Here is a 58,765-nt window from a genome sequence, read left to right as displayed (position 1 = left end):
GCAGAAGTGAAATCCAACATGGATTTATGTTCTGGAGATAACCACCCGATTGCCAAAGTTTATAAAATGTTATTTAAGATGAATGTGGAAGATTAATTTGTTAAAGATTGTATGGTAAAATGGGTGAAAATTTTTGGCTATGATATAGTGCTAGACCAATGGGAGAATGTACAGTATGGAACAATGTTTAAAATTCACTTTGAATTATAATCTGAAAGAAATTTTTTATAAGATGATGTACTGCTGGTATTTGACTCCAGACAGACTGGTGAAAATGTATAGGGATTTCCAACAAGTGTTGGAAATGCAACCAAAATCCAAGCATATTCTATCATATGTGGCTGAATTAGCAGAGATGGCAAAATCTGATTAGAGACAACGGATTGGACAAATTTACAAGAGACTGGAAGCTGTTTGTGGATTTTCTACATGTTAAATACAATGGCTGTTAGTTAACAAGGATTTGAAGATTCCTTGACTGTTTTTACACACACACACATACATACACATATGTACAAACATATACACATATACATACATAGTGTGTGTGTGTGTGTGTCTGTGTGTGTATGTGTAGAGAGAGATGTTGGGTCGATTCAATTAGATATATAGATTTCCACATCAGGGATATTTGTTTATATAATATAGCATTTTTGTTAAATATAGATGGGAAAGTTTATAACTGTTATAGACCCATTATGTAAGAGGAGGGGAAGATATTAGATTTTTGATGCATCTTTCAGCATTCAGCCAGGATGGTTTTTTTTCTTATGTTTAATGTTAGATTTATTTGATATTTGAGGGGTTTTTTATACACCTGTTTTTTCTCTTTTGTTTGTTAATCTGTTTTTGTTTTTCGTTTTCTTTGTTTTGCATTTTATCTTTGGTGATAAAGGAATAAAAAAAGGAAATAAGCATAATGGTTCTTTGTTTTCCTGCTAATTATTATTATACATAAAGGGTTACTGTGATTAATCTCTTCAGATATTCATAGTCCAGACTCTGGGGCATGAAATTATCCTTTGGTCCCAAATTATAGCTAGTATAGTCATACAGTGTGTCTAGATTTTTTCACATTATGTTCAATGGAAAGCTATCCACATATAGTGCTTAGACCTTTGCACAGTGATGGTTAAATAGCCTTTCCAGTTTGTTAGCATCTCATAGATTAATATGAGTTATGTATTACATATTCATAGGCTACCACAGTTAATAATACAAGTAGTTAAAATCAACATATGTTTTAAACCAACAACTACAGGCATAAAGGTTTGTTACTGTCAACCAATTCTGAATTTATTAACAAAACCTTTTTGTTCATCTTCATTTTCTTTTAATTCATTTTTATTCAGAGATAAACTGATCATAGTTTCACTTTTATTTTTAGTATCTCAGTTATGATAGCCTGATTTAATTCAATTATATATTATTTTTAAGTAGTGTGGTAGAAACATCCAAGACAAGAAAATATAGTCATCCTGCTTACTTTTCAAGAGCATTCAACCTCACCCAATGTTCCACTTAGAATAGTTGGGTTTCCCCATCCGTGTGCACAAAATGTGGCTGTGATCACACGGAATAGCTGCAATTCCCATGTAATTCATTATCTTAATTGCCAGATTAAACATTCACACTGATTTTACTGGCAGCCACTTTAAATGCACTCGGAAAATACTTTATTGATTTATCTTTATGTCTATTGCCTTCTCTTCCATCTAGACTGTCTTTAAAAATTCCATTTTTAAAATTCCGTAAATTGTCTGCATCTATTCAGGAAGAGCCCACGCTATACTCCATGATCCCCAGCATGGAAAGCATTCATTCTGAATTTGTTCCTTTTCCCACAGCCACATTAACTCAGAATTTCAATTATAGCACTTACGCAAGTTGTTGGGCAACAAGTGAACAACTGACATGCCTTCATCTGCGAGCTTGCAACATTTGTTTAGCCATAAATTTAGAGGTGCTGCAGCTGGTGATAGGCTGCCACATAGCTCTGCCATTCTATAATAGGTATGCTTTGATGAGGCGTCCCCTTCTCTTGGGTGGACTTTTTAAACAAAGACATTAAATTGCACAAAGGAGCTTGCAGAACCAGAGTTCACAAGAAGGACTGGCATCATTTTAATCCTGAATTAAAGGGATTTAAAAGTCTCTGAAAAGCATCGCAACTCTTGGGCTTGCTTTTCAGCAAAGTACAAGTGTCCTGAGTAAAGGCGGAAAAAATAATTTCATTGCGAAGTCCTTGAAGTCCCAGTAGAAAGATTGATAAGGATCATCTGATATGTTTTGCTCTAGTTGCTATCAGGGATTCAGACTCAAGTCTTCCTGAGGTTTCTGTCCAGGTCTCTGGAATGTTCTTCCAGCTGACTTCAGGGGTTGAGTTCTTGGTTTGTTTGTTTTTTTAGAAAGCATTAACACACATCTTTCAAATGGGTTTAACTTGTTAAATGTTTTTTAATTTATTTTTAATATTCCTGGATTTAACTTGGGTTTATCGTATTGTGGCTTTATTTTTTATTGTCACAACTGGGTGATTGAAGCCTTGCCTCTTTTGAATATGTGTTGTGCACAACGCATACATGTGCAAAGGGAGTGGGTTTAAATTACCAGATTGTGTTCATTATTTTGATGTCATTGATTTCTCCCTGCATAGACAGAAAAAGTGAAAGGGAGAGGGAGAGAGGGAGGGGGGAGAGAGGGGGGGAGAGGGAGAGAGGGGGGAGAGATTACATGATTTGTGTACATCTCAAAATCCGATACCTTCCTTATGACCAATATTTCCCATCCCCAAGATGCCAAAATACAATGCATAGGAAAATATTTTGAAATAGTTACAGCTATAAATATTTGTGCGGTTCTCATATATTGCTGAGCACGTAAGTGTGTTGTATAAGTGTGCCTTGCACATATCTGAAGTGTTTAAATTACAATAAAAAACAGATGCTGTGTCCAAGCATTTTTAATATTATTATTCGTTCATCTAAATTTAAGCAGAGTTGGATAGGGTTAGTACTTAACTCAGAGAGCATTAGAAAATCCTAGACCTGTAGGCTAGACTGGGAAGTCCAAACTCATCCTGGGGAAGATAATGGTACACCTGGAGAAGCAATTGTATTCTCTAGACATGGAGTTACCTTATGTAGACATTCCCTCCACACCAGTCTCCTTCCATGCAGCATAGAAAAGTTTGGTCACATATTAACAGTTCTCTCTTTTTGCCGACCTCTTTATCTCCATGATACATTTGCCTTGCAGCCCGGAAGCACTAGCTTAGGGTAGTCACTGTCTCCTGTAAGCATTCCTCAAGAAGTTATGCCAGCCTTGATCCAGCTGCCCATTATCAATTGCCAACTGAAAAAAACGTCACCTCCCCACCCCTCAATGCCCTGTCCACCATTCCATAAACATACATCAGAGATAGGAAAACACGAATATTTGCTTACTGAAAAAAACAACAGGAAAGGATTATTATACTGGTCGAACAAAAACAGAAATGATTTGCCTCCTATTCCATTTCCTCCAGTTAAATTGCTAAAAGCACATACAAGAAGCTGCCTTTTTTGTTTATTAAGTCACCCAAAACATTCAATGGTTATTCATACAAATGCTGTTTGGTTTGGTTTGGTTTGTATCTCTGCCTATCTCACCTAAATAACTCTGAGTAGTTCATAAGTCATGTTTGGAAGGATATGTTTGGAATTATAATTTAGGTCTATAATGACATCTGATTTATCCTATATGTCTGCACATATAGGTAAGCACACACATGCATGCACACACGTATTAAGAAAGACATTGTATATTAAAAAAGCAAGCTTGATGATAATGTAATAGTCAATAATACTTGAGGAGGAATTTACAAGCATCTTAAATTGCCTACTAGAGATCACATTACACTTTACAAGATTCCAGACTGGATTATCAGACATTAAGTACTGCAAGCAAAAGACATATGTGCAGGAACTCATATAATTCATTGTCCAAATGTTGGAGGAAAAGTTTGTGATGATACATAGAGGTTAAGCCAATGTAATTTTTATTATCTGCAACTAATTAGGAAGGGAGAAATCTGTTTCATTTCCATTTGTTTGCAAGCAGAAAGCATTTTGTATCTTTGAACCAATACATTAATTGGAATTTAGTTATCAATTGAAATTAAAACTTTTCTGAATTTTTTGTTGTCATAGTTAAAGACCACCTTTCCTTCAGGGATCTGAGATGTCATACAGTGTACTTCCTCCATTTCTTTGTCACAACAACCACATGAAGGAGGTTGTGAAGAGGGCTGATTGACCAGTCATCTCATGAGCTTCTGGGCCTGAGGGTTGGCTTTAATCTAGATCAGGGGTGTCAAATTTCTGGCCCACAGGCCAGATGTATCATGCTGAAACTGTGCCCACCCCATTGCCAGCAATGGGAAAAAAGGAGTGATACGTCGCGACACGTCACATGGCGTTTAAGATCTAGCTGATCTTAATCCCATTACTCAAGGCAACTTTCTTCTGCTCCCTTCCATATGGAGTGGTCTTTTTTGTTGACTCTATCAGCCATTGATGAATAGCTATAAGAAAAATTCCACAGATTGCAGAAAAACCTGACTCTGTTAAACATAATGACAAAGAGACATGATCAAGCATTCAGTCATACCAATCTTCCATGAATATACAGATTTTTTAGATTTCAGTCCAAATGTGAATCGCATATCATAGACCATTTAAATCCAACATTTTGATGGCTAATCCCAGCTGGTAGCTGCATGGAATTTGTTCTGTGATTATTTAAGTACCTGCCACTTTGATGGATTGTTCCTACTCCCTGCCAGGGAATGAGGTAGGAACATAAATGTAGAAAGGTGTTTTGTGTTTTTTTCTAAATCCATCGAACTTTCTAACTCTAGCTACATAGCTATCAAGAAAGGAAATTAATTAGGCATTCAGAGATTTTTTTTTAACCTGGATGCTCTGTTCTCCATTTTTTTTTCATTTGAACATGGTACCACAAGGAAGCACCCACATGCTGATATTGCTTTGGAAATGTTTATTTCCCAAAGTGCCCTAATACTTCTGTTCTAGAAATAAACTTAGATGTGCAATATTTTGAATTGTTTATACCCCACCTAGCCATGTTGAGAATTGGAGTTGAATTTGCTCCCTTCCTATTGATACATTGCAAACTTTAAAAAAATGGATTTACTACAAAACTGTAAGAACTTATTTTAAATCATTGGCTCATTGGGAGATAAATAAGTTGTTTTTCTGTGAGCATGATTGAGTTCCTATGGTGTTCAAAATCATTGTTTGTTTCACCATTGTTTGTTTAGCACATCAAATATTTGGCTGAATTGTTTACTGGGGTCAGAGGAGCCAGCACTTCTGTCTCATTCTTCATCTCCAGCCAATCCATTTCTTTCTGCTAAAGGCCCTTCTATTTCCAAAGCACTATATTCTCTCTGTAATGGAAATGGGGCAACTTGCTGTTCAATCCCAGCGATAATAATATGAAAATAGCTTACTAAGGAATCAAATCCATATTATGAATTTTAGCAGCAGCAACTTCAACAAACTGCAGTGACACCAAAATGACAACACACGTAATTGTATGATTGTGCAATGATTGTATGATGACATCATCATGGATATGTCATTATTTGTTTTCTTTCCACAGATGATTCTGGACTGAGCATTGGTCAAAATACAAGACTTTTTCTGATTCCCTGATTAGTGTTTTAACTGTGTCAAGAACTTCACAGCCAATAATCAGAAATTAGACAGGAAATAGAGATTTAGGTATAAATATTCTGCCAGTTTATGTATTTATGCATTCAAATAAAGCATGGATCATGGTAATGATATCCTATTCATAGGAAAATGAAGGCCCTGAAATGTCTCCCTGCTTGGAAACATGGTACACGTGTGTAATCATACTGAATTCCAGAGAAGAAAGCAACATTTTGGAACTTTGCAAACAGCACGTTCGTCATCCCTCCCCCAAACTGCAAAGATATGGTTATGTTGAGGAATAAAAGTAAATTGTGCTGAAAGCATGATGCATAAAAAGTAAATGTTTATAACTCTGAAATTATTGGGCTTCAGCAGCCCATATAATCAAATATTCTATAAAACAGAGAGGGAGGTTTTGTTTTTTGTTTCGTTTTAAAAAAAATAGGAAAACATAGCAGGCAGTAACACACACCTCTCCTAACACTTGCCAGTCTCTGTCCCCAGTGAGAATGCACTGTATGAGTTGCATATTTCCATAACTGTAAATCCACAGTGTATGCTAATCTTATAAATGGTAGTGGAGACTGTGGAGCACAGATTATTATAGACCTATGATGGAAGATAAGGCTCTCAGTAGCTACTAGTCATACTGTAAAGCTGTCTCCAGTATGTTTACCCATCAATTGCTGAGGAAGATGAATGGCAGAATTTTATTGTGGTCTTGCATAATTATTTTCCTGTAGACCCACAACAGTTTCCTGTAGACCCATAACAAAGTTACCATTGCACAACACAAACACTAAAGAGAGTTTTGGTCTCATCCAGCACAGACCTTCCTAAGATTTTCTATTTTGGGGGAGAATGTTAAAAATTCCAAGGAATCACACTGGTGTCAATTCTGTTTAGTACTGTTACTGTGCTATTTCCATATTATTGTAGTTGATTTCAATTAATTTCAATGATGTTTTCAAAAGGGGGTGGGTGGGTGAATGTGAGGTTTGGAATGAAATACCCAAACTGGTGCAGAAATTAACTCCTTTATTACTGATTTCATTGCCGAAATTATGGTTCTTGCCAATACTAATATTTTAAAAGGTGAAAAATGTATGGGAATGAAAAACAAATATATTAATTTCATTCTTTTAACAAGCTCCCTAAAAATGGTAACTAGAAAAGTTGATCATTCTTATGCTGTAAACAATTTTACTTTCATGTCTTTCTTACTTTTCTACTCACTTTTTTCCAAGCAACTCAGGAGAGCCTACAAATTCTTCTTTACATTTACCTTCATAACAGTTTCATAATATAGGATGAGATGAAAGAAAGGCTGGTCCAGAATCACCCTCTGAGTTTCCTGGTTTCCTGGGGACTTGAACCTGGAATTTACCTGCAATCCAACATTCTAGCCACTACACTACTTGGATATTATAGATTTATAATATAAGTACATTATATACTGTATAATATACAAAAACTTCTAGGATATTTCTTTCCTCTCTCACGCTAATTGCAATTTTTCCCAATCTGATACAATTTTTCCCAGTCTGATGCATTCTGGATATGTGTGAATTACTAAACCCATCATCTTCAGCCATCTGAACATGGTTTGGTAGGAAGAATATGTAGGGAAGGTATGGTGGAATGTTTCTGTTATTCTGCCCTTCCACCTGCTCATATTCTACCTGTGGCAGCCCAGCACAAATTACCCTGTGAGTTGTCTAGAATGAACATGCTGTAGATTAGATGAATTGACTCTGAGAAGACAGTCAGCCTAAATAATATCCCTGTCCCCCATTGTTCAAAAAGCAGCCATATTTAATCCAATCTGTACAACAATGCTTGCATTTATTTAAATGGGGAGAAAAAAACCTAGCCGGGGGGGGGCTGCTCTGGGAGGAAAAGGGAGGGAGGTCTCCATATCAGCCTTCTTGACCTCCTGGACAAAAGCAGGATATAAACTTAATATGCAAATAGGTGTGATGTAATCCTACGAATTCTGAATAGTCTAGGCCAGGGGTCCTCAACCTTGGCAACTTTAAGACTTGTGGACTTCAACTCGCAGAATTCCTCAGCCAGTTGAAGCCCACAAGTCTTAAAGTTGCCAAGGTTGAGGACCCCTGGCCTAGGTCTCAAACTGTGAAAGGAACAAATTATATCTAGAAAATTATATATTTAATGCAAATTAGTGTAACATCATTCAAAGAGTTTTCTGGCCAAGAGGAATTCTGATTTCGTTCTGACTCTGTAACAGTAATGCTAGATATCTCTTAACTTTGCTTAAACTGATCCTTATTTATTCGCACTGAACTCATTAAACTACAAACATTGGGTTATGTAACAATCTATTAGAATTACATATTTATATGAATTAGTGACAAACTATAACTGTCAAGAAGTTGAACAAGAGTTGATACCATTTTTTGTTCACAATTTTTATGTGGCAGCCAAACCGGAAAGAATAATGACACCAGTCCTTTCAACAATAGGCCTAGCAGAGTCTTTAAAAATCAACATGGATAATTCAAACTATTTATAAAACTCTATAGTGGTTTATTGCAAATGTCCTGAGTCACAGTTCACAAGACTCAGGAATGGAGGTAAAAGCAAGCAAGAAAATAAGAATGAAGTTTGGATAACTATACAAATAAATTATCCTAAAAAGAAATGGATTTATTCTTTCATTTTTTGAGGTTCTTGTCCTTAAGCTACTGTATGTTTGAAAGGCTTGATAATAAGAGTATTTCCATTTCAGCAAGTATTTCTTCCCAATAGACACTAGGGGTCAGCATCTACCACTGAAACATTGCCAACAGTATGGTTTCTGGTTTTTCTATTTAAAACAGGGTTCTCCAAACTTTCTGGGTTGGCGGCCCAGTGGAAAAGGGAGGGGCAGGCACCTTTATGCACGCATGTGCACACATGCAAATGTGGCTGTGTGACATGCATGCGAACAGGGCCACGAACATGCGCACTCCCCAAATGGAGCTGCTAGCACTGGTGTGAGGCTCGTGGCAAGGCTAGTACCAGCGCAAGGGGGGGTGAGTACACACAAACATGCTCACTGGCCAGCTACTCACATGGCAAAGTGACCAAGAGGCCACAGACCGGTAGTGGGCCACGGCCCATAGGCTGGGGGCCTCTGGTTTAACATTTTTGAGAAAAGGCATGATTTAAACAGATTTAAACACTTTAAACAGTGAATCTGCAAGTGAAGTTAGTGTTTTGTTATTCCAACCAACAAATGTGATATTTATAAACATTTAATTGTTTAAGTGCTTCATATACCTTTAAATCTTTCAACAACAGGACAGTTGGTAATGTTTCAGACATTTATATCAGGGATGAAATTCAAACCTAGCTCTTCCTGATTCCAACATTTCCTCTGTGTTATATATGTAAACAATCCCTTGATATGATGTATATATGTTAACTGTTCAATCAAAGCGGCAGCAGCAAGCGTATAGACTAAACGCAGCCTGACAGGAAAACACGCGGGAACTTTGACAGCTGTCAAAGTTCCCCGCACCGCGCAGGCGCCACCACTGACAGCTCGCGGCTGTCAAACGCCGGACTACGAAGAAGCCTGAGCTGTCAAAGCGTCCACCGTACAGCGCAGGCGCAACCACTGACAGCTCGCGGCTGTCAAAACACTAAGACACGCGGAAGCCGGAGCTGTCAACAAAAGACGACGCGGATTGGTCCCTGCCTGACAGGGCGCCAAAATGGACACCGCTGATTGGTCCTCGCTACCAGCTGCCGGCTATAAAAGCCGGACAAGTTATTCTTTGTTTGCCTTGCTCTTAAATAAATCTGTTGTTACTAGCCTGTCGTCCCGAGTGGTCCTTCGGCTACTTCACTGGCGACGAGGATGGGATCGCTCCGGAGCTGAAGTCACGGCCGAGGAAGGGAGTTCCCGGCAAGAGCTGTCACGGAAGTTTTAACTTCCATCGGAGCAACCCAGGACCGGACGACATGGCAAACTTCGGCCGTGTGAGGGAGTTTGATACCCGCCATCCCGAGAGATGGCAATCACACCTCGGCCAAGTCGAGGGATTCCTCCTCGTCAGTAAGATCACTGACGACCGAGCAAAGGCCGCCGCTCTGCTGTACATCAGCGGGCCCCCGGTGTACGATGCAGCCGTCGGGTTGTTCAGCCCAGTGCCCATCACTGAAGTCTCATACGCGGACTTGGTGGACCAGCTGAGCAAATACTACATGCCGGCTCGATCAGAACTATACTGGCGGGTGCAATTCGCGCAAAAGAAACAACGGCAGGACGAGCCCGCCAACGAATTCATCGCCGGGGTCAGACATGCCGCAAGGAACTGCTGCTTCCCCGACCTGGAAGATCGCATCAGAGACCAGGTGGTGATCGGTCTGAGGGACGAGAAGCTACAAAAAAAACTGACGTCCAAACCCGACATGAACCTGGCCGAGCTGACCAGGGAGATCATGGCATACGAACACAGCCACAAGAAGAAGCCGACCAACACGACCCCAGAGACCCCCGCGACAGTCTACCAGGAAAGCGCAGCCTTCAGCGACAGCGGAGAGTCGGTAGATTTCACCGACGGAGAAGCCCTACAACGCCGAATGGAACACAGACAGCCAAGAAGGGGAAAGACGTCGGACCGCCGGGGGTCCAGGAACCCTCCACCGCCACCACCGCGTTACGAGCAACGAGCCGCCTGTGCCAGCTGCGGAGGCAATCATGCCCGAGGAAGTTGCCGTTTTAGGAACGCGAAATGCCACAATTGCGGGAAGACTGGCCACATCAAGCCGGTGTGCCGCAGCAAAGGCCGGGACAACATCAATGAGGTGGAGGCAAACCCCCCAGGTAGGCCAGCCGCCCAGGCCAGCAGAGAACCCCACCCAGGGCCCCTGGTAGAGACTGTGGACAGGGTAAACAGCATAAGCTCCAAGGTTAAGATCTGGGTCAGAATTCAGGGGGTGCCCTGCCACATGGAAGTAGATTCCGGGTCGGCAGTTTCCTTAATTTCTCTAACAACCTATCAGGAGATCTGTCAGAAGGGCCGAGGACAAATTTCCCTGAAACGAACTCAGGTACACCTAGCTGACTTCCAGAAAACCCCCATTCCGGTGGAAGGAAAAGCCAAGGTCGTAGTGCAGTACAAGGGGTTCAAGGGTTCCCTGGAGGTTTTAGTTACGCCAGGGAACCGCACCAATTTGATAGGACTAAACTGGTTCAGTCCACTAGGTATCGCTTTAACAGGGGTTAACACCATCCTAACGCCCAGCCTAGAAGCCGTTTGCGATAAGTTCGCCGACGTTTTCGATGGCACTTTAGGGAAATACACGGGTCCCCCCATCTCCTTACAGTTAAACCCTGTAATCCAACCAGTTAAGATAAGAGCCAGGAGGGTACCTTTTGCCCTTAAAGAAAAAATCGAAAACGAACTTGATCGCCTCGTAGGACTAGGGGTGCTTGAGCCAACAGAAGGGGGAACCTGGGAGACCCCAATCGTCACCCCAATCAAACCTAATGGGGAGGTGAGACTGTGCGCTGATTATAAGGCGACAGTCAACTTAGCCCTCAGCCCCCATGCCTACCCAGTGCCAGCGGTAAGGGACGTATTTGCTTCCATCCGCTCTGGCACCCTTTTCGCCAAGCTCGATCTCTCACAGGCGTACTTACAGCTACCTGTCACTGAGGACACTGCGGAGGCCCAGACAATTGTTACCCACCGCGGCGCCTTTAAGGTAAAGAGGCTCCAATTTGGCATATCGGCGGCCCCGGGTATATTTCAGGGTATCATGGAGAAGACCCTGAAAGGAATACCCGGGGTCTGCCCCTACTTCGACGATGTTCTCATCGCCGGAGAAAACGAAGCGAACTTAGCTGACAGGCTGTCAGCTGTGCTAAGCCGGCTCAGAGAAGCCGGCCTCAAACTTAAGCGGGAAAAGTGCTCTATTGGAGTCACCTCCACTGAATTCCTAGGGTACAAAATAGATAGCCAGGGCATTCACCCCACCTCAGAAAAACTACAGGCTATTCAAACCGCACCCAGTCCTAGGAATAAGCAAGAGCTGCAATCCTTTTTAGGATTGTTAAATTTTTACCATGCCTTCATCCCCCATAAGGCCACTATTGCGGAGCCTCTGCATAGGCTCCTAGACAAGGGTACAACTTGGTCCTGGACCAAAGAACATGAGAATAGCTTCCATTCATTAAAAAAGATTATCTGTCACAGTTCAACTATCACCCTTTTCAGGGAGGACACCCCAATATGCATCGCTTGCGATGCCTCTCCCTATGGAATCGGGGCTGTTTTAAGTCACATATTCAAGGACGGCACACAAAGACCCATAGCCTTCTATTCACGCACTCTAACCAAAGCTGAAAGAAACTACGCCCAAATCGACAGGGAAGCCCTAGCAATAGTAGCAGGGGTCAAAAAATTTCATGATTACCTATATGGAAGACCATTCACTATAATTACAGATCACAAACCCCTGCTAGGCATATTCACGTGGAACAAAACTACTCCACAAATTCTCTCCCCGAGAATGCTAAGATGGTCAACCTTCTTAGCAGCCTATTCCTATCAACTAATACATAAACCAGGTAAAGAATTGAGTCATGCTGACTGCCTCAGCAGACTGCCCATACAAACCAGGGACCCAGACCCAGCCCCAGCCAGCCAGATTTTAGCAATCTCCCAACTTCCAGAATGCCCCCTGACCGCAAACATCATAGCTACTAATTCTGCCAAAGATAAAATACTTGCCAGAATCCACAAATGGGCCACAACAGGATGGCCAGCTCAAAATCCACAACCTCAATTCCAACCCTATTATAACAGAAAAAATGAGATCTCAACACATAGAGGATGCCTGCTGTGGGGAAATAGGGTCATCATACCAGAGAGAAACATAGACCAAACATTACAAATCTTACACGAAGGACACCCTGGAATTGTAAAAATGAAGGCGATGGCTAGAAGTTATGTGTGGTGGCCAGGCATAGATAAACAAATAGAAAAGTACGTGGGTGGGTGTTATACCTGTCAAGGGACCAGGAATGAACCACCCCAGGCTCCAATCCATAAATGGGAAACAACAAGGAACCCTTGGTCACGTATACATATAGATTTTGCGGGACCCATCCAAGGCCAAAGTTTCTTAATTGTAGTAGACAGCCACTCAAAATGGCTGGAAGTCACTCCCCTTAGAAAAACAACGTCCCAAGCCACTATACAAGCTTTACGAAAAATATTCGCTACGCACGGCCTACCTGACACCATAGTTTCTGACAACGGACCTCAATTCACCTCTCGTGAATTTCAGATCTTCGCTACGAAGAATTGTATTAGGTTGGTCACGTCGGCGCCGTTCCACCCATCGTCAAACGGGATGGCTGAAATTATGGTACGATCCACAAAAGAAGCATTAAAAAAATTCGTTAAAGGAAACTGGCAGAGGCGCATCAGCCAGTTCCTCTTAGCACAACACACAACACCTTGTTCCACGACCGGCAAATCACCAGCCGAATTAAGATGGGGGAGAAGACTAATAACACGTCTGGACAGACTGCACCCCGACACGTATCCAGAAGAAGAACCGCACCCCCACCCCGCCCGCACACTCAACCCAGGTCAATTAATTTGGGCACGATCATACACAGATAAAAACAAGTGGGTCCAAGGGACAGTAATAAAACAAACGGGGCCCATCTCATACCTTATAGCTACGCAAGCACACGGCAACATACGCCGCCATATTGATCAGCTCAGACCCAGACAACCACCACACACTTCTGGGCAACCAACCAATGCCAGCATACAGCTCCCACCGGAAATGCTGCCTATTCCAAACCAGGAAGAAGAACACCAAAACGAAGACCCAGAACCTGAGCAACCTCCACCCCTTCGCCGCTCAACCAGGAATCGAAGACCACCCACCTACCTAAAAGACTATCAGTGGGCAGGTTCAAACATCCAAGACGGCAGAAACGCACCAGGGGAGGGGTAAGGGGTGTGTTATATATGTAAACAATCCCTTGATATGATGTATATATGTTAACTGTTCAATCAAAGCGGCAGCAGCAAGCGTATAGACTAAACGCAGCCTGACAGGAAAACACGCGGGAACTTTGACAGCTGTCAAAGTTCCCCGCACCGCGCAGGCGCCACCACTGACAGCTCGCGGCTGTCAAACGCCAGACTACGAAGAAGCCTGAGCTGTCAAAGCGTCCACCGTACAGCGCAGGCGCAACCACTGACAGCTCGCGGCTGTCAAAACACTAAGACACGCGGAAGCCGGAGCTGTCAACAAAAGACGACGCGGATTGGTCCCTGCCTGACAGGGCGCCAAAATGGACACCGCTGATTGGTCCTCGCTACCAGCTGCCGGCTATAAAAGCCGGACAAGTTATTCTTTGTTTGCCTTGCTCTTAAATAAATCTGTTGTTACTAGCCTGTCGTCCCGAGTGGTCCTTCGGCTACTTCATCCTCTGAGGACAGTCTCTTTTCCTCACAATCTGCATCGGCTGGATTCTTGATGGATGTAGTTTTGACTGAAGTAACGGATCATATTTTGGTTTAGAGAGATGGGTTCAAACTGTTACTCAACCATGAAAACAGATCTCCTTTGTAGAAATATTAAATGGATAAAATAAGATGATCCTGATGTACCTTTCCTAGCTTCCTGAAACCTGATAAAACAAATATTGCCTATCTTATGCCTATCTTAACCATTATTTCATCATATAGTCAGTGTGGCATGATGGTACCAGGTCATTCTCAACAGATGCTCTGGGGTTATAGAAAGCAGTCGTTTCCTTATTTCTCATCTTGTCCCACTGTGGGGATGAAATTCCTGACTGAATCAGGTCTTTTCTATAGACATTCACTGAGAGCTAATTTTACTTATGCTGGAAATACCTGCAAGCTATTTCACAGTTTTCAAATAACTTAATCATTTTTGCCACCAGAGCTATTTCTGTCATGTTGTTTCCTAATACCCTAGTTTAACACATACTGAATTGTGGCACAATTGGAATAGTTGGCCCTAAACCTTCTTTACTTCTTGTCTACTATATTCATCTACATTCAAATAATCTCTAAAAGGAAAATATGGTAATGATGTTACACAGTCATGTCTGACTCTTGGTGATTCTATGGGTCAAGTCTCTCCACATCTTCTGATCTTGCACTACTTCTTTGAATTGTTCTATGTTCTGGCTGGTGCCAGCTTTGATGGTGTCCAGCCACTGAGTTCTTTGATGACCTGGTTTCCTTTTATTGCTAACTCTTCCAAACATAATTGCTTTCTCCAATGAATTCCCCTGGATGACATGGCCAAAGCAAGTGAGATGCAGTTTCATGCCTTCCATTGACATGTCTGATGTTGTTCACTCCAGTACTTGTTTGTTGGTCACCTTTGCTGTCCAATGAATACACAGGGGACTTCTCCAGCACCACAGCTTAAATGAGTCAATTTTCTTCCTGTGTTGCTTTTTTAAATACCAACATTCACAACCAAGAAAAAGATGAAGGTTTTTGCAAAGTTGTTGAGGTGAGAGCTTTTCCAAATGCAGGTATAGGTATCAGGTAATGAACCCTCTTCCTCACAGTAAACATAATTGGATTATGCTGTACACTTGATGACTTGCAGCTGAAAAAGGCTCCACTCAAGGGCCATTGTGTTTGACACAAAATTTATAGTAACAACCACAGATCTTTGATACCAGATGTCAGTCTTGCTGACCAGAACTTGGCAATACATTACACCCCTTCGTGCCTGTGGTTTGCCCAGGTAGTAGACACTCAGACATGGTTCAGATAGATTAGAATCTTTATACCAAACAAAAATAAAATCTCAGATTCCAGCACTGATTGTGCACTGCAGAGCAAAGAATTCAGATCTCTATGCATCTATGTTCTTCCTCCTATCTTTCCAAGGTAGTGGGTATTTGTCAGTTTACTTGGTGGCCTTTGGCATTTGAGATAAGTACAATGGTCTCTCTAGCCTGACAACTTTCTTATTTTTTGTGAAGACAAATGGTGCCCTAACAATTAGTACTATTCAGTGTTTTCTTACTATTGTCCTCCCAGTAACTGAATATTAAGGCAGCAGATATAGTGAAGGAAAACATGTTGTGCATATAGGCTTTTCATTTGATAAAGAAACATGTCTTATCTAAAACAGCCACTCTTGATATGATGTCCCCCAAATGTGTTGGGTGTACAACTTTGACTATCCCCATCTGCATTGCTATATAGTTCAGTTAAAAAAAATAAGTAGAAATAAAAACTCCCATAGGTAATTAAATTCTAAATTTAATGCCTGAAATCTCCAATTATATTAGAAGTGGATAACTTTCTTCATTGGAGACAGCACTTTTAAAAATTATGTTTAGCCTTCTAAGCACACAACTGAGAAACACCAACATTTGGGGAACTGGTCTCTCTCACTTGTGTGATGACCACATGTGACCATTATACAGAGTGAGCAGAAGACAAAATAGGTGTATGAAACAGGGCAGAATTTCCAGATCTTTTGTAATGGTTTGAAGTGAAAGTGATACTTTTTCTCAATTTCTCTTTAGTAAATTTTACTAAAATGAAAATGGTAATGATTCAAAAAATTCCAATGTGTGAATTGTTTTCAATTTAGAATCAATATTTCTAAGTGCACCATAGAGTGGAGATTCTTGAGACTTTTTCTCCCAGCCTCATTGTACCCAGTCAGGAGGCAGGTTTCTTCTGTAATGAAGAAAAGGTCCACAGCTACTAATTTTCTCCATTAATAGTTGCTTGAATCCAGGGCTGCTTTAAGCCAAAGTGCCAATGGTTAGAAGGTACCAATACTATCCTTCCTTTTGAATCATTCTAAAAATGCAAATCTTTCCATTTTTGTGATGTGGCACCATCAGTGATTGTGGCCTAGGGCACCATATGCCCTTGATCCTGCATTACTTGAATCCATATCAAAGTGAGAACCAACACTTACAAGAAGTTTAATGTACGTTTTATCCCTTGGCTGCACTTTCACAACAGATATAATCAAGGGAATTAAAGAACTAGAAGCTATATTTGACAACTTGCTAAGCATAGATAGGTTTAGCCCTGATTATATGTGTGTGTTTGTGACTGATGTAATATCATATACAAATTCAACTTGATCTGTTTATTTATTATTCAGTATAATTCAGTATCCCTAAAAATTGGTTTCAATTTGTTGTGCAAACTCAGGTACTTGTCACTGTATTGTAACAGTGTTCTGTGGCAAAAGGAAAGACATTCAAGCAGCAGCAAAAATGATAGTGTTGGTTACCCATTCCTGACTTAGATGAAATGGAAGTTTGGAAATATTCCTTATTCTGAATTAGGTAGATCAGTTTCATCTGATATAGCTTTTAAGTTTCACATGCACATTTCATGCACCATAGATATATGGTGTTATGTGTCAGACTGACCTGAATGCAACAGTTCAAAGCATATCCTTCTCCTCTCTTTAGACAGACAAAAGATTGCTACTGGAGTGTTTGCAAATGCTGGATTAGGATAAAAAGAAAAGATGTCTCAGAGGGCAATATCAGGGATGAGAATATGATGCAGTTGTTTTGCTTTGGAGCAAACAGAGCAGTTGTTCCATCAATCACAGCAACATTATGGCACTGAGAGAGTCCTAGGATTACTTAAAAGCTTGGCACACAAAATCTAAAAGAGCTTTATTGTAAAGCTTGTTTCACAGAACCAGCGAAATGCTCACTCAGAGTGAGCAAATATGTTGATACCAGAAAATTGCCATCAGTTGTTGTAAAGTATCTGAGGCATGTTTTTGCAGATTATTTCTCCTTTTTATCTGTTAATTAGGATAAGTTTTTTTACTGGATCTTATTTCTAAGATCATTGGTCATTATCTTTATTAAGGAATTAAAAGTAATCTACCTCACACCTTTTCGCCTTGAAATGTATAATTGCATATTTGGGTCATATCCTATTGGAATAGGTTACCAAAATAGCTTTAACAGATAATTGACTGAATGCCTGTATTGATCTAGATATCAAAACAGAAACAATAAAATGTTTAATATGTTTAAAACCTTTAAGAAGCCTCTATTAGCAAGCTAGCTTAAGTTTAGTAGGCCAGTGTAGCTTTTTCCCCTGGTTTTGCAGTTTCTGATATACTTTATCTTTTTTTAAAAAAAACGATAGCTTGGCTAATACCCATCTTTTTTTTCACAGAGTTTGGAAAAGGGATAAAACTGTAAAACCAATGCAACAAGTAGTGGATTTTTAGAGTAATTGTGAACACTCTCAGTGCATTACAATGATGATTACTATTCATCATTACTATTCATCACTAATATTCATTTTTTTAATATGAGTTTTAAAAAACTATCTATGAACATATTGAAAGGAATCTGGTCACTCATTTGCTAGATTCACCCAGTAGACCACTAAAACCTCAGTCAGGATTAATAAAACATGATCGATCATACAAATTGCTTTGCTCCAACAGACAAACAGAAATTAATGGGATCACTTGGTTATACAACATCCTGAGCCATAAAATAATGCATCCTTATTTATGAAGTCTAACATACTGTGATAAGGGAATTATTTGAGTATTTGTGTAATTATATCTAAAAATCTCATTCAAACCAATAAGCCCATACCATACCTGGTGCTATGAAAGATTCATTTACTTATTTGACTTTCTGCCAGAAAACTGGTACCTTGCTGTTGAATTTCAAGGGTGTAATCTTTGAAGACTCCAGAAAACACACAACAGGGCCTTGTCCAGAGAGTTGGCCTACTTGCTAGCTCTTCATTCCACTGCAGTTGTCAACTTCACTTTTTGTAAAAACATCTTTGGTCTACCATTTCTTCTTCTGGAAATTCTTTTGTCCTTTATTTGTCCATTCTGATAATGGACAAATAATAAACATAATAAAATGTTCTGGCTTAAAAATGTGAGCCCAGATGGAAGAAATGGCTCCATCATTTGCTCAAATAGTGGAATAGGTTCTAGGGCAAAAATGTGTCTCCCAAAAGGCACTGAAGATCTTCCTACTTCTACTTTATACCATATTATTAAGCCGCATTAATCAAAATATTCCTTGTATTAACTCTCATTTTAGGATTCAACCAGTACATTTTATATGACTAAATTACAGAAAGGAAACTGATCTTTCCTCTTACTGAGTGCCAAATAGGATAACTTTTTGTAATTGTTTTATATTCTTTGTGGAGCTGAAAGAGGGGCAATTTTGTTTTGTATACCAGTTTTGTAGAAGGACCAGGGCTTTTTTTCTCATAGAACACTCGGAACGGAGTTCCGGCACCTTTTTTGGATGGAACCTTGTAGGATAGGCAAGGCGGGTTGTATGACACGTGTGAGTTCCGGCACCTTTTTCTTATACAAAAAAAGCACTGAGAAGGACTGAGGATAGAAAGTTTTCTAGAAGAATACAGGACAGCAAGTTATGTAGAAGACAGAAAACAAGAAAAAAAAAACAATTCCAAAAATAACAATAGTTCCTGCCTCTCTGTCAAAAGAAGTGTTTCTTTTTCTCTTCTAAGGAAGGATTTGATTTAAAAAATGAAAGTGATAGGTATTTAGATTTTATATCTAACATTTTTCTTCTGGATCATAATGCATGTTAAAAAGAGACAGAACACATGGTTATAACAACTTGACATTTTTACCTCTTCTCCACAGACACCTCTGGCTTATATGTTTGGACATGAATTTTGTAGAATTTCTAGGTCACTGAACTATGTCAGGACACAATTAAAGAACATTTGGTACATTTTAGGAGAGTACATTTACACGTACCCCACCCTCAATTTCCTGGGATGACGACAAATCCCGCTCTGGCTATGATACCCATGGCCATATCTACAACTCCTTACCTCATTGAGGAACATGTGTACAAAACTGATATTTGCATTCAGTTTATCCATCAAGAGCAGCCTGTATGAATAATAACTGCCAGTTGTGTATGCCTTTTTTAAAACAAAGTCAGGATGCCGAAGACGTCTTAAATGTCATTTTAAGATCTTAAAATCTACTGATTTGAATTAATGAAGTAAAAGCAAATGCTTCTTTTGGTGTGTCTTCACCAGGATATGAAATTCCTTAACATCAAAATTATTATTCCTATTGCATAATAGCAATCCACAACTAGGCTTACAGTTCCATATAATATATTCACTTTTACAATAAATCTAATGAGAAACCAATGTATAATGTTTAAATCAGAACCTATCTATTAGAACAGCTCTTCAGTACTCAAATTAGAATATAGTTTTTACTTTTATCTTACAAAAATAGAGGCTTATGCATGATAGAAGTGTCACTATGCACTTGTATATTTACTTTTGAATAAATATGTCGGGGACTGCTTTCATGACCTCTTTCCTAAGTTCTGCATCTGCCTGCTGTGTTTTGAGTATAACTCCCAGAATTCCCCAGCAGCATGCTACAAGCTAGGAATTCTGGGAACTGGAATCCTAACAACTTGAAGAAGATCAGGTTGGGCAGAAGCCCTGGGAATCCATGGCAGTTACTGGAGCAGTTAAGAAGCTCTGCTCTAAGAATAACAAAGATGGAGGTAGGAAAAGGGGAACTCCTCCCCCACAAAGTCAGAATCCCTTGTTTGCATAAGTAGCAAGAAGACTATTGTGGCTAATCTGGAACCAATGTATTAATGATCTTTGCAAGATAAATGGGAGGGAGAGAAATTGCATGAGATCCAGGTTTGTTGCCTATTACAAGACTTCCTTTCTCCATGCTTTCAGTCATCATTTGGTTAGCAAGTTGTGTATTCCATGGCATGTCAGATTTAGTCCAGGTATTTGTTGTTCTACATACCTAGGAAGCAGGAAGGATTTGTCCTATATATGGACAAATTCTTTCATTTTATTTTCATGAATGTGGCTTAAATAGAAAAGTGAGTTCCTAATATGAAGTAACAACCTGGAAATGAGGAGTAATATAGGATGCAGTGATGGAAGCACTGATGATTTACAAGGAGAGAAAGCTATGGAGACATACAGTGATTGATGTTCAAGCAAACTAAGTGACAACATTTCCTTTTCTTTTCATCTCTTGCTTTAATTTTTTTACTTGTTATTTCTTACTCATTTTCTGCACTTTGCATTTAGTTGCTTGCTCCAAAAGAGAACAGCATGTGTGTATTAAATTGTTCTATTATTATCTTAAGTTGTGGGCAGCAAAATTGTTCCCAAGAAATTAGCCAGAACAGAGAAGCCAAAAAGCAGAATCCTTTCTGTATAAAGATGTTTCAGCTATAGATCAAGGTCAACCTTTAAAAAAGTTTTGCACATGTGCATTGAATCCCACATGTATATATCAGCAGCAGGGGATCTGGAAAATGACATTTGTTGTTAACATGTGACTTGCGCCTGGCACTTTATTCTTTTCCAGTGTCTTCATGGATGTGAAGAGCAAATATTTGGAAGGATTCTGGAAATATTTGTCAAGTAATAGCACTACCATCTCTTATAAATATACTGCTGTATTTTGGCTGAAAAAATACAATATCCAACTTGCTTAGAAAAACTAAAGCAGATTACAACAGCTTTCTCCATCTAAGAGCTCTAATGCTAGAATTTAATATGAAAGCATTAATGTTATGATAAGTATAGTGCACTTAGAGATTAAATGCAGGACCCATAGTATATTTAGAACTATTTAGACACCATCTGTTGATCCCAGAAATACTGTTCCAGGTATAGGTTTCTTGAAGAAGTCATGATGATGAATGTACTATGATACAAATTAGGTAATGTTTATCAATTATCATTGTTACGATGGCTATGAGATGTGATGGCCATATCTGATTTGACTTGGCATCCTTATCCCCCTCCCCCAGATATGCCCATGCCCAAGCCTATAGGATTGTTCCATTCAGTTCTTCCCTTCTCAGAATGGGGACATTGTTCTAACTGTAGGAAGGGAAAGTGGATATCAGACTCCCTACCACTCCCACCCATTTCCTGACAGTCCATGACTGGCTTTATCCAAGATCAGGAAATCCTAACCTCAACACTTTCACAAAGTTGAGTCTAAGGAGCTTGGCAAATTCAAAGGCTCCCCAAGCCACCATCCCCAGCTTCCTTTGATGTTCAAATGATGTCCCAACATAACCTTCTCTTATTCTCATTTTTCCTTTCAGAGCTCCAGCCAAAATGGGACTTTAATTTCTTGCACTGTTCCAATTGAATATTGAGCTTGTTCTGCCATGGCATTATTTCCAAAAGAACGAAAGAGCAGGATGAAGCTTGCATGCTTCTTTTCAGATCTTTTCTGGTTAAAAAGTTCAGACCTTTTTTTTTTTTTAACTGAAAAGTAAAGATTTACAGATAGGCCAGACTTCACCATCACTCTTCTATCCCCATGGTTATTTTAAGAAGGTACAGTTTGTTTTAAGATAGACAAGCACAAGCCAAAGAAATAACTGCTTGAGACATCTTGCCATTTGTTTTTAGCTCTTAATGATGTCATAAAATTTTAAAATGAGACTCACAATAACGACAAAATGACTTCAAAACTCTCATAGTACAAAGTGTCTATGCCAAAGCTATTAAAAGTATAGGTCCATTGAGTAAGTGAGCCTGCATGCTTTGCTATATGCCAGCATGCAGACAGTATCATCATGGAAATCTTGAGGTATTCTTCACTGCTATAGTACTAAAACCCACCCTGCTTTTCCAGTCAGCATGACCACTGATAACACAAGACCTATTCACTCGGCCATGCCTTTTTCAGTTAGAGGGAGAGGTGCTAGTTATTTCTTAAACAAAACTGTTTAAAGCTCTCAGTTTCACCGTATAAATGAATTGATTTTACATTGCAAGCATACTCAGACAATGAAGAACCTTACATGCTAATTGCGAGATCTCTTAGGCGGACTCATTTCTATGTTTGTAATCTGAAACAAGTGGGTGTCATTGCTATTTGCACATGATCTTCTTTTTAGACTTACTAAATTCATTTCCTATTACATCTGCATAAACCTCTGCACTCACTTAGGTTTTTTTTATTAAAGAGTTTTACAAAAACAAAATTTTACAATATATCCCCAAATCCCTCCCACCCCAAACCCACCCACTTTCCCCCCCCCCACTTCCCAGAGCTAAATACAGGATTATAGTTACAATAATCATATTGTAAATAAAAATTATGCATAATATACAATTAACCAAATTCATAATGTGCTTTAACTCCCCTTTAATATAACTACAAACAACATGCTAATAAGAATATCCCACTAAAATCTACTCATAAGCTAAATGGAACTTTTTAGTCCCATATTTGTTCTGAATATAATTTATCCATCTCCTCCAAACTGAAATATATCTTTCCTGTGAATGATCTTTCAAATAAGCAGAAATCTTAGACATTTCTGCAAGGTTCGAAACTTTAGACACCCATTCTTCTATAGTGGGCAAACTATCCTTCTTCCAATATTGTCCCACCAGTAACCGTGCTGAGCACTCACTTAGGTTTTTGAATAAACTCAGAAGGCTGCTCAGCAATTCCATTCATACATTTACACTTAGACAGGTTATCCAGTTTTACCACTAAATAAAATGCCTAAACAGAATGCAGAAAATATCAAAGAGTGGGCAGTGTTTTTGCTCCTGAATCTTAATCATAATCATAACAGTAAAGTTGGAAGGGACCTTGGAGGTCATCTAGTCCAACCCCCTGCTCAGGCAGGAAACCCTACACCATTTCAGACAAATGGCTGTCCAGTCTCTTCTTAAAAACTTCCATTGTTGGAGCATTCACAGCTTCTGGAGGCAGGTTGTTCCACTGGCTAATTGTTCTAACTGTCAGGAAATTTCTCCTTAGTTTTAGGTTGCTTCCCTCCTTGATTAGTTACCATCCGTTACTTCTTCTCCTGCCTTTGGGCACTTTGGAGAATAGCTTGACTCCCTCTTCTTTGTGGCAGCCCCTGAGATATTGGAACACTGCTATCATGTCACCCCTAGTCCTTCTCTTCATTAAACTAGACATACCCAATTCCAGCAGCCGTTCCTTATATGTTTAGCCTCCAGACCTCTAATCATCTTTGTTGCTCTTCTCTGCACTCTTTCTAGAGTCTCAACATCTTTTTTAGATCATGGTGACCAAAACTGGTTGCAGTATTCCAAGTGTGGCCTTACCTTATCTTGAATAGGGTTTTCATGAATTAAGAAACAGTTGCTATAAATTATATCCTTGGAGTAAAAACCACAGATATAGTGGTTTACCATTTTCTTTTGCTGAATGTAAAATTCAAATTATTGGATTTTGTATCTTACAATATAATAAAGGTAAAGGTAAAGGTTCCCCCGCACATGCGTGCTAGTCGTTTCCGACTCTAGGGGCCGGTGCTCATCTCCGTTTCAAAGCCGAAGAGCCAGCGCTTGTCCGAGGACGTCTCCGTGGTCATGTGGCCGGCATGACTAGACGCCAAAGGCGCACAGAACGCTGTTACCTTCCCACCGTAGTGGTCCCTATTTTTCTACTTGCATTTTTACGTGCTTTTGAACTGCTAGGTTGGCAGAAGCTGGGACGAGTAACAGGCGCTCACTCTGTTACACGGCACTCGGGATTCGACCCACCAAACTGCCGACCTTCTGATCGACAAGCTCAGCGTCCTAACCCACTGAGCCACCGCGTCCCCTACAATATAATAATATAATAATATTTGAGACTTCCGGTGGCTCCGCGGCGACGGAGGCAGCCTTCCCGGGCTGCCCGCGGCTCAGCTGAGTGATTTTCGCCCGAAACAGCGCCGATCAGCTGTTCGGGCGAATTTGAAGCCTCCTCCTCGGGAGAAGAGGAGGGGGTGAGGCCCCAGGTAGGGGTTGAGTTCTCCGGGGCCGCCTGAGCTTGCAGCTTGGGCGGCCGAAGGATTGAACTCCCCCGTAGCCTGGGTCGCTCCCAGCTGGCCAGCGCCTCTGCTCCTGACTTTATGGAGCAGAGCCAGGCGTCTGCGACCACCCCTGCCTGAAGGAAGGACTATGGAATAAAAAGAGCAGGCAGAGCGGTACAAGAGGAAAAGGTGAAGAGGATTATTTTATTCTACTCTCGAGCTTGATGGACTTTTTAAACTCTAAGTGAAAGTGCGTCACAATTGAAAGTAAAAGATGGCGGCTAAACCTCCCCCTAAAACTCTTCGGAGTGCTGGAACTTCCCCGGTGCAACAATCATCATTGCAGGCATTGCATCCTCCTGATGTAGTGACATCAAAGGACTTACAAGTTGCTCTTGAAAAACATACCCAGGTAATCTTGGAATCAATTTTGGAATCAATGGGTGATAAATTTGCACAGATGGAGGAGAAATTGAAGAAGTTGGAGGAGAGAATGGAGGAGAGGATGGAACAGAAGTACAGGGTGATGAAGGTAGACATTTTGTCTTCAGTGTATAAAGTGGCTGAATGTGTGGAAGATTTGGATGAAAAAGTTAAAGATTCGACTCAAAAGAATGCCATATTAGAAGCAAAAGTATTGGAGAATGAAGATTTAAGACACAAAATGGATAAAGAATTGAGTCTTGCTCAATATTTCCAGATGCAGTTTGCCATTAGAATCAGAGGTTTAAAGGAGAATATTAAGGAAGATCTAAAGCAGCTGGTTTCTGAGGCTCTCGAAGTGGTATTGAATCAGCCAGCATCTGAAATAAAAGGAGGCATGGATAAAGTGTATCGTGTGAACTCATGGATTGCTAGACAGAGAAAGTTGCCTAGAGATGTGGTGGTTTATTTTACAAAAAGGGAAATTAGAGATGAAGTTATACAAGCTGCCTATGATACTAAGGTCGTGATTGCTGATCAAGAAGTTCTGGTTCTAAAAGAAATTCCTCCAAAGATTTTAAGGAGAAGGAAGGATTTTACATTTCTTGTGCAAGAGCTCAAGCAACGAGATATAAGGTTCAGATGGGAGATTCCAGCGGGGTTGATGGTGATGCATGAAGGTAAAAGGTACCGTCTGGTCACTGTGATGCAAGCGCGTGATTTTTACAATAATGTTTTAAAAGCAACCCCATTAACACTTCTGGAAGCTGCAAAGGGATCTGGAGAAGGAGAATATCAAGAGGTTGAAGATGGACAGACAGAGGAGAATGGTGCTGGAGGAGATCAAGTTATAACACTTTTGGATGATCCCAGAGAACAGAGGGTGACGCGTGCTGCTTTAAAACGGTCAAAAAAGATAAAAGAACAAGATCAGCAGAAGTCTATGGAACTTTCACAACGTACTTACAGTCAAGTAGTGGGAGGTGGGAAAAGATTTGGGTGAGGAATGTAAAATTTATACAAGTTTGAAATCTAAGAGAGAATTTTTATAAAATGTTTTATAGATGGTATTTAGATTTTAAAAAGCTAAGCATGTATCTGAATTATTAGCCTAAATGTTGGAGGTGTGGTGATAAAGATGTAATATATTTTCATATTTTCATATATGGTAGACTTGTAAAAAGGTCAAGGCTTTTTGGATAAAAGCCTGATGGAATATACTAAGTTGATGTTGAATTTAATTACGGGGATAGTACTGGAAAGAGGAACTGCCGACTATAGAGGAGTGGATTTTAAAGGTTTCTGACCTGGTCGAAATGGTGAAGATTTCGGCCTATTTGAAAGATTACTCGCAGGAACGTTATATTATGGAAGGGAGAAAATGGCTTGGGTTTATTCAGAACAAGTATAGGGTTAAGACGTTTTATATTTGAATAAGTCTTCTTTCTTTGTTTTTTTTTCCTATATTAGTTTTTTTTATATATATTTATATATATTTAATATTACTAAGGTTTGTTTTATCCTATATAAGCTAGAGAGTGATAGATTTTAGAGTTTATGGTTGTTAGTATATGGTTGTTTATGATTGTTTTTTTTATATATACCTTGTATTTAGCTCTGGGAAGTCGGGGGGGGGAGGGGGGGAGGGGGGAGAGGAAGGGGGGGAGGGAGAAGGGGGGGAGGGGGGATTTTTTAAGGGAAAAATTGTATGTAAAACTTTTCAATAAAAAAAAATAATAATATAATAATATTTGAGGGAACACCTGCTGCCAGCATCAAGTTCCCTTTGTCCAGTGCGCTCGCAGAGGGAGGGTCTTCTCAGGGTGCCGCCGGTAAAAGATTGCCGGTGGATAACACCCAGGGGGAGGGCCTTCTCTGTGGGTGCACCTGCCCTCTGGAACCAGCTGCCCGTGGAGCTCAGGACTGCCCCTGACCTGCGTTCATTCCGCCGGGACCTGAAGACTTGGCTCTTTGAGCTCTCTGACCCAGGCTGAGAATTTTAACTGGGTTTCTATTTTCAGGGATAATTTAATCTTTTTAATAGTCTTAACTTTTGTATTTTGTATTGATGTGATTTTAAAATGCCCTGTAAACCGCCCTGAGTCCTTCGGGAAAGGGCGGTATATAAATCTAATAAAATAAAATAAATGTAATGTAATGTAATGTAATGTAATGTAATGTAATGTAATGTAATATAATATAATATAATATAATATAATATAATATAATATAATATAATATAATATAATATAATATAATATAATATAATATAATATAATATAATATAATATAATATAATATAATATAATATAATATAATATAATATAATATAATATAATATAATATAATATAATATTTAGCCAATGATTCTAAATAGATATGGCTGGCATGGACCAAAGAATTCAAAAAAATTCAAAACAAAAGACTTGGGGACTGTTTTCCTAGCCTAGGGATCCATAATCTGAACCCTTAAAGCTGCTATCAGTCTTGGCCTTAGGACATAGAAATCTACAAAACCTTCCTCCCTCCCTTCCTCCCTTCTCTGAAGAAAACTATATACTTTTTAATTTTAACTGAATTAAAATAAACCATAATTCTTTTTTCCCATAAAACATCAAAGCCAAAATAAATGATTACATTCGGAAATAGTTATTGTAAAACTTTTGACTGTAATATTGGAAGTATTGCAACTGCATTCTTTTGAAGTTGTTAATAACAGTTTCTAGTGTTTATAACACAGATAACAAAAGAAAAATAAAGAAAAGAAGTCTACACATTACCTTTTTTATCCAGAATTAGGAGAAGTCAAGAGGCATATCAATTTAATAAATTATAATGTTGTTTGTAAAAATGAAACTTTGTCTCAGACCTGGACAGTTTAAAAAAATGGAGCAGATGAAATATAATAGTTATTTTTAAAAAAGTTGCGTCTTTTAAAGGTGAGTATCTAAATGTCTTGTTTGTTTTGATCTTGAATGTTTTAAACAATATATAATGTGACATTGTCCAGGCACACCAGTACATTAAATTTGAGTTGGTTGTCATTATTAAAGAAAATAATCAATGCTATATAAGTTGTGATATTGTCATCTCTGCATATTGCAATACTTAATGGATATTAAGCCTGTAGAGTTATGATAGACAGGACTCAGAGCTCAGATCAACCATTGGAGCAAGTGCATTGCAGGAGTGATAAAATTGGTCAACTATGACACACAAACTAGGATAGAGCCACCTCCCCCACCCCCAGTATCAGGCGCAACAGGTTTACACAATGTTTACAGCACATATTGGATATTAGAACTCAGTGTTCCAGCTGACCCCTCAAGGCTTAAAATCAGGAGTCTGATAGCACTTTTTCCTGTTAACACATTTTATTGAACAGCATAAGGTTTCGTAAGCTGTAGCTCACTTTATGCATCTGATGAAAGGGGCTGCAGCTTACAAAAGCTCATGCCTGTTAATAACATTTAGACTATCAGACTCCTGTCTTGTTTTGTTTTCACCATACACTAATACAGGCCTCCTCCTAGAACAGGGGTCTTCAAACTTGGCCCTTTTATGACTCATGGACTTCAACTCCCAGAATTCCTCAGCCAGGCATGCTGGCTGAGGAATTATGGGAGTTGAAGTCCATGAGTCATAAAAGGGCCGAGTTTGAAGACCCCTGTCCTAGAATGTCCTCAAGGCTTCTAATCTTATGAAAAGGTATCTATCACCAAGATCTACTTGGGTAGGATATTACCAATGTGTGATGATATCTGTTCCTTAATAAGCTGAACCCAATTTAGTGCCTTTCAGATACACTAGCTTAAAAAATCATCAAACGGAAAGTGGTTATGTTCACTTTCATTTGTGAATCTCCTACAATATAGACCTCACACCATTTTTCAGCCCTGTCTACAAAGGGATCTAACCCAAACCTTAATGTGAGCCCTAGCCCTAACCCTAGTTTCATTTTCATTGTCAATGGGATTTTCCCATGTATTTCACTGTGCCCCTCAAAAGAGTCCGAATGCAAAGCTGTTATATTCACTTTCATTTGTGAACTTCTTACAATGTAGCCCTCACAACATTTTTCAGCCCTGACTCCAAAGGGATCTAACCAGGGCTTTTTTTTTTTTGTCACAAAACGCCCAGAACGGAGTTCCGGCACCTTTTTTGGAACGAACCTTACAGGGTAGGCAAGGCAGGTTGTATGATGTGTGTGAGTTCCGGCACCTTTTTTTTTTTTTTTACAAAAAAAGCACTGGATCTAACCCTAACCCTAACTTCAGCCCTAATACTAACCATTGTTTCATTTGCATTGTCAATGAGATTTTCCCATATATTTTCACTGCGCTCCTCAAAAGGGGCCAAATGAAAACCTGTTATGTTCGCTTTCATTTGTGAACCTCTTAGAAAGTATCGCTCACAACATTTTTCAGCCCGGATGCCAAAAGGATAAAACCCCAACCCTAACTTGAGCCGTAAGCCTAACCCTAGTTTCATTTTCATTGTCAATGGGATTTTCCCATTTATTTCACTGCGGCCCACAAAAGAGTCTGAATGAAAAACTGTTGTGTTCTCTTTCATTTGAGAGCCTTCTAGAATGTAGCTGTCACACCTGGCCTGATGGGACGGGGTTGGATTTTATAAATGGATCTTAACTTTTAATCTGTATTAATTTATTACGGGCACTGTTGTTTAATTACTTTTTAATAATTTTTAATTTTTGTATCTTGTTTTTATGTATTGCCCTGTTCACCGCCCTGAGTCCTTTGGGAGAAGGGCGGTATACAAATTAAATTAATAATAATAATAATAATAATAATAATAATAATAATAATAATAATAATAATAATAATAATTTTCAGCTCTAAAGGGATCTAGCTCTAACCCTATCCCTATCCCTATTTTCATTTTCATTGTCAAAGGTATTTTTCCATGTATTTCACTTTGGCCCACAAAAGAGTCCGAACGAAAAGCCTTTATGTCTTAAATTTTCCAAGTTCACTCTAGAGAGTAAACTTCCTCACCTATAAGAAGTTCTCATCTATAAGAAAGAAAGTTTCTGTTTTCTTGAGATGATACTTGCCAGATAGTTGAACTCAATACCAACATAAAAAAGTTAGGGAATGTTTTAAATGATCCCCCAATAAATGTTGTGAAGAACTCATACAAGCATCGTGCTCCTTCAAACTAATCTTGTAAGACATAGTATGGGTGTGCAATGCTAGTTTAAAATGCTCAGCCTAACATTATCAGTTGGTTTTGGTACTGTCAGATAATGAATACTTTATTTTTTTAAAAAACCAGTTCTTGATTTCTGTAATTATGTTAGCAATATTTGAAAGCTGAGCCAATTTATTTCTGGCACCATGTTGTCTATCTGAAATTTCAATGAAATGTAATGTTTTCTCTGAAATGCTGCACCCTTGTGGTTCTTGTAAATATTTCATTTCTTTTTTAATAATAATAATAATAAGTTGGAAGGGACCTTGGAGGTCATCTAGTCCAACCCCCTGCTCAGGCAGGAAACCCTGTACCATTTCAGACAAATGGCTGGCCAGTCTCTTCTTAAAAACTTCCAGTGTTGGAGCATTCACCGCTTCTGGAGGCAGGTTGTTCCACTGGTTAATTGTTCTAACTGTCAGGAAGTTTCTCCTTAGTTCTAGGTTGTTTCTCTCTTTGACTAGTTTCCATCCATTGCTTCTTGTCCTGCTTTCAGGTGCTTTGGAGAATAGCTTGCCTCCCTCTTCTTTGTGTCAGCCCCTGAGATATTGGAACACTCCTATCATGTTACCCCTCACCCTTCTCTTCATTAAACTACACATACCCAATTCCAGCAACCGTTCCCTATATGTTTTAGCCTCCAGTCCCCCAATCATCTTTGTTGCTCTTCTCTGTACTCTTTCTAGAGTTTCGACATCTTTTTTACATCGTGGTGACCAAAACTGGATGGAGTATTCCAGGTGTGGCCTTACCAAGGCATTGTAAAGTGGTATTAGTACTTCACATGATCTTGATTCTATCCCTCTGTTAATGCAGCCTAGCACTGTGTTGGCTTTTTTGGCAGCTGCAGCACACTGCTGGCTCATATTTAAGTGATTGTCCACTAGGACTCCGAGATCTCTCTCACAGTTACTACTACTGAATATTTCTCTCCATAAGTCCCTTGGCTGCATGTGGCTTATCCACTCTCTCAAAAGGAAAACTGGTTTGACAGCTTTGCAGTTCTAGCTCATATTGGGATTGCTCACATTTGATTTACACATAATCAAATACGATAGCTGAAAAAGTAAATGTTCTGTAAGGCCTAGTAATCAAGGTCAAGGAGAACTATGGAAAAATGAGAAATATAAATGAAGACAAACTAATGATAACAGATGTAGCAATCAGTTTGAGAATGGTCAATGAAGATACTGAATTGGTGGACAACATCTGCCTTCTAGGATCAACAATTAAAAATAAATAAACCTGCATTCAAGAAATATGCTACAGATGAATGCTTGGTAAGATAGCAATGAAGGCTTGCAAAAGATATTCAGATACATGTCTGTACTACAAAGATCAGAATCTTGCAGGCGATGATTTTCCCTGTGACCCTCTATGAAAGCAAAATGGGTGCTTTGAGGTAGAAATGACCAAATTGCCATATGTTGGACACATTATGCAAAGACCCAGCTTTGTTTCTGAGAACCCTATAAATGCTGGGAAAGGTAGAAGGAAAGAAGAGAAGAGGATGACCACAGCATAGACCTAATTATTGTGGCAACGGGTACTCCAATAAAAAAAATCTGAAGGGCCAGATTGGAGACAAACCATTCTGAATAACGTTTTATTATGTAGTTGCTAAAAGATAAAATTGATCTGATAATAATAATCATTCAGCCAGTAGCCAAACACAGTACACATAAGATGAGGTAATGTTGTAGAAGAGAGGAGTGATCACAAGCAATTTCTGCATAAAATATAGTGAGGTTTTGTTTATTTTTCTTCTTCTCAGCTTTACAAGGCTGGCAAATTAGTACATGATCACTGATCATCTTCCAACTGCTTTTGGGCACTTAGGATGTAAATGGAGAAGGCATCCATCTTCAAGCTGATGTCCTCAGGATTAAATGAGAGACTAGTAGGTTAAAGCTTGTTGTAGAACATACCGGTAGAATAATAGGGTTGGAAGGGACCTTGGAGATTTTTTAGTCCAACCCTCTGCTCAAGTAGGAGACCTTATACCATTTTGGTATATTTTGGTATATATTGCTTAAGGAAGATGGGCCGGTGGAAAACTGAACACAGTGAATTTGTTCAATGCTTGGAAATGAGGGAGGATAGTTCAAGAGTGATAGGATGGACTACTGAAATTTTATTTTGTTGAATCGTCTGTTCTATGGGAATGCCTGTGTGCCTTCAGGTTTGTATTCAGAGCTGATTTTAGTTTACAGCCAAGTAGGTATTGGTCTGGGATGCCAAAGCTTAGGAAGCACCAACATTGCCCCTCATTCTAAAAAGCAGATTTTCATATCAGCAAGAGATGGTGCCATCAATCAATGTCATCTGGGGCATCATATATCCTTGATTTGCAACTATTTGTATTCATAAATAAAACAGAAGACAGCTTAACCATTCTCAGCATCTCCTGTGTTCTGTTCCATTTGCTTTTTTTTCTTTTTCTGTTATTACTTTAAAAGCATTAAAGTATTTTTATTATATAATTATGTATAGAATTGTAATTGGTTCTAACAACATACTGTATGTCTTATTTTTTCTGTTTTATTTTTACAATTACTTTTTAAGCACTTGTGTATTTTTTTATAATGTGTGCATTTTTGTATTTTGTTCCATTTGCTTTTTTCTGTTTCTGCTAATATTTTAAATGCAGTAAAATGTTTTTAAAAAACATCTTCTCATCTAAAGCAAACAAGATTTGAAAAAGCTGCTCTGGGAGCTGATGTTTGCAGAAGCCAAAAGAACCATCAAGAGCGCTCCCAGTAACACTGACAGGACAAGCCATTAGAATATAAACCGAGAGCAAACCCCACCCTTTACTAGCACTAATGATGTTACCTAGTTTGGGTAATGAAGCTTCTGCAAGAAACAACCAAGCTCAGAGAGCATCAAGAGTCCCTCAAAATTGAAACCTCTTATGCTGGACTGCTTTTTTGTTCAATAAATCCTCCTTGATTCTTTTTGAAGGGGAACAATGATACTTAGGGGGACCATTACGGTGGAAGTTGCAGCTAAAGAATCTGGCAATGTAACAATTATAATTGCAATGGGAGGATATGTTTGCATTCTGTCTTTAGCTTGTCAGCACATCCAAAGCTGTCTTTCTCATATTTCATTGCAAATGAGTGAGTTTTTAATCCATCATATTTGAAACTTTCGGAGACAGCATCAAAATGAATGTTGTGCCAAAAAATTCTTCAAATCTTCTCTCTTCCCAGTTCATTTGATGGGAAGACAAAATGTCTTCAATATATTTATTTTAAAGGAGAAAAAAATGTTGGCAGTTTTTGCACATCCTTGAGCACTTAAATGTTTTGCTAGGTAATATTTAGCTTCCTTGTAAACATAGGAAGAGATTTAGATTGGCCTTTAAAAACAGGATTAGCACTCTTTGTGGGTGCCTTTCTGAGAAAATGCTGGTTAGTGCTGTACTGAAGGTTGATTCGAATTAAGAAAAAAAACCCTAGGTTTCGTGCATTATAGGTTTGAGGCTTCTGTCATTGGGGTGCAAGTGTGAAAGGAGAGGGCTCATGTAGTGATGTCTTGATACTTTTTTTATTTTCACAATTTGGTGATTAGCCATGGATGCCTATGTTGGCCAACTGTTTTTTGTTATATTTAATGCATTCCTGTAGGCAGTTCTAAGGAGACAGTATGATGGCATCAAACAAGTCTGAACTGTAAAGGGAGGGTCCTGCCCCAATCAGCTTGACTGGTAAGCACCATTCTATTCCCACCAGGTCACCTGCCTTTGCCTATGACATAATGGATCAAAAACATGTTATATATGCCATTGGTTGAAGAGGAAGGATACTAATACCAGTAGAACTAAGGAAGACTTAAGAATGCTTCACTCATGGACTGGATAAAAATTGAAGGCAATATAATGGTAGCACTGAACAAAAATGTGTTACTAGGGTCTTCTTGTAGTTAAGTATAAATTAGGAAAGACCTTATAGTACAGACTTCACAGCTCTCCAAAAGTTCTCATTTAACTAGCTTTAATATATGTAACTTTATTAAATACATGAGGAATCATATTAATTGAATTTAATCAAATTTAATGTAATGAAATTAATTAAATGCAAATGTAAATATCTGCCCTCATCCACATCACTCAAAGAATAGGTGTTATTTTCATCTCCAACCCCCCACATTAATGTCCCTTATTTTAGATAATTTAGATTTTGAAATCTTCCTTAATAACTATAATTGGATCTGTGTTTTACTAGTATTTGCATTTTTCTAAGGCATTGAGTTAAAAAAATGTTCATTGCTTTGCATTCAATAAATTGGGGGGGTAAGATGCCATTTGTATCAGATGTTTTTTGCTTTAATGCTTTACTATTTGCTGGTTAAAGATAGTTATTTGCCACATTTCAATCATTCATGTTTATTTATTCCAAAACTGTAGCTCTTTTATCTTTTAAAAATAATTTTAATGGTTTTAGATCACATCTTAATATTACTTTGCTTCTACTGACACCTACTGGTCAGAAAAGCTAAAGAGAAATTTCTGCCTCCATAAAATACAGTCCAATTCATAAATCCTCTTTTGAAATGTCAAATTTTAGAGTAATGATTGGGAAAAGCATGTTAAATTCCTTATATAGTTAATTATTTTATTTTATGTATATACCATAGTGCTGCATAAAAGATTGGAATTTCCAAAGCAGATAATATAAAAATTCTGGCATAAGCAATAGGGCTTGGACAAAATGTGTATGAAAATATGAATTTATCCATAATAATGAATGTTCATGTTAATTATGCAATAGTTCTAATTAGCCAGCACAGGTTTAACATCACTATCCTGAACACCACAGTTATTATTGTTTCCACTGTGTTGATTATACAATACCCTAGTCAATTTTTTCTTCCCAAGCTAGGCTGGAAAACACACAAAGATGCACTGCCACACATACATATACACATTAGGTACCTTGCATTTGTCCCTATTCCCACCTGTTTCCCTATTTTTCTACATCTTCTTGGCCTCAGAAAAGTTAATTGAACCACAATCAGCATTTTTCCCGATGTAGCTTAATGGAAGGACTTAAGCCCATGAAGCATATTTTTGAGAGCAGCATATATTTGAGAGCTATATCTAATCTTTTGAGTTTGTTGATTGGGCTCTCTGACTGCACTCTAATCTGAAAACTGTATAAACATCTGTTTATGTAGTACCAGGAGCAGCCTCAAATCAAGGTTATCTATATTTATGGATCTCTGTGCTAAAGTAAGCTCCATTACATTCAGTGGAAACTTTGAAGGAAAATGTAACAGAATAAAATGCTGACTTAATTGTAAAACTGTAAAATTACATTTAATCCCATTATAGTTTCTGATTGGATCTGGTTTCATATGTTATGCAATTGCTAAACTAAGAGCAATTAGCCTACTTTTCCATATGTGCAAATTAAAAAAATTAACCATATGTAAATTTGAAAACATTAAAATAATTAGCTGTTATTTGAAATAATTGCTACACACAGTTAGAAGAAAATTTAATTTATTGTCAATTTTTTTTAAAAAATATCTAACATAAGAGTATAGACCAATAATATTTATTTACTCCTTACCTTGATTCAAAGTTACTTCTGACTCCTTAACAATGTTTTTATGAAAATAGCATGAAAATATTAAGATCCATAGTTTTTTTAAATATGAAACAATGCCATGTCCAAACCATCATTCACATCATTTATATTGTTAGTTGTCTGGAGTTTTTAAGTGTATTGCCATTCTTGCTTTCTAGTCTAATTAGCTAAATTGAGTTTCTTTACAGAGCAACAATTCCTAGGATGTTTTGAAGATAAATGGTTAGAATCCCTGAGTGGAAGATTAAAACATTTAATAGGTCATTTCATTCACAAACCCTAAATTATGTCTATAGAATCCTCACCACTACACTTAGCATGCTAAGCCTTGGTGGAGCAGTGGGCTAGTGCCTCCTTAAGTAACACCAGCTGCCTGCAATTATTGCAGGTTCGCATCCCACCAGGCTCAAGGTTGACTCAGCCTTCCATCCTTCCGAGGTAGGTAAAATGAGGACCCAGATTGTTGGGGGCAATTAAGCTGACTTTGTAATAATGCCGCTTGGGGGGGTGTATGAAAGCCCTAATAAGCAGGCATATACATAGAATGAAGGCTACTGCTAAGCTTGTAAGCCGCCCTGAGTCTTCGGAGAAGGGCGGGATATAAATGGAATAAAAATAAATAAATAAATAAATAAATAAAATAATGCTACACTGCAATCAAATAATAGCATGAAGTTTATTCAGACCACTAAATGGAATATTGATGTATTAACTACAATTCAGAATAAATGTGATTTATTATATCATATTACAATCCAATAACTTCTTACATTGTTAATTGCCTTTCTAACATCGTCAAACTGCAAGAAAACTATTATTTAAAATAGATGAATCAAATAATTGAACAAAAATATTGTATCAATAAAATAAACTTTATGTCATGAATTGGATATAAGTATTTTAGTTCCTGTTCTATTTCTATTTCTCCTTATCATCTCACTACTTACAGTACACAAACTTTGCATTTACTGTTATTTTATACAAGCTCATAGGTTTTTATTTGGGACTTATATTGTAGGGGCAAAATTGTCAGAGATCATAATAATGTTCTATTCTATTCTATTCTATTCTATTCTATTCTATTCTATTCTATTCTATTCTATTCTATTCTATTCTATTCTATTCTATTCTATTCTATTCTATTCTATTCTGTATTTCCATCAAAATTCCTACAATTTAAAAATGAAAAACATACCACACTTCAAATTAATATATTTTTTTAAAAAAATAAGGGCAATATTTTAAATGGGTTTTGCATCCAGTGTCAAGCAAATTATCCTTCCTTTAATTTCTTCTTACTTCCCGCCCCCTTAAGGGCTGTGGTGGTCTAAAGTTTTTCAGCATGCAATAGGCATGCTCTCCTTCACCAGTGCACAGGAGGTTGCGAAATTTGGCCAGCTGTGGATAAAAAAGGTACAAAATTCAGCAAGAATTAATGCCAAAAATGCACTCCACGTGCACCTTGTTTTCTTCCTTGTGACACATATTGATATAAACCTGTGCTTTTTTATGAGCAATTAGTTTCCAAATGAACCCATAAAGACATAACAACAAAAACAGAGTTAATGAATGATGACTTATTATGAAACAGTGCCTACATATTTGTAAACATAAACTGAATGTATTTAATTTGCACTGTAACATTTAAACACATTAAGCGTGTACAAGCCTCAAGCGCACATTTACTATCTTGCAATTTTGACAAGCCACTGCAACTGAATAAAGGAGCTCTTAATTATATTTGCACTTTAATGGTTAATATTGATTAAATATGTACCATCCAGTCAATGCCGACTCTTACAAGACACATAGACAGATTTTTCCTATGGACTATCTGAATGGTTAATATAGTTAGATTTTATTTATTTATTTATTTATTAAATTTTTATACCGCCCTTCTCCCGAAGGACTCAGGGCGGTGTACAGGGCAATAAATATCAAAATGTAAATACAAAAGTTAAAAAAGAGTTAAAAAGAATTAAATAATTATGCCCAATATAATACAATAATAAAAGTGTGTTAAAACTAAATCCAACCCCAAATCCATCAGACCAGGCCAGATTGTTCAAATAAATAAGTTTTTAAATCGCGCCAGAAGGAGCGAAGGTCGGGGGCCATCCGGAGCTCAACTGGCAAGCAGTTCCACAGGTCTGGCGCGCCCACAGAGAACGCCCTCCCCCTGGGGGCCACCAATCGACATTCTCTGATCGGAGGCACCCTGAGGAGGCCCACTCTGTGGGAGCGCACTGGACGGAGGGAAGTTGATGCCGGCAGCAGGTGCTGCCGTAGGTAATCCGGACCCATGCCATGTAGGGCTTTGTAGGTCATAACCAGCATTTTAATAGGTGACCCATGTAGACTTCTGATATCAGAATATAATAAATGGCAAACGTTCGTATGAGAACCCCTTTAAAAAGAGAGATTTCACATGGGAAAGTATTGTCTCTGGTCAGAGCCAAAACATACCTGTTCAGAGCAAACACTTATAGGCTCCCTAAGAACGATCCAAATGACACTCTCAAGAAGAGGGGGGACTGTGAGAGACCCAAGGTAAGTCCAGTAGTCCAGTGAATGAGGGAGCAGACAGGAAGGATCAAAATTGGTGAACCTGTGCTGTTTACCCTAAAGGAAAGAAGGATGGCAGGAATTATCAAATGCCCTCTTCATCCTCACTGTGTGGCATATAACTTCCACTGTTAATTCTTCCTTCTATGGCAGGCTTCCTGCTTCCAGAAGATACCTTTCCTTCTCCACTTTTGCCTCCATGAACACAGAGATTTAGATTATTCTATGGTTGTTCATACATACTGTAGCTGCATCTCATTCTCAGCACTAGTTTATTTTATTTATTTATTTATTATTTAAATTTATATACCGCCCTATTCCCGTAGGACTCAGGGCGGTTTACAGGGAAAATTAAAAGTTAAAATACATCACATACAACTAAAATCGACTAAAACTAAGATTAAATTAATCCCTGAACTTAACTAAAACCCCATTAATTAAATAATTAAAACCCCTCAGTCTGGGCCAGACAGCTCAAAAAACCAAGTTTAGTTGCCCTTTCTCAAACTCTAATGTTTGTAGGACTACCAGATTTGGGCTGCAAATATGTGGACAATATCAAGAGGGCAGAATTAGTATTTTCTGTATCCTCTCTACTTCCATCTAAAGGTTTTGCCCATTTTACTGCCAAAATTTGGCAGCTTTTAATGCTTCTATAGGGGTAGTCCTCGTTTAGGACTTCCTTGTACAGCAACTGTTTGCCATTAATGACAGTGATGAAAAAATAGCTTTTGTGATCTATCACAGCATTTATGACCTTCGCAGGTCTATACAGCAATGGAAAGCTGAAGTAAGATCATGAGCACAGTTGCAGTTTCACTTAGTGACCACTTTCCTTAACAACAGCGTTGCCAGTCCCAGTTGTGGCCGCTAAACAAGGACCACCTGTAAATGGCAAGAGACAGTGTGCTTGTGAAAGGTTTAAAGCACTCCAATTGTATGGACAACCCTAGAAATTATTATACAATACTCAATTAAAGCAGCTGAGGAGAACCGGAAAGAGGACGTGTAGATCTAGCATTTTGATTCATCATCTATATTTATAGAGATATTGTATGTTCCACACTACCAGCAGAGGAATCATAACTCTGTGAATCAACAGGTCTGCCATCTATTATCTGAAATAGTTTTTAGTAGTAAAGTTTGCATTGCAATCCCAGTAAGAATAAACGGTACTAGGACCTGATCTGCCTTACCTTCACTTTAATGGTATCCAGTTCGTCTGTGATTTTTTTCAGTTGTGAATTGCATTCACCCAACTGTAAATATAAACGTAAGATCATTTCTTTGTCTGAGAGAAAATGAAGTTTTATTGATTTTAAACTTTACTGGTTTTTATAATTAACTTTTGTCAGCAAAATGGTTATCTGAAAAGTTTAAAAAGAAAGCATAAATATATGCAATTAAGAAAATGTATTTTAAGAAATAACCACAGGAGATAAAATGTCAAAATACCTAAGAAAAATGAGAGGTTTTATGGAAAGCTATTCTATAATTATAATCCTATTACTAAATCCAATTATGAATATGCAACCCACCTCACACTATCTAATGCAAACTTTGCTAATTCCAGGAAGATGTACTTTTGAATACATTTGCATGGCTGGTATGGTAGAACTCTAGAGATATTTTTTCTGGAGAATATCTTCTTAAAGGCTCTTTTGGAATAATGAGGTGAATGAGGGTGTACATTCCATAAAAGGAAACTGCATCTAGGAATTTTTTCTTGCTTAAAAGTTTGAAAAATAAATACTTTGCTTTCCATATAATATTTCATATATTTGTATGTACTAAAACATCACATACATTCTTCAGGGTATTTGTTGTAAAAAAATTTCAAATATGAATACAAATATATATGTGTGCAAGGGGGAGTTTGGCACCCACAAGGTGATCCATTGTGTCCTCTGAATCTATTCCCAGTTGTATTGTCAAATTTTAATTTCTCAACATTTGGAAACAGAAAGTACTAAAAATAGTAGAGTAAATGTAAAATAGGTTTAAATAGGCTTGTTTTTAAAAAGCAGAAAATTCCATCTTCCCCAAATAAAACCAGGAAAAAAGAATCACCCATACACTTGGGATCCTGGAGGGTCTATAATTGATTCCAGCACCCAAATTGGTGAAAGGTACAAATGATAAGCCCAACCACTATGATTCTCATCCCCCTGGAAGCCATTATGCCTAGTTTTGAACCAGTAAAATGTTCCTCGCCCTGACAGACAAAATTATGTGCTAAACAATAGTCTGATCTTTTGTTTCCTACATTTGAAATGAAAGAATATCATTTTATTTCCTTACTTTTAAGAAAACAGCCATGACTGCTAATCCATCAGGTTTCTGAGCAGCTTCAACAAAGCTGGGGTATTTACCTGCATTCCAGTGCACCACATGAAGCTGAAAAGCAAGAAAATAAGTAAAATTAATCATCACTTTATGAAGTTAGCCAGGAATCTGTAACACATGATGGAGTATTGGGAGCTAAGTCATTATTTTTTTACGAGTAGCCAAAAGCCATCTTGATGCATGTAGTCCTTTGGAAGCTCCACGCACTCTGGTCCAAAGCTCTGAAGATCCATTCTAGTCAGTCCTAGTTTGGGGCATGTTTATAAAAATAATAAAAAGAGTCTATGACAAATCCTCATGCCAGTCCCTCCCACCAGCTGTGTTCCCACCCTCATTTTTCTTTCACAGATTCTCAGAGTCACACACACTGGATCAAGGGCTTTAACATCCTTTCAAGAAAGCTGCTTTGTAAGTGCAAAGTATTATTATGAATAAAATCTAGAAGTTCTAATGGCTCAGTTTGCTAAATCTGGATTCTTAAGGTGTCAACACACACACTTTAAAAAGCCGGACAATATATCTCCTGAAATATTGTGAACATTTTACAAAAAGGAAACCAATGTTTTCAACAGGAATGGCTTTTATTAATGAAAAATAACAAACAAGAAAGGACACGAAAAACACTGTGGGGGAGGCCCATCCCTATGGCCCGTGACTTCTTTTTTTAAAGATGTATGTACTGTATCTTGTCTTACCACCGCTCTTTCACCACAGCTTGTTGGAGAAATCTTTTAAGGCCTGTTTCTTTTATGCATCATCCTCAGCAGAACTGTATCGCAGCCTGTTGGAAACACCTGGGTCCAGGAGATAGGCTGCCTCAGATTAATAGGACTTTGGATCCACAGAGATCATCTGCCAGAGGAACAGTGTTGTCTTCTGTCTGCAGAGCAGCTCTTTCTTCCTGCATGTGCCAATTTGGCAGAGGTGCATTCTTGAGCCAAAGAGCCTTTTCTTCCCAGGGCTCAACACCGTACATCTGTTCACTGACCTTTTGGGCATATCTCCACCCATATGATCAGCCTGACACTCTCTCAAATCTAGGGTCTTTTTTTTTCAAAATCAGTAGGGTTTCTAGTGGGTTCTTGATAATCGGCAGAGGGAAAACTTTTTAAACTAACTAAACATTCCTAAATATTTTCTCCTTCCATTTGGTTTCTTAGATGAAACTTATTTCTTTCCAGCTATATATCTGTTTTGGAACATACTGTTTTCTAAGCACCTCTTATTAATTCGTTATATTCCATCTCACCTGGTTCCTGTGGAAAACATAAGTCTTTAAACACTGCAAATGTCATTTCCCCCAACTGATTTTCCCCCATTAATTTTAGGCATTTTTCTATCTTCCTTTATTTGATTAAGGACATTATTTCTGTGAATCTTCAGTTCTTTCATTACAGTACTGACAAACATGTGCTTCTATTTCAAACTACTATTCCATTTCAGAAATATTAAAAAAAACAGAAAAGTTTCTTGCTTAATGTTAGTTAACTAGAAGCAATTTATACTTTTTGAGGACTTCATGTTGAGAAAAGCAATCATTGGAAATGTTAATATATATAATATATTAATATATATATATATATAATAATGTTAATATATTATAATAATGTCTCTTCCATTTAGCATTTTTGCAATTTCATTTCAGCATGGAAAACACATTAAAATAAATTGACAGAGATTGTAACTGGACTACACTTTTTGACTGAGAGAATTGTTATACTATTATAAAAGCAGAACATTTACAGTGTTTGATTTTGGTTCCACACAGATGTACCTCACTACATCTCCACCCAGCATGGTCTCAAGCCCATCCAACAGACCAATAAATCAGCCAAGAGGGAAATAGTGTTGTTTCCCTTGTTGTTGTTTTTTTTGAAAACATCAACAGAAAGCACTTTAGTCTGTTTTATTAAGTTTTATTCTCTCTGACACAAATATTGTGAAAAATATAAAAGGGAAGGCTTAGTATTTACAGGTTAGGCATTCTCAGATGCTTAATTGACCCTCATTTTCCTCCAGCAAGTTTATCCTGCTTATGTGGCTTAGTAAAATGTAAGGCCAATTTGAGATCAGTACATACTTCCCGTGTGCTGAGAAGTGAAGTGAAAAGGAGGAAAACAGAAAATTATTAAACCTAATGGAAATCTTGGAATTTAAATGCAAAAGACTGAGTCAAGCCCTATTATTTCAGAGCCTCTTCTCATCTTTAGGATGCTAGTTATAGTTTCAGTGGACAAGAAGGTTTTACAAGTTTAATTCTCAAAGAAGAAAATGATATGCAATATAGTTTTGCTTTATTTGTTCTGATATTCACCAATATGAACCCAAAGAGCTGATTAATTCCAGGGCCTCCATGTTTTGCACAGCAGTTTTACCATGTCACTTGACAGTGAACACTGGAATATTTTAACGGAAGATTTGCATCCATAGCAGTTATATGTGAGGTCAGAATATTGAATCTCACCATTTTTGTCCACCTGTGTTTGGCAAAAGGTACGTTCCTTTAAAAATTTCAGTGTCCACAGACATGTGGCAAGCAGAGAAAATAAATTCACAATGGGCTACAGATGCACTAGTAGCATAATAGCTACAAACATACTGTGCAATAGACATAAATGAAAGACAATATGGAAATGTTTCTGAGATCACACCAAAACCACTTTCCATAGCAACCAGAAATTATCAACAGCACGGGTTTTAATTAAAACAACAACAACACTGATGTGCAATTCTAAGCAGATATGATTGGGAGTAATTCCCATGGAAATTCATGTAATTTACTACCAAGGATATGATAAATATACAAGATACAGTGAAAATTTCCCAGCCAGGCTAGTTTTAAATTCCAAAAATTACATACCGTATTTGGAATTAAAAATTTCCAAACTAAATAATAAAATTCATCATATAGTATTACATTCTCCTGCCTGAACTTGACCAGCTACATTTTTTGGCCAATATCACTAAACACATGCAACCGGTCCTATAATAAAATTTAACATTGAAAATTAATAATTTTACTGCTGAAATCACACCAGTGCTTTATGCAATAGTCATCTCAGAAATGCTGCAATTATGCTGCAAAAGTAAATCCTGTTGCTTCAGAACAGCTCAGAGGAGTACTTTACCTCTGCTGGGAATTTTGCTCCATCCACAGCATGTTCAGAACCAATGTCATCACTGGCTCCCCAGTGGAAGTGGATTTGTCGCAGCCTATAATTTCCAGTGAGTGGACCCCCACTTAGCACTGTAAAAACATTAATAATTCTTATTGTTAAACAGAGAGTGGGAAACTTTTAGTGCTTAATCATATTTTCAGACTACTTGAAAACTGGTGTGGAAAACACTGACTGGATCTCTCAAGTGTTAAATAACTGCTGGAGGTTCTAGCTTAGCACTGGGGGGCTGCATTTCCCCTGCATGCTTAATTTTTTTTCTAAATAACTGTCCTGAAAATTGCTATTCACTCTACAGAGGAAAAAAAAGGCAAGCAAAAAACGATTACAAAGGAAATCTGAACTGTTCCCATGAAATGAGAGCAACATAAAACTAACTATGCCGAAGATGAGAGAAAGCAGTGTTTGAGAAAGGAATTTAGGCCACTTTGAATGGGGCTTTTAGGAAGGTATCCAACTTTCTGCACCCAATCAGATAAAATCATATTCAGGAAAGATGTGGACAGCTCATTTGAATGCAAACATATTTAGACAATTACAACTAACTGAAACTCACTCAAGTGAAAAGGTAAAAGGATTTTCTCTGGAGAATAGCTGCCTTTTATAATTTAGATACAATTAGTTATAGAGCATTAAATCAGACATAGATTTGCTAGAAAACAAACCTGATTTATTCTCAGTGTCATCAAATTCCACACAGGTGGAGTGTCCATTATTGAGTATGACTTTAGCAGAGGAAGGATCGTAGATGGGGCTGAGAGGAAGCAGTGTGGGGTCATATTTAGTCTCTATAGTTTGAATATCAATTGGAGATTGCCGGTCTCCATCAGCAATGGGGAAAATTTCCTTCCAGTGAGTAGGTCCTAGAATACATTACAGTAAAAACACTGTTTACAGAATATCATTTGGTACAGTCAGACAAACAAAGAATTTGTCATATAAGAAAATGCACAAGAACCTACCTGAATTTTCTTATTTTTCTTTTTTTTAAAAAAATAATAATAATTAAAAATGGTTGGATTTAAAGGGATGGAATATATACCACCCCATCATCTTTGGTGGGCTGAAAGACAGCCCTCTACACAAATATCTTAATTCTAATTAATTGAATACCCAAGGATGCAGGTTAGAACACTAGAGCTGTTCATTTTCTGCCTACTTCCAGGCATTCTGGTCATTAGGAATGCAGCAAACACCTGAAATTAACACACATGCAATAGATTCAGAGAACATTTATCCATCAGATGATTTAATCTGTCATTCACACAACTATAATGTTTTACTTTGGTTCAGTAACATAGAAAGTGCTTTATTCAGAGATATAGGTTAATTTTGGCTCATCAAACTTTTAGATAAGGTTGAAGAAGATATTCTGCCTAATGAATTCAGGAAACTAAGCATGGCTTAGGAAGCCCAGAAACTGATCTCCAAACTTGACATAGGGTAGTATGGTCACTTTGAAAAGAAAATACTGTACTGTCATGGAAGATGGTTCAGAACTGATTTATAATTGCAATACAGCAAGATAGAATTGGGATGGTGTACTACAAAATATCACTTAGAACTGAATAGGGAAATGCTAGCAAGAGTTTTAAAAATTGTGCTCTCATTGGTACATACAGTTTATATACATTTATATACTTTTTTTTCAAAGTAGAAGGTGATTTCCTAACTTTGCCATCAGAACTTATATAGTCTGCATTTCCCCCCTAAAATACCTGAGTCATTTATTTCAAAACAACCAAGTCTCAGTCTACCAGTCATTATCATATGTGCAATACCAGGAGTTAAATTTTAGAAGTACCAAACTTCACAAATATCAATTTAGGGCAGAATAGAAAATAGAACCAAAATACTCAGCATATTAACTGCATATAAGGTACTTGTTATCCTAGTTTAATTGTCCCAGCTTTCTTCAGCAGAAATGAAAGAATTATAAGGTAGTAAAAGTGTTAGGCATTTTGATATTATAAAAAAAATTATAAAACAGTGGTTGTACAATCCTTGGGAAAAGTGATATCTGTTAGTTACAGTATATCATAGATGCAAACTACTGGTCAGTTATTGATCCTAATAACATTTTGAGTAACTGGCATTTAGATCAGCTTTACACACTAGCCATAATATAAAATGTTATTTAAAAATATTCCAAGTGAGTGGCAGCCTTGCTTACTGTGAAGTAGCCCACCCAGGCTGATTGCCATTAATGGGAATTCTAGGAAGTGTAATCGCAACACAAATGAAGAGCAATAAGTTGTGGAGTAGCGGTTGTTATTCTTTTTCATTCAGTGAAGAATTCTGCATTGTAAAAGGAATACGGTAACAGAAATTGTTCTGTTATTTCTGTTGTCAGAAACGCTTCTAGCCAAACTTGGAATTGGTTTAAGTTTAGATTTCCTTCAGCAGGAATGCAAAATCAGGTTGCCATTATGCCATTGGAGGTGGTACCAAAATTTTGGAACCTTTTTCTTTTTTTCATTATTAAGAGATAAAATGAATGATTAGGGAATGGATTTCCATACTTAAAAATCCTAACACCGCCCTCCCCAAATAGAGTCTGGTCCTGCCTACTTTGGAATTAAGTTCTTGAAATACTGTACAGGTGTAATCCAACTCTCAAACCAAGAAAAAATGTACACTCATCCTACATATTTTCTCCATTCCCTTGAAATAGCTCATAACATTTTCTAGAAATGTCTGAAAATCACTTTTTAATTAATCAATTATCTTAAGTGTTCAAAGCAAGATTCCTACCAAAGCACAAAGTTCCTTCATAAAATTTTAATCACAAGGGATCTTTATTTTAAATACACACCTTACTTGTCTTTGAAATTTCAGAAAAAAAATATGAAAGGAGTATGAGGTGCTAAGCTGACTTGATTCTACCCAATCTATAATATGATGAATACACTGGTTAATCTTAAGCATTAGAGACAAGTGAGCCTATGTAATTTTATGATTTTTATGGTTTATTTCTGGGTTTTATTGTTGTCATGAGCCACCTAGAGTTGTGTTTTGAAATGGGTGGGAATATTTTTTAAAAAAATATTCTACTTGGTTTATCAAGTATTGATAGGGAAGAAATTATGAAATCCTCAAACCTATATTTTGTATTTCCTAACACAGAAAAACCAATTCAAGCTTAGCATTTTATATTACTCTGGTCAGAATCCATCAATCAAAATTCTTCATCAAGAGCTTAGCAAGATAGATGAGATGGAGAGATTATTGGCTTGCCTAAAGTCCTTTAGTCTAATAAAATAATATCTCAACCTTCTGTGCTTTTAATTCAGGAGAAAAAAAATACAGCATCATGTTCCTTATCATCTCTTGGACACACTGTCTGTTTTACGTCAACCATATTTCTGTCCCACCAAGATTATCTTTTGCACTGTTTCATACTATATATGCAAAGACAAATTGTACTGCAAATGAGTCAGCGATATCATTTTTCATTCCTCAAAGATCATTTATATCATTTAATATTTATCATTCAGTATCAAAAAAAGACAGACAAAAGTTTACTGAGCTGATTGCTTAAGTAATTTTATCCTTGCATAGGTACATCAAATAAGGAATAAATAACTTCTGCTCCCCAAATGCTTTACATTTATTAAGTTTTAAATGCCAGCATGCTGATTTAGAGGGCAATCCTATGCAGATTTTATTCAAGAGGAATTTCCATCATGTTTACTAAAAGTGATAATAGGATAATAGCCTTTAGTAATTGTGGAATGGTTTACCACAAACTTTTTAATTCAATGGAAGCATAAAGTTATTAATCTAACCCATTATTCTGGGTAATTACAGTGAGAATCTAATAATAACTTATTCACAGGAATAAATGTGAATGGAAAAATGTATACAAGTGATTTATTAGTATGAGCTAATAATATAAATCTTCCTTCCAACTAGTAGACTCCTCCTAAGAAATACAAAATATCTAAGTACAGAAAATTAATGTTGAACTTCCAAAAATGCTTTGTGTGTTTGTATGATCACAACAACACAACTGGAGTCACGGATAATAAAAGGACAAAGTTTTACAAAGCTTTGATGTTATTAGGTTCTCAAACCCAGGAACCCCACTGTATTAAAAGTGGAGCCCCCACTGATAGTGGAAACAAATTAAGCTTGACATGTTAATTGTTGGATAATCTTGATATGTATTTAGTCCACCAAAGCAATATCTCTTAGATGTAACACCCAGCCTTCTAATAACGTATCTAAGTTCTTCCTTATGAAGCAGGACACAAAGGTCTGGAGGATATCTTTAATGCTTTGCTTCCTAAACAGACGTCATCCACCCTGCTGTAGCATTGAGATTAGAAAACAGCAACCCAAACTAGTCTTTCATTACCTGTATTATTGTGATAAGTACACATCCAATAAAACATGGTACATTTTAAAATGTCTTCCTAAATCTGTTACTGAATCCTGTCTATCACAGACAGTAAAGGAGTATACAAAATCAGAGTTGTTCTAAACTCATCAGCCAAACAGGCGGAAACTTAGAACCCCTCAAAAAATATATTTGTATTGGAAAAAATCAAATGGGTCTTTACAGAAGAAGCATTAGAGGGTAGTGACAATGTATTAATATCTCAATGATATTTAATAAATGTTTCATGAATCTTTCATTTATTCCTTCCACATTCAAAATCACTTTCAGGTTTCAAGAGCTCCAGCTGCACCAGGTTTTTATTTCCAAAAATTAACTAAAAGAAGTAGAAGTAACTAAAAATCAGTATTGTCGATAATATGCATTTCTCTTTTGAATTCCTACATGAACAGAATTCACATGTGCCACTTAAGAACTGGAATTGAAGTAAAATTAATTTTAAGTATCTCTGTGAACTCACTTTAATATTTTCCCTGGCCTGATATTAATTTTAATGTAATAGGTACAGAAGTGCAGAGATAGAATAGATACATAGAATGTGCAAACCATAAACCTTCAGATTTAATCCAAAGATCATTATTACAAGTCTGTATTAAAAAATATTAATTGTGATTCTTAACATTACATATAGCAAAAAAGAACCAAAATATGGGAAAACAATAAACTGCCTTATCTCACTTAGCATATCTTAAATGCTCCAACGCCACTCATGCGGACAATATGAAGCTGTTTCTTTCTCTTATTAGGAACAATGGAGTAAAAATCAAGATTTTTGACCCTTCTATAATTTTTGAGCAATTTAAGATAACTTGTGATTTATTCTCTCCACAGATCCTTGGCGAGTGTTCCTTTTCCCTCCAAAAGTATGGCTGAATAGAAAAGAATTAGATAATTGAGTATGAAAAATAATTTGTTATGCAATATCCTTTTAAATTCCATTTTTACGTTTTGTCCTAACTTTGCAGCTTCAAATTTATGATCAAGAAATTTCATTTAATCTCTAAATATATCCAGACTCAAGAGAAAATGTACTACAAAAAATAATGCATCTATAACTCTACAAAACTTTTAGGAATTTGGCTTCCAAAGGAATACAGCAGAGGGAGAGAAAGAAAGAAAAGAAAGAAAGATCTAAGCCTAAGCGAAGGTGTTTCTTCCGCGTTTGTAATAAATTCCATGGGTACTTTTTTGGAAGTAAATCCCGTCACATTGGAAATCAGGCTTGCTCTCAAGGAAACGCATGAAACGTTAGAGAGAGGTCGCACGTCTAGTGGAAGTGGCTTGAAGACGCAACGGCCTAGGAAGGAAGCCCTTCCACCTGCTCCCATCCCAACTAAAGGAAAGAACTGGGCGTGTGATGAGGATGGTCGTGGTGGTGGTCGTGGAGGGAGCGGAGCCTCTCCTGGCCCTCGGGCAGCGTCCCCGACAGCCCGCCCCCCGCACCTATTCCCCCAGAGAGCCACCAGCTCTCTTCCTCACCGTTGTCTTCCTCGTATCCCCAGTGTAACATGACTTTAGTCTGCTCACGGGATGGAAGCGATGCAGAGAGGCGAATACCGTCTAGATGTCAAAAGGGGTGCAGACCGGCGGCGGCGGCGGCGGCAGGAGCAGGAGGTGGCAGGCGGAGGCAGTGAGAAGCTCGCGCCCAGCAGAGTCCCGCGACGCCCTTTTATCTCCCGCGTGCCAGCCGCCGCTGCGTCGCCGCCTTTGGCCTCCAGATGGGCCGGTCAGCAAGCAGCCCCCATTCGGGCAATGTCACTTGGGAAGGAGTTACGCGACACGGGAAAGGAAGGCACCCCGGGCTACACGGCTTGCGCGGGTGCTGCGTTCGGGGGGCCCAGCTCTTCAGACGTGCTCTTTTCCAAAAGCGAGAATGGGGAGGGATTCCTTTGCGTAGCCTTTTTTTAAAAAAAACCAAATATATATATATTTATTTATCAAATTTAAATACCACTCACCGAGCGAGTGAGCTTTTTGCATTGCTGTATCTAAAATAACTGCGTCTTAAGGAAAGACAATGTGCAGTGCAATCAGACAAGCTTGTGCGGTGCCTTTTTTTTAGGTGTGAAAGTACCTAAAATAAAATCAGAAGTGATTGAAGGATTTATTTTATTTTCTGCAAAATCCCAAGGAAAAAATACAGGTGGTCCTTGACTTACAACAGTTTATTTAGTGACTGTTTGAAGTTAAATGGCACTTAATGACCAATTTTTCACACACCATTGCAGCATCCCCATGGTCACGTGATTTACATTGGATGCTTGACAACTGGTTTATATTTATGACGGCTGCAGTGTCCCCGGCTCATGTAATCATCTTGCAACCTTCTGACAAGCAAAGTCAATTGGGAAGCCTGATTCACTTAACAACCATGTTATTAATTTAACAACTGCAGTGATTCATTTAACAAAGTGGCAAGTAAAGTCATAAAATGGAACAAAACTCACTTAACAAATTTCTCAGCAACATAAATTCTGGGCTCAATTGTTGTCATAAGTTAAGGACCACCTGTACTTACAGACCTGATTTCCGCACATTGGGCCTCTCCATCTTTTTTAGACTACAACTCCCATCACCTTGGACAAATAGGAATAACAGAAATTTCTTAACAAAGGGAGACCCCAAGGTTGGGGAAGCCAAGGCTGATGATTCAGTATGTCACTGAAGGGGAAGCAGGAATTTGGACCTACTAAAGGCTACCGCTGGACAGAGTTTTCTCCTCTTTCCTCAAATATGTCACTGAATTGTCTACATTTCATCTCTATAGCGGGCAAGAACTCCCAAACTCCCAACCAAAGCATAACTGTATTGGTGTCCCATGACTGGTTTTATAGCTAGGAACAAATTAAGCCTTATTTTAAAAGGATTTTTATAGTAGATTTATTTTTGCCAGAGTTTATGGCACGGGTCTTCAAACTTTGCCCTTTTATGATTTGTGAGCTTCAACTCCCAGAATTCCTCAGCCAGCATGCCTGGCTGAGGAATTCTGGAAGTTGAAGTCCACAAGTCATAAAAAGGCCAAGTTTGAAGACCCCTGGTTTATGGTATATTTTTAACTTGCAGTTGAGATTTTTTTCTGCTTCTAGAAATCAGTTTTTACACAAAAGTTGGATGTTGATAATATTTATTTCATCTCCTTTACAATAGGTGCACCATTATCCCTATTGGTCTTTTCAGATTAGAAAATGAGAATATTGATTAGATTATATGTCTGTGGTAGCTTGTGGACAATGTTTGCAGCTAATTTGTTAGGTTAAGTAATATGCATGTGCATATATAATATACTGCACAACATTGCAGATAGTTTTACATTTAACTATCTAGATTAAGAAAGATATATTATCATGCATACATTTTATACATTGTTCTACATGAAGGTTTGATATTCTTTGATATTCACCATGCAAATGAACCACGGTCCATCCTCCTCTGGTCGGAATGTTAATTGTTCCGCAACAGGCACCATTTTTGTTTGGAAATATGGTTATGTATGAGCTGCAATTATTTTCCAGGTTGAATGAGATTTACAAAGATCATCCAGTCCACTTTTTAGCCCCTATTCTAAATGGGCTTTCCCCCCCCCTGCAATCTACCTAGTTCAGACAAAACTGTTATGCAGCAGATGCTGAGCAGCTCTTGCAGATTGAACAGACAGCTAGAGAGATAGGATAGTTTAGAATACAGATAGAAAAGCATAAAAGACAAGAAAGATAATGTACAACATATTGGCCAGAGAGATAAGACTGACTAGTCTACTCCCTTTTGTTTTAATATTCCAACGGGCACTAGAATAGGAAACTAGGGTTGACCAAACAATCTTGAAATTACAGATTGCTTATTTCAGAGTTAATTCTTAATAGTTTCTTTGATTTTGGCACTGTGTAATACATGATTTCACTTGTTATGATTTTATACTTTGTACTGCCGTTAATCAGACCAGAGTGACTTGCTCAACATGTCTTTAAAACCCTCACTTAGCATGTGTAGTGTATGAACCTCACCAGTACAGGTAGTCCTTATGACCATAATTGAGCCCAACTTTTCTGTTGTTAAGTGAGACATTTGTTAAGTTAGTTTTGCCCCATTTTACGACCTTAACTGAATCACTGCAATTGATTGGTGACCTGATTGTTAAGTGAATCTGGCTTCCCCATTGACTTTGCTTGTCAGAAGGTCACAAAAGTGGTCACATGAGCTTGGAACACAGTAATGGTCATAAATATGAACCAGTTGTCAAGCATCTGAATTTTGGTCACATGATCACGGGGATGCTGCAAAGGTCGTAACTGAATAATGGTCATAGGTCACTTTTTTCAGTGCCGTTGTAACTTTTTAACAGTCACTAAATGAACTGTAAGTCAAGGACTACCTGTATTGTGCAACATTATTTAATATATGCATGTCTTCTTAAAGTAAAACACCTAAAACACCCTGGCCTTCTGATATTTCTCTGATATTTTAAAATCAGGAGGAGCCTGATAACACCGTTTCAGATTAACAAATTGTATGAGAAGGGATAAGCTTTTTATGAGCCACAGGTATTTCATTTGATGCAATGCGGTTACTAGACTGATATGGTGTAGGACATAAATTGGGATAAGGTGAGGGGGGGGCAGGAGGAGGCAGAAGGCAGAGTGGTTATACAGGGACAGGTTACACATAAAACAAATTATAAGTACCTTAATTGTAATATGTTAAAAATGCATTATGTATGTTGAGATCTTAAGAGACACTTTAAGTTCTTTTTTGTTTGTTTGTTTAGGCAACCTAGCATAGCTTTATTTCAAATGCTTTGGCTTATATAATGGTCTTTAACCAATTGCCTTATCGACAGCTTGCAGTCTGTTGAGTGAACTAAATTCTTAAAAGCTAGGAATGCATTTCTTTTATATCATAATTTGCTTGATGGAATCCAAGGGCCACTAACTTTAGGATTCTGCTTAGTAATAAAGAAAACCCTGGGAGATCTTCATGCTTCATTTCCAGAGAGACTTTCCTAAATGAAGCTCTGCTTGATGCTAAAATCAGGAAAGGGGAAAGTAGTTCTTTTTTTTATTGAAAAGTTTTAACATACAATTTTTCCCTTAGAAAATCCCCCCTCCCCCACCCTTCTCCCTCCCCCCCTTCCTCCCCCCCTCCCCCCTCCCCCCCCGACTTCCCAGAGCTAAATACAAGGTATGTGTAAAAAAAAACAATCATAAACAACCATATACTAACAACCATAAACTCTAAAATCTATCACTCTCTAGCTTATATAGGATAAAACAAACCTTAGTAATATTAAATATATATAAAAAAAAACTAATATAGAAAAAGAAACAAAGAAAAAAGCCTTATTCAAATATAAAACTTCTTAACCCTATACTTATTCTGGATAAACTCAAACCATTCTCTCCCTTCCATAATATAGCGTTCCTGCAAGTAGTCTTGCAAATAGGCCGAAATCTTCGCCATTTCAACCAAGTCGGAAACCTCTAAAGCCCACTCTTCTATGGTCGGCAGTTCCTCTTTCCAGTACTAACCTATCAAAAGTCTTGCTGCCGTAATTAAATTCAACATCAACTTAGTATGTTCCACCAAACTTTTATCCAAAAAGCCTTAACCTTTTTACAAGTCCACCATATATGAAAATATATTACGTCTTCATCACCGCACCTCCAACATTTAGGCTAATGATTCAGATACATACTTAGCTTTTTAAAATCTAAATACCATCTATAAAACATTTTGTAAAAATTCTCTCTTAGATTTCAAACTTGTTTAAATTTTACATTCCTCACCCAAATCTTTTCCCACCTCCCACTACTTGGCTTTAAGTACGTTGTGAAAGTTCCATAGACTTCTGCTGTTCTTGTTCTTTTATCTTTTTTGATCGTTTTAAAGCAGCACGCGTCACCCTCTGTTCTCTAGGATCATCCAAAGGTGTTATAACTTGATCTCCTCCAGCACCATTCTCCTCTGTCTGTCCATCTTCAGCCTCTTGATGTTCTCCTTCTCCAGATCCCTTTGCAGCTTCCAGAAGTGTTAATGGGGTTGCTTTTAAAACATTATTGTAAAAATCACGCGCTTGCATCACAGTAACCAGACGGTACCTTTTACCTTCATGCATCACCATCAACCCAGCTGGGATCTCCCATCTGAACCTTATATCTCGTTGCTTGAGCTCTTGCACAAGAAATGTAAAATCCTTCCTTCTCCTTAAAATCTTTGGAGGAATTTCTTTTAGAACCAGAACTTCTTGATCAGCAATCACGACTTTAGTATCATAGGCAGCTTGTATAACTTCATCTCTAATTTCCCTTTTTGCGAAATAAACCACCACATCTCTAGGCAACTTTCTCTGTCTAGCAATCCATGAATTCACACGAAACACTTTATCCATGCCTCCTTTTATTTCGGATGCTGGCTGATTCAATACCACTTCAAGAGCCTCAGAAACCAGCTGCTTTAGATCTTCCTTAATATTCTCCTTTAAACCTCTGATTCTAATGGCAAACTGCATCTGGAAATATTGAGCAAGACTCAATTCTCTATCCATTTTATCTCTTAAATCTTCATCTCCAGTACTTTTGCTTCTAATATGGCATTCTTTTGAGTCAAATCTTCCACTTTTTCATCCAAATCTTCCACACATTCAGCCACTTTATACACTGAAGACAAAATGTCTACCTTCATCACCCTGAACTTCTGTTCCATCCTCTCCTCCATTCTCTCCTCCAACTTCTTCAATTTCTCCTCCATCTGTGCAAATTTATCACCAATTGATTGATTAATTGATTCCAAAAGTACCTGGGCATGTTTATCCAAAGCATCTCGTAAATCCTTCAGTGTCAATACATCAGAAGGGTGCAACGCCTGTAATGATGATTGTTGCACCGGAGAAGATCCACCACTCCGAAGAGTTTTAGGGGGAGGTTTAGCCGCCATCTTTAACTTTCAATCGTGATGCACTTTCACTTAAAGTTTAAAAAAGTCCATCAAGCTCGAGAGTAAAATAAAATAATCCTCTTCACCTTTTCCTCTTGTACCGCTCTGCCTGCTCCTTTTAATCCATAGTCCTTCCTTCAGGCAGGGGTGGTCGCAGACGCCTGGCTCTGCTCCATGAAATCAGGAGCAGAGGCGCTGGCCAGCTGGGAGCGACCCAGGCTACGGGGGAGTTCGATCCTTCAGCCGCCCAAGCTGCAAGCTCAGGCGGCCCCGGAGAACTCGACCCCTACCTGGGGCCTCACCCCCTCCTCTTCTCCCGAGGAGGGGGCTTCAAATTCGCCCGAACAGCTGATCGGCGCTGTTTCGGGCGAAAATCACTCAGCTGAGCCGCGGGCAGCCCGGGAAGGCTGTCTCCGGCGCCGCGTAGCCACCGGAAGTCCAGGAAAGGGGAAAGTAGTTCTGTCTGTAATGATTCTAGGCTTGTGATGAGTTGCTGTGTGATCACTTAAGACTTTGATCTTGTACTGCGTTCCTCTCCTGTTCTAGTGAGAGTTGTAGGAGAAATACGTCTGAAAGATGTGTTTGTTTTCAGCTGCTCCTTTTCCTCTATTATCACAAGGGGTCACACTGGAGATCTTGGAAAGATGACAGTTTCTTTGAGAGGTAAGAGAGTAAGGAAGATAACCATGCTGGCCCAAGTATTTGGTGAGCAGACAAGAAGGCATTCAGGGCAGCTAGGAGATGTTTCATCCAAGTCAAGAATTAGGACCTTTGTTCTTCTATCTCAGTACTCTTGAATTCTTCCACAACAGAGTCCTAAATTCTGCTTCTGTGCCTGAAATGTTTTGAAAGTATGTGAGATTTTACCACATTACAATGGTTAGTTAGGTCACTTGTAACCTGTTGCCCCGAATCAGCTGTAGGGGTGCCGGGACGTCTCCGCCCCACCGCCTGGGCCGTTGGCGGCCGTTTTAAATGGGGCCATCATCCTCGCTCAGCCTCAGCCGCCTGATCTACTGTGGGCGGCGGCGGCGTCTCCAAAGGATCAAAGGAGACGCCGCAGATCATCTGTGAGGCGGAGGCGGCGAAAGATCAGCTGTAAGGCGGAGGCGGCGAAAGTGAAAGTGAGCACAGCAACAGTGGCGGTGTGAGAGCTCAAAGCCGGTCATCTTCCCCAGGGGGCTGGAAAAAGCGGTGGCGGTTGGCGGTAACATCTTCGGCCCACCCCCTGAGCTGCTGCGGCTGTATAGCCAGCTGATTTGAGGCCGACGCCTCCGCTCTACCTCGGCTCCCCTGGCCCGCTCCCGGGCAGCGGCGGCGTCTCCGAGGATCAGAGGAGGCGCCACGGATCAGCTGGGCGGTGGAAGAGGCGGCAGCGAAGACGACGGCGGCCGGGACTGCTTCTCCAGGCCCAGTCGTTCACCTCCCAGGGGCCTTGACAGCGGCGGTAGCACTGACGGCGTGGCATCTCCGGCCCGCCCCCTGTACCGCTACGGCCGTTGCAACAATCCTGAGCGGGGCCGGAGCTGCTGTTCTGCCTCGGCTGCCTAATCTGCTCCCGGATAGCGGCGGCGTCTCCGAGTGATCAAGGAGACGCCGCAGACCAGCTTTACGACGGTAGCGGCAGCAACGAAGACGCGGGCGGTGAGACAGCTGCTCTGGGCCCCGGTCGACCGTCCTCCGAGGGGCCTTAACAGAGGCCCTGACAGAGACGCTAGCAACAGCGGTGCGGCGTCTCGACCACCGTGGGCTGCTCCTGGACGGCGGTGCCTCCGAAAGATTCACACCAAAGGAGACGCTGGGCAATGGAGGCGACGGCGGCGTGGGCCACAGCAGCAGCGAAAGCTTCTCCAGGCCCCGGCCGGCCACCCTCACCAGGATCCCTCGACGCCGGCAAAAATGGACACGGCGTAGCGTCTCCGGCCTGCACTCTGAGCCGTTTCCAGCCGCCCCGAATGGGTGCCAACGACTCCTCTATGCCCTGTATGATGGAAGCGGCGGCAACGAAGGTGAGGACGGCGGTGACAGCCTCTCTGGGCCTTAGACCGTTTTTGCCCAGGGGCCTCTGACAGCGGCGGTAGCGGCGGCGGCGAGGCATCTGCGGCCTACACCCCGAGCCACCTCCTCGAGACACCTTGAACGGAGACGGCAACAGCAGGGACATGACACCAGGGACTCCCATACCTCTGGGAGGCCACGCTCCGGACGGTCCCCAACCAATAGGGGCCTATGGAGCTGCGGCCGGGAACAACGCCCAGAGGATCAGGGAGGGAACTGTTTGGGCGGCTGAACCACCAGAGCTGACGCCAATTAATGGATCCCTCCATCCTGCCTTCTGCCCACTCTCAACCATCCTTGCCCATTCTCTCCCCACAGGACATAACGGGCCTGGGTGCTAGCCACGGTGGCAGAGTGGCTTGGCCTTACACCTGCAACCCCATAGAGGTGAGAGCTCTATGGGGTATGCTTCACCCAGAGTACGTTCTGGACCACCTCCGGAAGCAGAGACACAACCCATCGTGAGAGGATGAGGAGTGGCCTGCTTCTGGGGGTTCGCCCGGCCAAGTGGCAGTGGCAGGGCGACGATCCAGAAACGCACCTACCCGACTCGACCCTCCTGCAAATTCACCATCCAGGGGACAGCCTTCCCGGAACCACCTGTGACTATGCTCGTTAAATACCCTAGCACAGTACTGCACGCCCTCAGGGGTTCCCCACTCTCCTGGGTGCGACCCGCCTGCATCACATCCAATCTTGATGACGGGCCCAACCACTGGGCCTCTGAGAGATGGCCGGGCAGGGTCAGGGGCCTCCAGCATAAGCCCAACAAGAGGCCCCTGATTAAGTTCTTAGTTAAGTTTTTTGTGGGGTTAGGGAGGGGGGAGGGAGAAGACTATGGTTGCGCGGGAAAGGCACGCCTTCCAGCCACCATAACGCATGCCAGGCCCACGACCGTTCGCGACGGCGTACAATGAGGACCAGTCGCCGATAACACCCAGTGGCGTACTGACAAACATCCCATCCCTAGGATGGTGGGGAATGGCAGAAGGTGCACAGACAGAGGGCCGTATCGTCACCGGGAGTGTCATCTCCGCTCTGTACAAGCGGTGAGACGCTCCGACCCTCTGTTCTCCCCCGGAGGACCCGGGAGCAAAGGTGCGCACCCTCCCATGCTAAGGCTGGTCTACCTGAATGCAAGGTCCGTAGCTAACAAAGCTCACCTCATTCGTGACCTAGTGGAGAGTGAGCATGCGGACCTAGCCTGCATCACGGAAACCTGGCTGGGCCCAGAGGGGGGTGTTCCTCTGGTTGACCTCTGCCCGCCAGGTTTCCAGGTGCTGCACCAGCCCCGGGCTCATGGGAGGGGCGGGGGAGTGGCAGTTATCATCAGGGAATCCCTTAGCCCGCGAGAGACCACCGTCCCTCAGATGGTCGGGTGTGAGTCTCTCCTACTGAGATACGGCCCAGGGGCGCAGTTGGGCCTGCTGCTGGCGTACCTACCACCTAATCGTGCAGCGGCGGCCCTG

The 58,765-nt window shown here is 39.3% G+C and overlaps 1 protein-coding gene across 1 annotated transcript; it reads right to left on the bottom strand.

Annotated features, from left to right (window-relative positions):
- Positions 1-36,484: 36,484 nt before the first annotated feature.
- LOC308666229 (carbonic anhydrase 13-like) lies at positions 36,485-49,952 on the bottom strand. Its single transcript, XM_081324869.1, has 7 exons — positions 49,791-49,952; positions 44,575-44,772; positions 43,862-43,980; positions 40,689-40,784; positions 39,584-39,646; positions 38,289-38,444; positions 36,485-37,220 (listed from the first exon to the last, which is right to left on the bottom strand). The coding sequence occupies exons 1-7, from the start codon at positions 49,819-49,821 to the stop codon at positions 37,107-37,109; spliced, it is 777 nt and encodes a 258-aa protein (XP_081180995.1). The 5' UTR covers positions 49,822-49,952; the 3' UTR covers positions 36,485-37,106.
- Positions 49,953-58,765: the final 8,813 nt, after the last annotated feature.

This window comes from Vipera berus, assembly GCF_964194415.1.
Source record: "Vipera berus genome assembly, chromosome: 3".
Taxonomy (NCBI): Eukaryota; Metazoa; Chordata; class Lepidosauria; order Squamata; family Viperidae; genus Vipera; species Vipera berus.
This window is presented reverse-complemented; position numbering and strand designations above follow the sequence as displayed.

Excerpts from the sequence above, each read along its gene's own strand:
- LOC308666229 (XM_081324869.1), bottom strand. The coding sequence starts at position 49,821 with ATGTTACACTGGGGATACGAGGAAGACAACG. Across the intron at positions 39,647-40,688 it reads TCATGGCTGTTTTCTTAAAA|TTGGGTGAATGCAATTCACA; the intron begins GTAAGGAAATAA and ends TTATATTTACAG. Across the intron at positions 38,445-39,583 it reads TGGATACCATTAAAGTGAAG|GGTAAACAGCACAGGTTCAC; the intron begins GTAAGGCAGATC and ends TCTTTCCTTTAG.